Below are 72,089 nucleotides of genomic sequence, written 5' to 3'. Positions count from 1 at the left end.
GCAACATGATAAGTATTGAAAACACATGTGGAGCGAAGAAAGAAAGAGAGCAATAAAGAAAACAATCAAGTCAACGAGCATTGATGGAGGGAAACAATGAGCCTTCACCCGAGTTGCAGTTCAGGTCCCCGAAAGACTCTAAGTGAATTTATTCTTGGACAAAAGAAGTCAGAGTGACGTCGGTGGGAGCTGCATGGAGACAGGTGTGAAATCAGCGGCAAGTGAAGAATAAAGTGTACGAGGAAGAGCGTCTATGTTCCAGGAAGACTGTGACACACGCCACCTGCGTGAGAGAAAAACACAGACAGACCCAATTCAAAGAAATCGAGCAGAAGCCATGGAGGGGCGTTTGAATATTTCAGTCAGGAGATCGTGAAGAGCACTTTGTACACAAGGCTGTAATTTCCCCACTTAGACACTTAAAAACTTCCGTTTTTGTCAGGCAGGAATCAGACAGCTCAGGATGTGAGGATGCTGAACACACGGCCGGGTCCTCTCCGACCCTCTGCTTGTGAGTAAGGGGCAGATAGAGGAGAAAGGACAGGTTAAGGTCGTCTCTGCTGCATATTAAAGCCGCGCTGAAGTGACTTTGACCTTTTGGCTCCTCATTATGTTAACTACGGTGACACAGTGTTACAGAGTCTGGTTATGACTCATGTCAACATTATTTATATACGACTTGTTAAAACTCTTACCCACATTAAGTTTAAGAGGCAAAATTCTGCATTAGAGCCAATAAGTGTGTTTCTAATCAGCGACATGTGGCAAATAGATGCACTTTGAAATTGTAATAAAAAAAAAATAAAAAATGAAAATCTAAATAATCAAACTATAAGGAAAAAAAATCACCTTCCTACCTAAAGCCCTATGAGACAAATTGTGATTTATGAATATGGGCTATACAAGTAAAATTGATTGATTGATTGATAAAAACAAACGCTAGTGGAACTTCTGTTTCTATCTCAGGTGACAGGATGTAATATTTGGAGCGATCTGTGGTGATTGTCTGCTGACTCACAACAACAGGGAGAGAGAGAGAGAGAGAGAGAGAGAGAGAGAGAGACAGAGAGAGAGAGAGAGAGAGAGAGCGAGAGAGAGAGAGAGAGAGAGAGAGAGAGAGATAGCGTGAGTCATCAGCTGAAGAAGGTCGACTCACCTGGACATCCAGTCTGAAGAGGAGGACTGAGGTCAGTGAGTTTAAAACTGTCCTGTCCCTGTATCACAGTGTTTGTCGTCTCTGATGCTGGAAAGCGACAGAAAGCTGCAGATGACGAGCAGCCTTCATTCTGCTGTAATTAATATTGATCAGAAAAGCAGGCAATAATCCATGCTTATCTTCAGAGGATAAAGTGGGTGGGAGGATGTGCGTGCACAACTGTGGGGCCACATTAAATCAACAGTCACCTTCCTGTGGAGCACCAGTGAAACTTTACCAACACTGGAGCTTTATGATTTCACCCCACAGCAATCAGCTTCCTCATCTGCGCCGCTCATTTGTTTCATGGCGTTGTTTGCTTTGTGGATGGGTTGATTTTACGATGCTGTTTACTTCAGTAAAGTGGACGTCCAACAGCTCACAACAAACCCTTGCCTCCGTACTGGAAACCATTATTTTCCATTTTTTTATATAAATCCCCTGGAGGCGCCCAAAGCTGCTTTGCTTCCGCACAGTCCGCGTGTTTATCTGTAAAAGCACATCTCTCTGGTTTTTATCGTCTGTGTTTCTCCCCTGGATCCGCTCACGCCCGACTGGGCCGTGCACTTTAAGATGATGGAGTGGGGAGTTTGCTACAGCGATCTTTTTATTTGTATGATGTGTTTACGGTTATTGTTTCCTGCTGTTATCAGCTGGCAGCAAAGACACGCCGTGCGAGTGACAAGTTAATCTGAGTCCCACTGTTCAGCAACATGTGAGGGACCCTGGTTATCAGTCTTCTTCAATAGAGCTGAAGACATGATTGGAGGAGTGACACCATGATTAGAAAGTAAAGCTCAGTCACCATCACACTGATATTTAATAACCAAAAAGAAGTCAACAGCACGTCCTGTAGTTGTCTTTAAAAAATGTAATTTGTAGTTTTTTCAATATTTTAGCTGTTAAGGAAACACCACTACTCATAAGCCCCAGATGTCCATGACTTATGCCGTGTTCCATTACACGTCGGAGTTCGGAATTTCTGACCGGAGTAGGAAGTTGCAACGGGAACGCCCCTAATATTTCCAAGATGGCCTCTTTTTCTCTTAATGATTTGATAATATGCATTTTTTTTTATTGTAAAAGTGGAACACATACCTCGCCAAGGTCCAACCGGCAACCAGTTCAAGCAGCACCAAATTTCACAAACTCATCTATATCAGTTGCCTAAATATGACAGATTTTGCAATCTTGATCCATGAATTATTGAAAAGTCAAAAAACATCTCACAAGCATCTCAAGCATCGCATAATGTTAAAGAATCTGGATCCGCACCAAAATCTATTGGGTTCTTCCCTGACCAACAAACTTTCTTCCACCAAGTTTCCTGGAAATCTGTCCTGAAGTTTTTGTGTAATCTTACAACAAATAAACCAACAAACAAACGGCATGAAAACCCAACCTTATTGACTAAGGGAATACATTTTGTATGGTGCTATCAATTCTTAATATACCTCCTGAGAGAGTACAACATGTCTGCCTTCATCAACATGGGATCACTAGTCAAGAAAACATTTGAAATCTGAATATCAGCCTCGTTTTCAGCGATAAGAGTTTTGAATTCTTCATGAGCTGTGTGCAGCAGATTCCCAACACAAAGCTCTGTGTGTCCTCCATCAGCGTGACGTGAATTTAATCACATGGTCCCCAGTGACTTAAACCTTTCATTACACCCTCTCAGTCAGAGAAACTCAGAGCACCGAAATGGGCAGCAGCCTTAAGTGCTGTTATAATTAAATTCACCTTCATTCCTTCCTTTTACCATCAGCTGTTAACTCGGCGTCATCCAACCTTCCCTCATGACACATCCACTAATGGTCACACGTGAGCGTGGGTGTGTAGCTTTACTGGAAACACACAACCAATCAGGTTTGTCTATTGAATGATGTAACAAGAGATCCAGTAATGATGTCAGTAAAGGGAGAGTCATAAGCACATGACACCTCCACCTAGAGGAATTAATGCAGGTACACAGGCGTCCTTACACACAAACACACACACACACACACACACACACACACACACACACACACACACACACACACACACACACACACACACACACAGTCTGTTTACAGTTTTAAAAGCTCTGGCTCTATGAGGATGAGGAACAACTTTGATAATATACAGTATTTAATGCTATAAAAACAGACACGTGATTGACAACAGCAACTGACACGAGTGAGCACGTCATCAGCCACAACAAATGGAAGATCATTTTAAAAGTCTTAGGTGTGACCTAGCACCTATGTTGGATTGTCGCTTTTTCTGTCTTGATTTTAAAATAAGAGAGATCTGTCTGAGTCAAAGAGTTTAGAGGGGAGTGCTGTACAATCTTTAGTGTGAGTTTTGTGGTGTGCTCCATACTGGAAACCTAAGCAAGTAAGTCAACAGTTATGTAAACAATACAGCTGGTTTCCTACACATAAACGTGGATAAACAGCAAGTTCTGCTGTTCCTTGATACTACATGTGTGTTTTCCATCATCTCAAACATCAAGTTAAAAAGGGATGGGAGTGTGGTCAGTCTACAGTATTTAAGCTTCCAAATCCCCTTCAGTGTCCTGTAAAAAGCTGTAACAAACTGTGAAGATAACACTCCTGTAGCACATGACAGCGACCACAAATCACCTCCCCAAACAAGAACAAAGGAGAATAGGACAATACTGCCACCAACGGATTAAGGTGTAATGTCATCAGTCAGCCGAAGGTTTTCATGGCCTTTAATCCCCGTCTGATTTGAAATCTCTTCATGTGGAGACACTTTTACTTTTTCCCCCTGACTTCTCCCTCAGAGCCGCTGCTGGCGGTGTTTTGAAGAGTGACGACTTAAATCTCATCAGGACTTCCAGGGGAGATTAAGTTTAACTCTCTGGGGGTGGAAGGCTGATCCCCGAACAGCCTGCGGTGCGGATGCCGACCGACAGTCTGCGTCATTAGGACAAACACAATCAAGTGTGTGACCTGATTTCACCCCAAATATCACATTTACCCTCCTAACACCCTGTGCCTGAAGAAAGGCTCACGTTATTCAACCTTATTTGGCTTTAATAAAGGGAAGAAAACAAAGATGGTCTTTCAGCACAAGTTTCTTTGTTTTTACTTTTGAGGTCTAATAAACTTGATTTATGATATTCTGGCCTGCATCACTGATCATCCAGGATTAAAAAACCCATGTTGTGTGTTGTTTTCGACATGTAAAGCGTCTGTAAGAGGTAGGATTTATGCCACGGTCGTGTGACGTGATCCACACATGACTTACACATCAGCAGCATGCTCACTTTGCATGTCAAAGGAGTTACAGCAGCAGATGAAAACAATGAGCGTTAAACCCACAGACGAGTCCAGCACACAGTGGGTAGGCTTTTATTACTCCCTGCTCCCCCCCTGCCCCTTTTACGCACAACCACTTGCACATGTTTGGATTTGAATCAGAGAGGAGCGGGAGTCGAAATGTGCCATGCTAAGTGAGGACTCACTCTAATCTTCTCAAAGAGGCGAAGCTGCAGCTTTTTCCTCAGACTTCTTCAACTAATGGAAAACACAAAAACTGGTGAAAAAGACATCTAACAGCCCTAAATAGGGTTTTTACCGCTGTCGCTCAGAGGAGAGAGTGACAGCCGTTAGCAACGCGGCGACAAGTGATGTTTTCTAATTGAATTCCTGTCAGAGTTGCTTAAAGTGCTGGCTGTCAGCTTGTCAAGACGCTGTCTGCCGCGCATTTTCCAGAACTTTCATTATGCCTGTGCCTGGGCCCACACACTTGTGCCCACATGGTGAAAGACACCGTCAGGAACACATGTGTGTGAGAATAAATGCTGTCTTTTTCATTCCTCTGCTGTGGTGCTCTTTGTTCATGGTTGCATTTGATGTTTGCTTATTACAGAGTCATCCAACTTCCCAGTGATTAACTCCACGACCACAGATGGAAGCACCCCTGGTCACAAACCCCACACCATCCAGAGGTGTAAGCAAGCTCTCACCCTCACCGCAGAACAAAGCCAGGGCAGTCCGCTCCTGATTGGCCAGATCTGGGCCACAAGTATAAGCCAGAGCAATTCCACATGTCAGGTACCAAAGGTGGCCCATTTGCTTCGTGCTATTTGGGCCATGTTCATTCTTTTTACCACATGGGGCCGGTTTAGGTTCACATCCAGATTAGACTTTGCCTTGAGATCTGCATGTTTGCCAAAAAAGACCCAGATTTGTTTTTGGATATTTGGGCCATATTTTCTATTTTCCAGTTGGGCCACTTCGCGTTCAATTCCATTTTGTGCAGGCAACAAGGCCAGAAGTGTCACATCATTGTCTGAAGTGGACCACATCTGTTTGCTATCTGGGAGAGGAGAAGAGAAACAGGTCTCACAATGTTTGCTGCCATTCTGTCAAAGCTTAGAATGGACAAATGAGGTTTACATCCACAGGTGCTGGACACTCCCTGTACGTGTGTGAAGTGGCAAACTCAGAACGTAAAATCAGAAGGAAACAAAACAAGAAGCCACACACATTTCAGAAATGGACAGAAGCTTTTTACGATCCCTCTCTTTCTTGTGAGCTGTGTTTTATTGAACTGGCCTGCCAGTGTGCTCATTTCTTTCCAAAAACCTTCTTTCCCCTCTGCCTGCCGCACCGGCTCATAAATCATAAGTGTGTATAAAATCAACATGTTGCGAGTCGTTTCAAATGTCGGGAGACAAATGAGCAACTTTTTGAGAGAAGCCCAATATCTCTGAACGTGATCGCATGCTCCCGTTGTCAGCACAGCGAGGGTGGATGGGACAGAGAGTGATGGGAGGCCTGATGCAACTCTGCAGCCTGTAGCCGTAGACCGATGGGCCGGGGAGCTCATTGCATTACAGGAGTCGAGCACTACACAGTGGAACAGTCACTACACACACACAGGTACGTACACACAACTAAAACACCTTCCAAAAACACAAATTACCTGCCAGCATCGGTTCCAGCTCCTGTACATCACATTTATGTGAAAGGTTAAACAGAAACAAATGGTTGACATGACCCAGCGCTGGAGCTTAAGAGGGGACAGACTGTTTCACGAGAGTGGAATAGCTGTGGTGCATTGGGGGATTGTCCAAAATGATTTCAGTATTGTTTTGTGTGTTTGTGACCTACATAACAGGTTCATCATTTTGAGAAACGCATGGTTGTTCCCTTTGTTGCTGACTGTTGTTTCTGCCACAGATGGAGCTACAGAAACACAGGTCTTATGTGGATTAAACAAACAAGATATTGTTCAGTCATGAGGTTGAGAGGAGCTGGGAGAGGAATTACTCTACCTGTAGACAGAGCTGGGAAGCTGTTTGACCCTGTTCCAAATATTTACTACACAAGCTGCAATTTTTCACATCTGATCAGATCCTCTCTGAACATATTTCAGAATAAATGTCACATTTTAGAGCCAAGCAGCAGCTGTGTTGGTCTCAGATGTTCCATTACACCTTCAAGCTGGGCCTTCAGCATGACTGTAGCACTGTAATTAAACAGTACCTGTGGAGTGTTGCTAAATGTTCACATGGAATTTTTATTCTCAACACTGTGAGGTCTTACACTTCCCGTCCTGATTAAATATTTAAAGTTAGTCATTTCCAGTCCTGCATTACTTACATGTTTCCCAGCATGCAGCGTCTTCTCGGGTCAAACTAATTATTAACCCGGGGGCCACATCTGGCCCTGAAAACTACTACAATTAAAACTAATGCTGCTGCTGCTACTTTAACTACTGCTGATAATCATTATTACAACAATATTGCCGCTGCTACTAGTTCTTCTGCTGCTTCTGCTACTTTTTCCAATCTGAGACACTAAATCTGTAAATTACAATAAATTGATTAAAGTAGGATTATCAGCTACAGCAGTTACGATGGTTTAAATCTAGACTTGATGTCAAATCAAATCAGTCTTGGAATTCAACATTTTGCCTCCACACTTGCAGCCAAATGCTTCTATTTCCAGCTCGTTCCTGTCACCCTGTCGTTTTGGACTCAGAGTACAGCTCCTGATACACTGACTCAAAATGTTGTTTTCATGAGTTCATTACACATTAGCATAAAGGTCAGGGTGACAGCGAGTCACTAAAGTTTCCAGTAGGGGGCCTCGTCATCAGACCGGTCCATTAATAGAGGCTGAGAGGATCCAGCACAGCAGGTTGTTAAATGATGATGACGCTAAAGGAATTGGCTCGTGTTCTCAAATACATTAGCCGCATCAAAACCAGCACTGGTAATGTAACATAATAATACATAATGATACATATCCATAACACAATAAATTGGTTGTCAGACCACACTGGTGTTACCGATTACATTAAAGCAACACATGTAACTTTTTTTTGGCTAACAATATCAGCTTTAAAATTAGTTTGATGGTTCACTGACTTGGAGCAGGGAGAATGGGGCGGTTTTCATTCCCAGTCCTCACCCTGAATGTCTGTTCAGGCTCTATAGCCGTTTTCAGACATGATGTGCGGATAAAGTCCGGAGAATTTGGTCCAGACTTAATCCACAGTTTGCCTTTTGCACTTGAACAGCACAGCAGGAGGTTCTCTGCACAGACACATTCTGGACAACAACAAATCCTCCGCAGGATTCAATTGAGGGGTGGTGCAGCAGGCAGAGGCAGGGAGTGACGTATTCATTCTGATGCGGGGATCATGTGATTTTGTTCACAACAGATCGACTCTGGCGTCTGCTCTGCAACACAAACTCTCTTAACATCCTCACCTGTGTCATCTTCTATGTGTGTGTCGCCCCTTTTTCACCGGGGGAGATTTGTCTTTAGAAAGATTTGTGTTGTTATTGCAGAACCAGAAGATGCACAGCTTCATACTGTTGAGTTCTGGGATTTAGTTGTGTACATAAACCTACTTTTATTCAAGGAAATAACGTGGTCACATTAACCAGGAACCTCATATAGCAGCTCTGCACAAGGCCTGTGTGAACACGTTGTACATGCACCCAATGTAGTCTGTCTGAAAATATGAATAATGAAGATAAGATCGAACCACCTTCTAATAAGGTACATTTTACGAAGGCATAGCATCCATCTGAGAGCTATTAATGCAACAAATCACACTTAAATATAATACTTCACTGTAAAACCAGGACTCACTAAGAGCATGTCCAATATGGACCATCGCCTGGTGGGACGCATTTGGCCACATCATTTTTATAATTCAGATAAGGATTCTCATTCATGCATGAGTCAGCCTTAAAGATTCAAACTTCACTCTCCAACCAGCTCGCTGTGTGATATGTGAAGACCCACTGTATCATCCAGCATTGTGTTTTGTGTGATGACGGACAGTAGCCACAAAGAGACAAAATATAAAGAGTTGACCCAGCAGAGCTCCACACATTGTGGGCCGGTGTTTAAGTGGGTTAGGACAGCCTGCAGGGCCTCGACACATTGGGGGGTTTTGGAGCGGGGTTTTTTTTGGGGGGGGGGGCGACTTCAGAGAGAGATTATGATAAGAATAACTTTTCAACGCCCACGGCCTCAGAACCTGTACCCGTGAGGAGGAAGAAGAGTGATGATGCTTGACGGGGATGCAGAGGAAGCATTGATTCAAACGGGACGGACAAATCACTAAACCATCGCTGTGCATCTGCACCGTGAGAAACTCCTTCCACAATTCACAAGAGGTTCATTAATTACCCACAGAACCGAGGGACCGGTCGATGTCAGTGGTCCGGCCGGTCGAGACGTCGGCCACACTTGTCACAGCAGCTGGTTTTTTTCTAGATGAGGTTTTTAAAGTAATTCAGCCTGGTTAATGTGAATGTGCCAACCTTCAGACAGCGTTTCTGCCCAGAGACAAACACACCCACAGAGGAATTCGTGTCTCTGTTTGTTTGAGTGAAGCATCACATTGATTCAGAGCATTGACTGAAAATAAAGATGGCCGACACATCTCCACCTCTTCCCGGTCTTTTAAAGCGAAGCCAAATTATCCATTGGGTGCCAGTATGGTGACGCCATAAGTGTCAGTGTGATGTGAACATTCCCTAAAATGACAGAAACCATTATTGAGTAAAATTAATTTTAGATGTGTTCTTCGACTTTTTCGTTTTATCCATGTACCATCCGCTAACATGAAAAGTGGCGCTCGTGAGGATTTGGATTCACCTTTGGAAGCTGTGATATCATTCACCTTTATTTACAGTCTATAATTTAGTTGCTGCAAAGATTAAACTCAAACAAATCGGCCAAAGCTCAAAAGCAGAAAAAGACATTAAAAAATTCAACATAAGAACATTTTCATTTGAATGAATTTGCACTTTCCATGATTTGCATATTTATGTGAACTAAGTAGGTAAATATAGTTGGTTAATTAACTCAGCTGTAAATATACAGTATCTGATTGACAGCTGAGCAAGGGAATTACATAATCATATTAATATAACGGATATGAACAGTTGGAGGTGACTTATGTTATGAGTTTAATCAGGTTGCTGAGGAGTCATTAGCAGAAGGTCAAAAAAAGGATCTTAAGTTTTGCTCAAAATCACTGACTTAAGTAGAGTTTAAAATGTGAAGACATTGGGATTGGGTCACCCCAGTTCATCCTTAAACCTCCTCAGAGGTGAACACTATAAATAAACAGATGTTTTCAATGAATTCAGGATCACTCCCCCCTCCATGTTTGCAGTAAAGAAAAGTTTCTGTGCCTTGGAGGACTTCCTCCTGTGTTCTTAAGAGGCATCATGGAGGGTTCTTCTTCTTCCTCCTCTCTTTGTGTGATCCTGCTCCCTCTCTCTTTCTCCCTCCTGTCTTCTCTCCTCCTCCCACCATCCCTTGGTGGCCGCAGGGGGGTCTCTCCACGCTCTGATTGGTTTTATTGGCGGCGGTCCAGCTGCGGAGGATGCCGCCGTGGCTTTTCGATGTTGTGCTTGATAAAGATGGATCAGCACATCGCATTAGCCGGAGCGGCTCTCTTTTCCATCTCATTAAAAAGGCAACTCTTCAGGAGAACAGGAGCCTCCCCCAGTGTCAGGGAGGAATTATGTTGGGTTACTCATCTCTGAACTGTGTTTTATGCCAAAAGCACATGAGTCACGGTGCTGCTGCTGCTCTGAATGAATTTCTCTGAATATGTTTTATTTGAAGGACATGTCCACGTGTCGTCTTTTCCAGTTATAAGAGTCAGCAAAGTGCAGCAGAGCAATATCTGTCACGATGAATGAAGGACACTTTACAGCACTGCTGAAACGGGATTAGCTTCCATGTGACCGAGATGACAATAATAATAATTATTATTATTATAATAATAATAATGAGAAATTACATTTATTTTTGCTTATTCTGCCAATGAAGGATGGAGGCAGGAAGAAGCAATGAAGCTGTAAAAGGTTTTAAAAATCATGAGTTTACTGAGTACAAAGCATATAACCCATATAATGTCCAAAGAATGCTAATACTGCAGAATGCAGGAATGTGGTGTATCCTATTAAAAAGTAAGCTGCTTTGTTATTCTTTTATTTTTCTGTCAAACTTGAAATAAACTGTTTTATAAATGTTACCTCTGAACGTTCACACATCTCAAGGCATCACTCAGACATCGATAGCAGATGGGAAAGGGGGAGTTTTGCAAATATGTCTGGATCACAGACTGCAAATAAAAATAAATATATGTCGTCCATCTACAGGCCTCCAAAATATTCTGGGTGGCACCATCTTGCGCTGAACAGTATTGATCGTGGAGTGGAGCCGTGGTTTAAAAGTCAATACACAACCAGTCTCTGCTATCATGACATTTCACCCTGTATTCATCGCATCAAATAAATAAAACCAAACAAAAATGCATATGCACTTGGACCATCATGAAGAAAATGTATTTGATGCAGCTGGATCTTTCATGTCATCATCTTTATTAGCAATCTAAGGTTTAAACATGTTTAGTATGTTTCCTGTACTTATACGTGACCAGATTACCAAACACATTAACAAACAAAAACGCTGTAAATCATCGTTTACCTTGAATTGACAATGTCCTTTTCTAAATGAGGTCAATAATCATAATATGTGATTGTTGTCACTGACAACTTCCAACGTCATCAACAGTCGCAGAACAGACCTACAAACAAGCAGAGAATGGGAAAATGTTACGTAGCTTCAGAAAATATTCCATCCAATTCATTTAATATTGTCACCATAGAGAATTCCACAGGCCTCTCCACATCAGCATCATCTCGCTTGCTAAAGAAAAGGCTTCAGCTTTGTTCCTCAGTCAGTCAGCCTATCAAATCTGCCTCTTTTTAGATGAAAGCCTGTGATTGGTCTGATAGTTGTTCAGCAGTGGGCAGAAGATAAAGTGGAAACCTTAGGTAAGAGTTGGAGGGGGGGGGTGGTCGTCTCCCGGGTGTGGGTGCAGGCTCAGACTTAGATACTGCACCATGAGTGATGGAGATACATCCACCACCCACTGAGAAGCAGGGATGAGAAGAGAGGCGGAGGGAGAGATAAGCACCAACAACAAGCCGAGGAGACGTTTTCTGTTTTGACTGCTTATATCATTCTGTCTCATTTCCAAGCATTTGCCCTTGTGACCCATGTTTTTCGGCTCATTGGGGTTTAACTGCTTCAAAATGGTCAAAACCTCCAGCAGCCTTTATGTAATCAAATTGCCTGAGAGCCGAGGAGCGGAGCCTCCAGTGTTGTTGTCAGTGGGTGCTGCCGAGGCGCACACCGTCAATAAAGAGGCTGAGGGAGCCGGCGTGATGAATAGCATCTACCACCCACCAACGCTCAGCAGGAACGCAGCTATTTGAGTGCTCCAATCAGCAGCTATTTAAAGACGCCGCTGTGGAGGACGTGGGTTCAAGGCCGGGAGACGCTCCTCATGGGAAGTTGTCAGAGTGAGACAATGGAGGCCTGTCGAGGTAAATAAAAGAAGGAGGCGCGAGTCTTAACCACGGATTTAAATAGAAATAAACTCCACTGTTAGGAAATCATTTAGCGTACAGTAGGAGGAGGCCATTGACATGTTGTGATGGAGGAAAAGACGGTGTTTGAAGCTGTGTTCATTCAAGTGAAACACATGGCTGATCATGAGCATTAATTAAGACTAATCTCCTTCTCGGCAAGTTGAAGTGCATGCGACCATGGCAACCCCCTCTCATCAGTGAGTGGAGGTGAGACCCTCCACCCTCTCCTCCCGGCAGTCATTGTGATTTGTGGAGCAATTACCACGCTAGGGAGCACTTCAGCGAGAAGCGTCTGTGTCCTGTCTAACGCGTGACATCCTCACGGGGTCTGCGAGCGCTCAAGGACCTGGAGTCTGGAGTGGGAATTAAAGCGCATGTTATGTGCCTGCTGGCGCTGGAGACCAAAAACTGAGACACAGAGTAAAAGAAACGCTGAGGTTGAAAAATCACACCGGGGTTCTGTGAACGTTTCCCAGGATCGGTGCATCTGAACTAACAGATGAGTAGCTGAGGTTCAGGGGTTCCCAGGATAAATATTTCTAACGCTTCCGGTTCTCTGGACAATTTATTGCTGCACTCTAACATGGGAGGCCTCAGAAATTTGGCCCAGACAGGAAAAAGTTTTAGAAAATGTCCAGAGCTACTGAGTTCTTCTCATATACAGCAGCTCTGGAAATATACTTGCAGTGATCGAAATCAGCTTAAAGGTCAGAAGTAAAAAAAAACTACAGCAAACAAGGAAGAAGCCAGCAAAAGTGAAGCACAAGCAAAAACCAGGCTATTAACAGATAAACTGACCCAGGAGACTGAGGACTCTGTGGAGATAAATTAACTCAAGTGCAGGAAAGGAGCGGGAAAATTAGACAAAGACAGGAAGTAAAGAAAGACACACACACACACAAAGAAAGTGAAACAGGAAATAATGATGTCAAAGTGCAAACAACTGTTATATAAACACAAAAACAAGTCTAAACATCCAAATATACAAAACCAAAGTCCAAAGACAAGAAGATTACAATTAATTCAATGCAAATCCCCCAAAAGAATCAAAGGTCTTTTAAAATGATCCATGATAGTCTCTCCAGAAGTTCATGACAGGGGCGGAATCATGATGGAAATGATGTGATATGAGATAAATAAATTAATTAGTTGAAAATGCCATTGCTGCCAGGGCCCCCACTTTATGGGATTCACTCCCCATCAAACTTAGACAGAGTAATTATCTTGTTCCTTTGGAATCCCTTCACAAACTTTTATTTGTAGGTTTTATTTGTTACAAATTACTGTTTATCTATTACCTCTATCAACAATGTTGTGTTTTCATCTGTGAATGTATAATTGTTTGTCATTGCTTGTCTTTCTAGAAAGCAAAATCACACACAAAATTTGTTTATCGTTAAGACTTGGTGGAAGGATGTGGAATGGGCCACTTTTGGTGCAGATTTAGATCAAAAAGCTGATCCAGGAATTTCTTTTCGCTTTCTTAAACATTGAAAGATAGGGGGCTTTTCAACACCTTTGTTCTATTTACTCTGCTCAAGTTCAGTTATTTTATTCTAAAATAAAGTGTATAATACTACTTATTATAACACATATAATATTAATAATAACCAGAGACCAGAGCTGACTTCTTAAAATATTCACAGGAAATCACACTGGATCCAAACACAGCACACGAACATCTGTTATTATCTGAGGGAAACAGAAAAGTAGCACATATAAGAGTAGAACAGTCTTATTCTAATCACCCAGACAGATTCACTGATTGGACTCAGGTCCTGAGTAGAGAGAGTCTGACTGGACGTTGTTACTGGGAGGTGTGGGGGAGGGCAGTTGGTGTAGCAGTCACATACAATAATATCAGCAGAGCAGGGAACTCAGATGAATGTAGATTTGGATTCAATGATAAATCTTGGATGTTGATGTTATCTTGTCATGTAAACAGATATAACTTTTATAACAACAGTATCAAGACTCAGGTGTCAGATCCTCTGTTCTCCAGAGTAGCAGTGTACCTGGATCACAGTGCAGGTGTTCTGTACTGACCCTCGGAGAAGCTCCAGGGGAACATCTGCTCTCGTCACGACGAGGTGATGACGATGTTCTGTCGCACTGATCAGCAGTGTATCTGTTATCTCTGCTCTGTGGAGGAACATAAAGACCACGATACATTGTCAGCTGCAGCAGAAAGGACTGAGAGGCAGAGAGAGCTCGGGCTGAGGAGACAAACAATCCGGCAGAGAGTCCAGGACACAGAGAAAGATGTGAAGATGCTTCAACAGGAGGAGGAGGCTGTCAATGGCTCTGCTGACAAAGCAGTGGAGGACAGTGAGGAGATCTTCACTGAGCTGATCAGTCTGCTGGAGAAAAGAAGGTCTGATGTGACGCAGCAGATCAGATTCCAGCAGGAAACTGAAGTGAGTCGAGTCAGAGAGCTTCAGGAGAGACTGGAGCAGGAGATCACTAAGCTGAAGAGGAAAGACCATGAACTGAAGCAGCTCTCAGACACAGAGGATCACAACCAGATTCTACACAACTACCCCTCACTGTCACCACTCAGTGAATCTACACACTCATCCAGCTTCAGGATCCGTCATCTGAGGTACTTTGAGGATGTGACAGCAGCTGTGGCACAGGTCAGAGGTCGACTACAGGACATTCTGAGTGAGACAGGCACAAAGATTTTACAGATTGTGTCTCAAGTGAATGTTTTAATGCCACAACCAGAGCCAGAGACCAGAGCTGACTTCTTAAAATATCCACAGGAAATCAAACTGGATCCAAACACAGCACACGAATATCTGTTATTATCTGAGGGAAACCGAAATGTAACATGTATGAATAAAGAACAGTCTTATTCTGATCACCCAGAGAGATTCACTGGTTGGTGTCAGGTCCTGAGTAGAGAGAGTCTGACTGGACGTTGTTACTGGGAGGTGGAGGTGGGGGAGAAAGCAGTTGGTGTAGCAGTCACATACAAGAATATCAGCAGAGCAGGGAACTCACATGAATGTGAATTTGGATCAAATGATAAATCTTGGTCATTATCTTGTTATGAAAACAGTTATATCTTTCATTACAACAGGATCAAGACTCCAGTGTCAGGTCCTCTGTCCTCCAGAGTAGGAGTGTACCTGGATCACAGTGCAGGTGTTCTGTCCTTCTACAGCGTCTCTGACACCATGACTCTCCTCCCCAGAGTCCAGACCACATTCACTCAGCCTCTCTATGCTGGAGTTTGGGTTTCTTGGTGTGGAGCCAGAGTTGAGTTCTGTAAACTCAAATAGACTTGGGTCATTAAAAGCAGTGATTTCGATTCTGTGCTTAAATCTTTAACTTCTTTTGTTTCCATGTTTGTTGCTCAAAGTTCGTCGTGGTGACGTTTCTGCTCCGCACAGAGATCAGCTGTCAATCAAACACTGACCTTCTTTGATCACACATATTTAGTTCTCACTTTGTAGAGACAGAAATCTATAATTACACTGATATGAATGTGTTTGAAAGAACTAATGTTGCTGTTGTTTTCTAAATCAATGTAGAAATCAGGTTATGTGATGTTTTAGAACCTGTGTTGATCCTGATCCTCATAAATGAACTGATTCTTTGTTCTTTTCTTTTCCACATGTGAGATGGAGAACAAACTGATTGTGTGTCCATGAAATCACTGAACAAGAGTCACTTGACTTTACAACAGACTTTACTGATGAAATGATCAATGTTTTTATCACGGCTCATCTCTGTAAAGTGTGAATCCACTCGTCCTCATTGTATTTACATATTAATGAACGGGCATATTTATCTGCTGCTGCATAGGTTTCTGTTCTTTTTGATTTTCATGATCTGAACTAGCAGTTTCATTGGAGAGTGTCCGGATCGAATCCCTCTGAGGGTTTGTTCTGCAGCTCTCATCACATGTGTTTCTTATAGATGTCTATATACATTTAAATCTCTGATACATGGATAAAGCAATACAAATGTAATGTGTGAAGAAGCTGAAAGTCGAAATAAAGAATAAATCCAGTCTGTTCTTTTGTCTTCATTCCAAGAAAGGTTGTTCGCCTTAAGGTTGTTTTTGTTTGTTGTTTTGCTGTTAGCCCACCGGAAGAGAGAACGGGGTGTAAATTGTTTGTTGCTGGTTGTTCTTGGGAGCTGAGAAAAGGGCAGACTCATGTATCATGTTCTGACTGGGTTTTCTCCTGGGCGGGGTCGTAACATGAATTGGGGGCTCGTCCGTTTCTTTTTGTGGGTGCGTTTTCATTTCATTCGATAAGTGGTGGCAGATAATAAATGTGTGCTTCTGGTTGCAAGTTTTTTTTGTTCATATTGATATGATGGAGTCTCAATTGGATGGTTGTCACAGATCCCTCTGTAAAAAAGTTGGATAAATGTAAAAAAAAAAAACGATTCATGGATTGTGGTCGATGTTCGAGCTACAAGTACCTTTAAATGCAAAAAAAGATTTAAAACGAATTTTGGTTAAAAAACTATGGGGGAAGGGTGTGTTTCCTGACAATAATAATATTAAATACAACTTCTAGAAATGCAAAGCAGCACTGAGTGGGCCAGAGCATATGCATTTTGAAGCGTTGCATGCATTTTGCCTGAAAAAAAAAAAAAAATTCCGAGGAAATATTGACACCTAGAGCTGTTCAGGCTTGGACTCTGATCATGAGACAGAAGTTTGGTGGGGATAGGACAAAGTACTGTAGAATTATGACAACATCGTCTCCTTTGGTGAAGGATGAACCTTCGCCGCACCTCAATGTTTACACGGTTTGAGAAATGTCCCAATTCTGAGAGAGAGAGAGACGTCACCTTTGCGAGACATAAAGATTCCTTTGATCTTTGACCACTGACACTGTCACTGCAGGAGTGGAGTTTTTTGTTTACGTTCATTCATAAACAGATAAGTCCAATACACTGCTTTGAACTGCAGCGTTTTGCCTGTTGTGTACTATGAGGCACTGGATTTGCTCCATTTCCCTCAGTGTAACGTGAGTGTACAGGTCACTGGGGGATGTTGTGTTGGTATTAGTATGCATTATGTTCAGCAGCTGCCCTGAGCTGACCCACAGGGGGAGTTATCTGTTGTCAAAAGACGGCATCATGAGTCTTTAACGGCCTTGGGCTAAGCTGCTTTCCCGTCATGTCCGAAAAGAGACATCAGCCCCCCCTCCCCCCTGTCTCTAAGATCTGAGAGTGAACTGTCCAGAGCAGGCCCTGGTAATCTGGTGGATGACTAATTTAAATGTCACAGTGTGGACTGACACTGCCATCTTGTGGTTGAAGTGTGGACCTGAATCACGATGACCACGTCCACCTTGTCTAAATCAACATACAGGAGGTTTAATCCAAGCCTCAGTGGACCGAGAAGAAGACTGGTTCTCAAGCAAAGACATGAGACACAAAGATATGGAGAGAAAAACTATTAAGAGACAGACATGGGGACGAAAAGGCCATAAAGAGACAGATATAGAGACAAACAGACAAAGAGACAGTGATATGGAGACAAAGAGAAACAGAGAGTAAATGGACTGCAGGTTTTTATAACGCACTTTTTTGGTCGACAGTACAAGTCACATTCACACACACAGTCAAACAGATGCAAAAGCAGGAGGCATGATTTACACAGATCAAATTTTCATCAGGTTTCAAGCAGCACCTGCGAGCTTGACACAAGCATAGGTGCATTATGGGTAATATCTTTTTATATACAGTCTATGGTGCAGTTTTTGAGGACTGAGCAGGAGTGAATAGAAGGTAGTTTCAATGAGTTTCCATTTTTCTATCCTTTATAATCTATTGTATGTGTCGGTATGTTGGATGTTTTAGATTCTGTCTTTTATAAATAAAATAATTGAAAAAAAGGTATACACTTTATACACAACAGTTTAAAAGGTACTGCCGCAGAGCATTGTGGGACGGATGTCCCGTTTTCAGCTTATGGGTTTTCTGGAACTAAATGTGGATTTCTCTCTTGACGGGCATTTCATTCTTGGTTGCACATTTTTCCAAACTGTTCCACATTCAACAAGTTTCCCGGAGAGTGAAGTCTGACCCGCGATCAAGAGTGTTCCCAAAAAGACATTAAATAAGTAATGTTTGCCTTTAGCCCTTCCCGGGTTCTATACCAACGTACTTCCGGTTTCGTGTAAACATCCCAGAATCCTTTGCTGATGCACTCGAATCATAATCAGCGGTGAATAACGGTATTAAACATCAATACAGACAGAACTGAATACTTCAAATTGTACTAGATGTTTTCAAGTACAAGTATATTAGCTTTGCCATCTCCCCCCTTGACCCGACACCTTGACTTAGACACTTTTCTGTGAGCTGCCCTATAAATACCAGACAACAAACCAGTTATCACCGGTTGGTCCGATAGTGGTGAGATTTCAATTGATTGCTACAGCGAGTTACAGAACCTCTACGTTTCTTCTCTCCCCTCCCTCACTGCCGGCCTTGACTAGCCTTTTACTCCCTGACACGGGTTTCATGTTTTTTTATCAGGGATTAGTTATTAATACTGCATGTTATGTTGAATGATGGTTTGAAATAGAGATTGCATCAACAACAGTATATACGTGGGTGGAGCAGGACAGGAATGAGTATTAGAAGAAAGGCTTTTTCATATTTGAAATCCCATTTTCAAAAACCTTACGTAGCCGTAGATAGTAGCAGGTGTTAGAGGTCAAACAATTTACATAAATTAAATGAAAGTCCACTAGTTGCTACAGATAGGTAGATACATAGTTGTACTAACTGGCGTGTGTAAATGGCGCTGCACAGAAGTATCACCCTTTGGCTCGTATCTTCTTCTGTCGTCCTGTTTGTCTCGGCAACACAGTGTCATAGTCGGGAGCTTCTTTTGTCACTCCCGATGGAGCTGGCTTGTCTAACCCTAATCCTGTTAGCAGCAGAAGGACTTCGACTTCTCCAGTCAGATTGTTTATGTTGAGATTGCGTGCAACCATGGTCGTGCTGCAGGCTGATGTGGGTGGTCCTGCAGAGCTTTCGTGGAAATTACTTTTCTCATATTCGGACGTGTCATGGACCAGATGACCCCTTCTGGGCTCTTTACTGTCACAGAAAAGCATCTCAATCTTAAAGGGGGAGGTGCTTCTGGCAGGATGCTCATTGACGCATTGGGGGCGGGTTACATCCGGGTGGCTCTTCTGAGCAGCAGCAGTGGTGTTCATATTCCCATCCACATCAACAACACTTCTGTTCACCCCTGACCTGTCTGAACCTGCGGTCTGAGGACTGGCGCAGGGATGTGGTCATGGAGCAGGGCTCCTGCATTGATCACTGCACAACTGCTTCACTTTCAGGAGGTGCTGTATCATTTTTGGAAGATCTTCATCACAGAATAGCAGGACCTAACACTGCAAGACAATGAATCCTTTTATCAGCCTAGTTTATCATGCACGAGAGATAGATAAAGATATATTGCCAATGTACTATAGTGTAAATGTATCCTGTGCACCCATCAACAACGGTACAAGTGGAGACCTTGTGGAGAAAAATAATTCACATGTTGATAATTGTTCAATCACTTACTAGCAGCTTTGAGAGTACCGGTGGGCCATGTGGACCATGGAGGTGAACTGATGATCCAGCACCTGATGGGGTTGCATCCGATGGGCGGCATCAAGTTGAAGCATCTCCTTTATCAAGTCCACAAACATCCTCAAGTCATTTTTCTCCGCAATCAGATCTGCTCCTCTACCGTCAATGGGCCGGATCTTAAACATGAAAAATATTTAAGGTCTGAGGCATCTTCACTCACCTCTCCTGGAGGTCGGTTAGTGTATTGAATCAATGCTTTTGAAATATGCTCATGTTGAGTAGTCAAAGAGAAGACCTACGTGCAGGAGGCCCTCCAGTGAGGTGAGCTTTATCCTCCTTGTCTCTCTTGGCTTAATCCCTGTCTGCTTATGAATCTGTTGAGGGGTCTATGGTAGACAGTGTACGTGTTAGTAATGATAAGTACCTATCATTACTAACACGTACACATGTGAATTGTTTATAGTGTTCTGGTACCTTCAGTTGCCACAAGGTGGTAGAGTCTTTGTATCTCTGGAAATATTGGCTTGTTTTAGACCCAAGGGAGAGAATGTTGTGAGGTGGCTGACCCTGAGTCTCTGATATGAACCTGATCTGAAGATACATCACAGCATAAAGTCACGCTGGGATTCATTTCTATAATATGAACACTTTACATTCTAAATCAAAACATGAAACCAGATTCTTAAGAGCAAACTTTAAAAGCTAAATTGCGCACCAGATCGTATTCACTTCTACCAGGGTAGAGCCAGTTGCCGATGAACATGCTGGCAGCCAAGCAGCCCAGTGACCACATGTCTATGGCCTCTGTGAATGGATACCCCAAAATGATCTCTGGAGATCTGATGGAGGACAAACATCATTAACCATTAAAGGGATTTCAACCATTTGGACAGACATTCTTATTCCTCAGTTAAAACTCCTCTAAAAGAGATTGGTGATTTGTGTGAACACTTGAGGAGGAGCTGTCTATATTCCAAGAGATCAAATATGGTTCCAGTTACTCACCGGAAAAAGAGGCTCTGAATATATGCGCCCGTCTTGGCAGCTGAGATGTTACAGGCCAGGCCAAAGTCAATAATTTTGACTCTTAAGGGCTCCCGTAGATGGTTGACCAGCATCACATTTTCCGGCTTAAGGTCTGCATGTATCATCCCAGCAGCCTTCAAGTAATAGAGAGCGGTGGCTAGCTGAAAATATTTTTAAAGTCGTTAATTTAGACAGTTGTTTCTTTCAGTCGTGCTGTAAGAAAAGCAGTGGGAGATGCTGTACCTGCTGGACAATCGGTCTGATCTCCATCAGAAGGATAGGTTGGGGATTTCTTTCCTTTATGAAATCATACAGACTTTTGTCCAGGTACTCAAACACCAGGCAGACATGGTCTTTGTCCGTGAAATCCTCGTACCATCTGACAAGGTTGCACTTGTCTGGGTCCAGAGATTTCAGGCTCTTCAGAGCAGCCACCTGAATATAGATGAGACAGATTTTACACTTTTAGTTTATATTGACACACATTAATGTAGACAGGCCAATATCTCTGTGTATTTTTCCAAATACAGTTTATCAAAAATTGATGGAAGCTACAAAGATTAAATCACAAAAATGGTACAACTTTAGCATTTTTAAAACAGTATCATCATAACCATACCTCCCTGTTTGTCTGTCTCTCATAAGAGCCTTGCTTCTTTATCATCTTTATGGCCACTATCTTCTTGTCCTCCATTCTCAAGCATTTGGCAACTTGGCCAAAGGCCCCCTTCCCAATGAGGGACTGCACTTGGTAGGTGGAGGATCCACAAGTAAAGCCGCCCAGGACCAGCGGCTCCATCTTGTCAGGTTGTGTAGACAACCTCTGTGTAGCCCTCGTAAGCTGAGATATCTCCTCCTCCATGGGAGCTCAAAGCTGAGAGAAATTTGCTTGGAATTGACTGGGGTTTCTCCTCAAAAAAACGTTTCCAGCGAATGTAAAAGAAAAGCTTTTAGATCACTCAGTTATGTTAAAAATCACTGTCCATCTGCTAAATAAGGAAAGTAAACAATAGGAAGAATTCTACAATAATAGGATTTGTATTTAAGATGTAATAATTATAGGATTGGCTTTGAAGATTTTAGATTTCTAGGGTTCTAGGAGTGGCTATGAAGATTTGAGAAGTGAAGGTTCAGAATAAGCCTTTAACCTGCGTTGTTCAGTTTCTTGGCAGTAATGCACCTTGGCCAATGCCAATGAACCAGTAAACCGAGCTAAGAAGAATTTGAACAGCAAGGCTTTGATGTGAAAGACATGTTTTGAATAAATAATAGGGACCAAAACGGTAACAAGCACTGAACGCGAGTGCCGACATTGAAATTCGACTCGAAACGGCGTCATTTCAAAGTGGTTCAAGCCTTAATGTCTGCTGATATCTACCGGGGTGTATTAAGGGACCGTCAGAAATGCTAACATCCACCAGTTTGACCACTTTTTAGACTTAATACAGAGTAAATGACCTTGTTTTGAGTCGAAAAGCAGGTGATGTTTTTTCAGTTTTTTTACTACATCTGAAGATAAGTCTCTAATGCCTTCAATTGTGTTGGAGTCGGCTGCTACTGTTTTCCCCTGAGACTCCAACTAAAGTTGTTTGTGGACACAAACACTTCACCCACACCTCCATCTGCATAGGGTGAGTAAATAATGAGTGCATTTTCATTTCTGGGTGAACTACCTCTTTAAAGACAAAGAATATGATCTGAGCCCCAACGAGTTCCACCACAACACTTAAATCATTTGCCAAAAGAGACCAAAGCGAGAGGAAGAGTTACGAAGTTTATTAGAAATAACAGGTTGGAATCATACAAAAGCAGCACTGAATGTGTCTGATCATGAAATCTTCAGATATATGCCCCCACGCCTCCCACACCCTCATTTATCCCCTGTCCTTCCCAGATGGTGACAGTTCCACAGAGCCTGAGTTGGTGACTTGTTGTTTATGAACCAATAAAACAAATAATGAACTACATGTGTGTGTATGTGTGGATCTGTTTCACATTAACATTCCCAGTTTGTATTCCACCATCATGTGAGGCTCTCCCATCATTTCACTCTGGCCTGGATCTGAAAGGTGACAGACACACAAACAGAGGGTAAAGGTTAGAATTCACCCTCAGAGACATCACTGTGGTCAGGGACAGTGCAGACATGATGAGGTTCTGACCGCCGAGGATGTCCTCGAAGCCGATGGACTCGTCGGTGCCTCGCAGCGTATCTAGAGCCAGGTTTGAGCTCTGTAAGAACGGCAGGCGCTGGATCTGGAAGGAGGAAAGAAGGAGAGACATGATGACATAGGGCCAGGCTTGATGAATAAACACAAGAGCAGGAAGAGGAGTAAAAAGCAGTACCTGTCTGGCTGCCCTGTACTCCATCTGCAGTTTGAGTGGAGCATGAAGACCCTGGATGTTTCTCAGAGTCGAGAAATTCATCTTGTCCTGGTTCAGCTGGAACTGCACAGGACAGAAACACAGCTTTCAGCAACCATCCACTCGATTAATATCCTTACATTAGGTCCACTGAGAGCTGGGGGTACTGATTGGCAATTTCACGAACTTGTGTTGCATCTGTGAAAAGCCACGTAAATGAATACACATGTTTTCTTGATATAGATGGCTTTTGCTTGAGAACGAGCCGTTCTTTCAGAAATGTTTGTAAAGGCACACGGCATGGCTAGGTGCTTGATTCTATACACTTGTGGCAATGGGACTGAATGAAACACCTGAATTCAATGATTAAGAGGTGTGTCCCAATACTTTCGTCCACATAGTGTACTTCCAATCTGGCTAACACTACAGCACCGAAAATAACTTATTCTTTATCTCTCAAAAAAAGCAGTACTTGTGAGTGGCAGTACAGCACAACTGTGGTTTTGGAGCAGGAAAAAAAACCTGCAGCATTATCTTATACTTGAAAGACTGCTGAATCAGAGGCCTGTATGTTGCTGGTATGGGAAAATCCCTGATTACAGTACTATGAAGACATATTTCAGTGTTCAACGGACTCTTGAACTGGATGCTACTCTTACCATTGTCATTACTATTTAAAGCCCAGAATCTCAAGGGGTGTTTATCGAAGTTCAGGGCAGCTGGGGCAGGTAGAAGGTGAGCATGTCACTGACCTCACTGCACTTATAGACATTAACATTATGGTCCCAGTGTGTGCATCAAAGCCACAATTAGAGTTCATTCATTCCACACAGCTCAGAATGACTCACGTTCTTTTCGGACAGCTCCAGTGGGTGGCTGGGCAGGAGCTCATTCTTTACGCTGGTAAATCTGCTCAGACACAGGAGAACAAAAATCAGGTACCACGTAGGTTTGATGTGCTTCAGAAATATTATGGGATGAAAAACTCAACATATTTGAGGTGTAATACTTCATCATTAACACTGGATGTAAGTGTTACAAAAAAGATGTATCCCTTTAACATAGGAGCTCTGATCCATTTAATCATTGTGTGTGTGTGCACAGGTCTTATATAGAGTTATTATCAAATCAAACATCTAACGTAACCTATATCAAAACATCACATTTTTTGTATTTTTGCTAAATAATCATGTCTTGCTTTATTGTTAAAAGATTGGCACATAATGTACGTGACACAATAACAAAAAATCAAACATAACAAATAAGCTGTTACTGATGAGAAACCCAGTAAATGTGGTTATTGGGGAATTTGACAGAAAATATGCATACACAATTGACAAGGGACACACATATATACATTTGTAAATATAAATTGAACCTGTTATATTTCTATTGAGGCAAATTATACTGGGATCATAGTTATTTTGTATTTTATATTGCCAGACCTATTCTAAATGAACTCAAACATACAGAATCTGTGTGTTAGCTACAGATTACATTTATAAATCAAAAGCATATTAAAAGTATGTGCACACTGAAAGTCAAAGATATATTGACATGTATCTGTGTCAGTTTAACCAGCTGTACAATCAGACACGTGACTGTGCAGTCCACGATGGGACTTGCGATGAATTACACATTATTGTATTTATATATTTGAACTTATTCGTGTCCAGATTAATTCATTAATGTTTCAGGCTCACCCGCTCCGCAGAGAGTCCTGGATTCCATACTGTCCCTGTGGATGGAGGCCTACCACCGGGACACTGTCCTTCAGCTGAGATCGGAGTCCTCGGGTGTTCTGTCAGATACAAACACAGACAGACATGATTGACAGAAATACAAACACACACTCACATTACCACAACACCACACACACGCGCCATGAGTCTGACCGACTCCCAGCGGAGCTAGCTAGCTAGCATTAGCTGCAGTGACTAATCAAATCCAGCGCTAACATCCTCCGCTGACGCAGACAAAGAGCCGGAGCACTGAGATAAAAAAAACAACATCCACAGAAACCCGCAGGAGTTTGAGCTACACGCTCAGGTTGGTTTCAGAAAAGAGGAAAAGTACAATATGTGTAGCATCATTACCATTGTGATTCAGTCTCTTCCACTTTCTGTTCAATCCGCTGTGGCTTCCGGTAGAGTCGCGTCTCAAGTGCGACACTTCCGCTCTCAGCCTTTAGTGCTTTAATGTGTGTGCGTGTGTGTGCGTGTGTAGAACCGTGTTCCTGTGACATAACTGGGATCACGGTCACTAACACAGAGGTGCATGTGTGTGTAGTTTCCCTAAACACAAATTATAATACATCAGATACAGACATGAATGGGTATAATCTTTATATAGATGAAGATTCGCATCGTATAACAAGTGGGGGTATAGCTCAGTGGTAGAGCATTTGACTGCAGATCAAGAGGTCCCCGGTTCAAATCCGGGTGCCCCCTTCTTTTGACATGATTTCTCTAAATATTCATCTTTTAACGAATTGATGTAGATAATCCTACATTCACTTTAAAATATGATTAGACTCGTCAGGATGTGATGGATCCCGATAGATACAATAGGATATCTGGCACAAGTTACATCTTATGATCCTGAGACTTCAATCACCTCAGTCAGCCTCAGTCATTCTAGTTTCAGCTCAAGGATAATTACATTGAACAGGAATCACGTGACAACAGTTTTAAGCCTCATTAAAGAGCCTGAATATTTTTGTCAACAAAAGATTTCAGTCTTAAAAAAAAAAACAATCTGTACTTTAATAATAATACATTTATTTCCATCACACTGCTCAAAGCAATGTAAAAATGCATACAAATATAAACTCAGTTATAGAATAAATTATCTGTTCTGTTCTGCACGATAGGGTTTTGTGAGCTGTAAAGAGTTTTGTTCATAGCAAAATCTCCTATTACTGAGTCACAATTGTAAACAAACATTTTTAGAATAATTTGTACTGTTACTTGTTGTATATACGTGCAAGTGATGAATCAGAGTAATAATTCCATCAACTTTCTAAAATGTCTTTCCCATTTATCATCTCATTTGATGTGTGTTTAGTGTGTGTATGTATGTATGTGTGTGTGTGTGTGTGTGTGTGTGTGTGTGTGTGTGTGTGTGTGTGTGTGTGTGTGTGTGTGTGTGTGTGTGTGTACGTGTGTATGTGTGTATCTATCTGTATAGGTTGTTTAGATACATTTTCATATGATGCAGGTCACTGCAGGTCACCATGGCAACCCCCCGCCCCTCCTGCTTCCTATCGCTTACCGTCATCACTTAACCGTCAGTTTTCAGTCAGTTCTCGTCTAACTCCTCGGCTGGTTGCACCTGGACTCTGATCTCTCACCTGAACTCGTTTCTTTCACCGGAACTCGTTTCTTTGGGTTTGACTTGAAGACAACTACGATTTATTTGAACTCTGGCCTTTCACCTGAACTCGTTTCTTTGGATTTTTGAAGACAACTACGATTTATTTGAACTCTGGTCTTTCACCTGAACTCGTTTCTTTCACCTGCACTTGTGTCTTTCACCTGAACCCGTTTCTTTGGATTTGCTTTGAAGACAACTACGATTTATTTGAATCGATATGATCCCAAAACAAAAGAAAAGCGTGGAATTAACTTCCAAGCCAGCTCCTCTTGTGCTCGGAGAGAAGAGGAAGACAGAGGAAGAGGCTCCAGCGGCCTCTGAAGAAGCTGTGAGGAAGGAGCAGGTCCGGCCTGAGGAGTCCGTCAGCTGTGTCACTGAAAACTTTCAAGCTTTCATGACGGCTCTGAGTCAGGAGGAGCTGGACGGTGAGGAGAGCCTGCAGGAAGCGGTGGAGATCGTGTTCGAGAGGGCCGTGCAGAGACCAGACTCTGCTGCAGTCTTCGCCGAGCTGTGTCAGCGCCTCTCAACAGTAAGTGATGCATCTATGACTGGAAGCTATAATCCTGTTTCTTACTTAGTTGAGAAGTTTATCTTTCTTTGCAGGTTGTAACATTCATTTAACACTTTGATAAACAAGCTATGCAACCCCATCTAATGCACAACGTGGGTCATATCTTTGAGATAAATGCATTTTATCGTTTAATATTCTAGGTGTTCATTATATATCCTGTTTTTGATTACCAGATATATGAATCTTTATTTTTTCTTTATTACTTTACAAACAAATATGAATTTTGCATTGGACATATTATTCTTTATCACTAGTAATGGATTATGAAGAAACTCTTAATAAGAATTTACATTTGTTCATAAGGTAAGAAAGGTAAAAAGAAAATAATGATTTCTGTTAATCAAAAAAACAAGATAACTAATGAATATCTGGAATATTAAATGAAGAAATAAATGAAATTCAGAGATATAGCAAAGAAACATTCATGCCATGCATTAAATAACATAGGAAATAAAAACAGGTCATTTTTGACCCATATTGTGAATTAGAAGGGTATCGATACAGAAGTATTTTTTTTCAAACAGTAAGAAAGGAAAAATTAAAATAAGGATTTGTGATGATCAAAGACAACTTAATTGAGGAATACCTGAAATACTGAATGAATCAAAATTAATTGTCCCTTTGGTTAATCAAATAATACGTTCATTTAGAGTTGAGGATAAAAATCAGCACACACTGATCACTGTTGACTGCATTTGGTGTTTGCTTTATAAAGTGATTCTTTACACATAAATAATCACAATGTTTTCCTAAGTATGTGAGTTGCATTTGTGTTAATATTTCCTTATGGTTTTCTTCACTTCAGGTGGAATTCCAATCCTTGTCCGACTTGTCAGCCAGCGTCTCCTTCAGGTCTCTGCTGGTCAAACACTGCCAGGCGGAGTTCAGGAAGAACTTTGACAGGGAGGACATTTCTCAGAAGGGGGTGTCCTGCCTAGAGCCAGTCACGGACGTGAGGGTGAAGGATCGGCTGAGGGAAGAGAGAAACAACGCCAGACCCTCCTGTCGCTCCCTCAATACCATCAGGTTTATTGGGGAGCTGTTCCTATCAAAGGTTCTGGCTGAGAAAGCAATGCACAGCTGCATCAGGAGGCTGCTGCAGAACGGAGACGGTCCGTCTCTCGAGAGCCTCTGTGAGCTCCTCAAGCTCATCCAGCAGGACCTGGAGGTGGTCACGTCCAGGGAGGTGATGGACTCCTATTACAACCAGCTGGAGTTCATTGCAGAGGAAGGGAAGAGGTCACCAAGGCTCTCCCTTTTGTTGAAGGACACAGTGGACGCAAGGAAGAGATCAGGCTCCACTCCCCACAGGGAGGCTGTTGTGTTCTGTGAGACTTCCGCCTCCTAAAAGAAGCCATGGAACCGACTTGATCGGAGGGGCGAGAAGAGGAGACGCGTTCCATCCAAGCCCGTGGTACTTCTCCATGCTGCCGCCTACAAGGATCAGCCGCAGGTGGACATCACCTTTGGCTTTCCATCCTGCCAGAGGACCGAGGAGACAGAGGAGGAAGCTCCAGCGGCCTCTGAAGAAGCTGTGAGGAAGGAGCAGGTCCGGCCTGAGGAGTCCGTCAGCTGTGTCACTGAAAACTTTCAAGCTTTCATGACGGGGCTGAGTCAAGAAGGAAATAAGGAAATAAATGAGTTAATGTGAAAGTAAGACATCACACAAAGACATTTCATTTGGTTTTTATTCCAGCAAAAAGACGTTTTTAAGTGTTTTTATCGGGAAACTGAAAAGTACTGAAGAAACACCACTGTCCAGATTTTATTAATAATTATGAGTGTCTGATCTTATGAAAATGTGTAAAATATCAAATGAGAGATGAGATATTTTCAAAACTTTTACATCATGTTTCTGATCCTCACCGGCTCAGGTGAACCGTTCCTTCAGTCAGAGGCTTGTAAAGTTTGCACCTCGTCTTCATCCATCCACACTGTAAACTCAACATGTGTCACTTTAACCCTGTACAGACTTTGGAGCACGCCGTTATTGTAAAGTTGTATTGTATGCCACTGTACATGTGAATGTAAATACACTTTTTCTATTCTAATTAAAGGATATGACGTGATATTACACAGAGTTTGATTTTGGTTTGTGATGTCTTATCGCCGTAATATGTGCTTCTGAGAAACTGCTGCATCCAGTAATTATGAAGGAAGAGAAGGAAATATAACAAATCCTGATAACAGACTGATATTCATACATTTTCTGATTGTGCAGCTCCAAGTTGAATCTGATCATGTTGTCCTCTTCATTTGTTTACATGAGAACTAAATAGAGGTTTTATTTAAGATGATATAACACATTTAAACTCTAACTTTACAAATTTCTCAAGTTGAAAGCCAGAAAATAAAGTTATTTTCATGCTTTAACTCTTTATATAAAACTTCTATCCACTTTATAAATGATTTGTTCTGTTGTGCACGATAGGGGTTTGTGAGCTGTGAAGAGTTTTGTGCATAACGAAATCTCCTATTACTGAGTCACAATTGTAAACAAACATTTTGAGAATTTGTACTGTTTCTTGTTGCGTACGAGTGATGAATCAGAGTAATAATTCCATCAACTTTCTAAACTGTCTTTCCCATTTAGCATCTCAGTTGATGGAGACTCAGAATCAAATCAATACTTTCTTTTATTTGTGTAGTCCATATTCACAAATCACAATTTGCCTCATAGGGCTCAACAAATAGTACAAGGAGCGACACCCTCTGCCTTGTTACAGCAGCAAAGGACAGTCAGAAATAGACTGCAGAAAAGTAATAATAAGTGAACATGTAATACTTTCTACTAATGCAATGAAATAATAAAAACAATTTCAAACAAGATGACTCCACATGGTGAGGAACTGTCTGAACCAGAAAGAAACCAGAATTCATAAAGATGGACAGTGTACAAGAGCATCAGTAAACTACTGAGCATGAGCTGGTTCACAGTTTCAGTTAGGAGGTAAAGAAAGAGCCACACTAACAACAGAAGGTGCAGTGGTCATCCTCACACAATCACTATTTACATAATCTATGTCACAGAGGGGCCCTGATGGCATCTTTAGTTTTCAGACTGGCCTTTGGAACAGCCAGCAGTGATCCACCTGAGGATATAAGGCTGCGAACAGGCACATAGGGGGACAACATTTCTGTGATGTAGCTTGAGGCCAGGCTCCAGCGTGCTTTAAATGTGATCAGAGAAATCTTAAAATCAATTCTAGAACCAACAGGGAGCAAATGAAGAGAAGCAGGGCTGCTGTGTTATTGTTGTAGGCAGGAGAGTGGAGGGAGTTACAGAAAACAACAGTAAATACACAATAGAGCCAATTGCACAAACGTACAATAACCTCAAATACATAACAAATACAAAAGAACACATTACCTCATGTCCTCTTTATTTCCTTTGTCAATAATTCAATCTACCAAATCACAGGTGGTGGCACATTAGATTACCTAGCAATAAGCCACAATAAAATATGATGCCTTCAAAATAAAACCTAAGTTGTCAAGGTTGTCAAAGACAACTGTATAGTTCAAGAGACATTCTCAGAAAAACACGATCTACAGATGACAAGATATTTGACCACAAACTTGTTCATGATGGCAGCGTCTCTCTCTGGCCTCGGGAAACCAGAATATAATAGAGCAGGTATGCTTTTATTCTGAAGGTGGACTTCAATTGAAAATGATTCATTCCTCCCTCCAGGAAGCAAACAAAGATTATGCTTGTAAAAGTTTTTGATACAAAGCTTAGAAAATGTAAGATTTATAACAGTGACCAGACCAGCACATAGGCTCATAACAGTTTTAACAGCTACAGGTGCATGTATCAGGTAAACAGAGAATTTCCTCAGCTGCACATGTTCACAGTGCGATGGTTCCTGGAATAAAACGAAACACCTCTTTGTTTGTTTTACAGACTGTTGATCTGAACCTCAGTCCTGTTGCCTGAACAGGTGAACAGAACTGTTCTGCTTGTCGGCCATTGGAGGGAGCTGTTTACCAAGCAGCTCCTTCTGCTTTCCATCACTCACACAGTTCACAGTAACAATGCAGGGGACACAGACACACACACACACACACACACACACACACACACACACACACACACACACACACACACACACACACACACACACACACTTTACACATAACTTTAAACTGTTTGTCATTATGAGGCTGAAAGTGTGAGGCTGCAGCCTAAACATCCAACAACCATTGTCATAAATGTTATATCTGTTTTGATCAATTTTATATTTATGGTTAATATTTCTAATGTATAAGAAAATAATAACTGCTGGGAGGCATGTTAGCACTGTTGCCTCAGAGCAAAAAGATTCCGGATTGGTTGCCACAGTGATTCATATTCTAAAGGAAATAAACTTCAAAGGTAAAACAAAGCTTAGGTCAGTTCAGGCCAAAGTCCAGTTTCTTTTGACCAAACAACTGAATTAGCCCAGTTACATTGGAATCCAGTCCCAGTCAGACAACGAGGAAGACATTCATATTTTATATGCAACTGAGTCTAAAGCAACACATGCTGTCTTCTAATCGTAGTGTTTCATCTCAATTATATGAATTGTTGTTTTCTTTACCCAAGTCTGAGCCGTTCATATTTAAATACTTTATGTTTACATTGGGAGTGGGTCCTCTCTACAGAGGGAGCAGTGTTTTTTGCAGTAGTCCAGACAGGACAAACTAAACACCTTTAAAGTTTTTGTGATAACTGAAGGCTACCACAGGTTCACTTTTGTGTTTGGAAGGCGAGGCTGGGGTGAAGGGTATTCAGCTGCAACATGCACCTTCACCACTAGATGTCACTCAAATTCTACACCCTGAGCCTTTAAGGAGAAAGTTACAAGTTAAAGATTAAACATTCTCTGTAAAAATGTCTCAGTTCCTTTGTGTTTCTTGCTGGATATATATATATATATATATAAATATATATATGGTTTGCAGAGAACAGAGGCCCATGTCCTGTTTGATTAAAAACCAGGAAACTTACAGATATGAATATAGACAGAATGTCCATTATGCAAATGCCAACCATGTATTTTCCTCACCAGAGCCTGAGGGTATGTAGCATAACTCAATTCATGTTTATTCAAAGCAGAGGTCTCCCTCGTATTTCAGACATGTTTGTTTTCTCGGGCTGGTGGTGGTGGGGGTTAGGGGTTTTTTGGTTGCTCCATCTTTTTGAGTCCTAACAAGGAGACGTTTTTACATCAGACTGGTTCCCATCATCGGAACATGCAGGGGGAAATCTTTTAGCAACTCATTCTCCTACAAAATATGGCCCCCTGGTGTAACACTGAAATGTGTGATGCTCAGAGAGGAGAGAAAAGTCACAGCCACGTACTCAACATTTCTAGACGAGGGCTCTAGATTAGTTTTTTGTTAAAATGGAGTTGGTTTAGGATTTTGTCTGGGATGTGTGATAATGAGAAAAACAGCTCAGCTCTGATCTGTCGATTTAGTATTTCAATGAGCTTAGAGTTCGGCCGCCAAGTCAACAGAAGGCCTGATCGCAAACATCTAGTACAGACAGAGTGGAGAGAGGTTGGTAAGGGAAACTAACTTTTGTGTGTGATCAGTAAGAACTGTTGACTCAATATCATTATATTAAATTGATATTAATTGTGTTAATATAGCGTATTAATTTGAGCAAAGTGAATTTCTTTGTGTGTCACCAACTGAAGTGATATTTTAACCCATCCATCCATCCATCCATCCATCCATCCATCCATCCATCCATCCATCCATCCATCCATCCATCCATCCATCCATCCATCCATCCATCCATCCATCCATCCATCCATCCATCCATCCATCCATCCATCCATCCATCCATCCCTTCACCCAGTCATCCACCCCTCTGTCCATCCAATCACCCAACCACCCATCCACAAATCGTCACTGCAGATTTTAATATGTGTCTTGCTAGGACACAAATGTCATATCCATACCATTACCACTAGTATTTGCATTTTCATATCAGCCGTTCACTTCAACCTGATGTGCCAGAGTCAGAGTCTATGTGTCTGTGAATGATTCTTCTCCTACCTCCTCATTAGCTTCATTCTGTCGCTGTGTAGTTTCCTTCTTTGCTCACATAATGATTATTCTTGGAACCAGTAGAGTCAGGTTGATTTCCTCCCTAACATAGAACCATCAACCCTCATCAGTATGGAAATGAAAAAAGCACACCATCACTTTATGGAGTTCACACAATCAAAGAAAGGTCTGAATTTTTTCAAACTTTCAAAGAAGAAAATTGTTTACAAGCTTAAAAACAAACATCAATGGGAGTTTTTCTAATTAAATTAAAAAAAAATGAATTTCATTTTTGATCAAGCTTAACTCATTTGAACGTCACCATCCATCCTTCCATATCTTCCACTTATACAGGCACGAGTCGTGGAGGTTGTCGATCAAGTGGGCTATTCTAGACCTCCTGACACATTCCCATGCCATATGGGAAAGTTAGTCCCTTGAGTGAGTATTGCGTTTCTCCCGGGTCTCCTCCAGGTTGGACCCTTTCATCTGTCCCCTTTCGACATGAAAGAGCAGCAGTTCTACTCTGTGCTCTCTTCTCTGCAAGGGAGAAAACTAATTCCAGCCGTTGCTCTCTGCAATCTTGTTTTTTCTGTCACCTCGAAGAGCTTGAGACCAAAGGTGAGGGTTGGAATATTCTCTCTGCAGATATTACAACACTTACTCCACAACAGTTCATCCATCCATCTATCCATCATACTTTTGTCCTCATCCATCTTTGGCTGGGTCATTTTTTTCAACATCACAAGGCAATATTGCAGAAGTGGAGAGGAAAAGACGTTTTTACTCACCTCCTGACTGGGCTCAGCAGCAGTAAAAATACAAATGGTTCATCCTGATCACCTGCCAAGAATTTATTGAAAGTACGTGCCTGTGGCTGAGGGGTAGAGCGGTCGTCCTTCAACCTGAAGGTCGGCAGGTCGATCCCCAGTCTTCCCCATCTGCATGCCGAAGTGTCCTTGGGCAAGATGCTGAACCCTGAATTGCCCCTCATAGACTGTATGCATGTGTGTGTGAATGTAAAAATGTACTGTAAATAGCTTTGAGTGGTCATCAAGACTAGAAAAGCGCTAAATAAATACAAAATCATTTACCATTCTACAAACAGCTTCCAAATATGTGGTGTGGGCTTGAAGTGGATATGGTATCTGTCATCCCACAGTGATAGAGTTGCTTGAGAGGTCGGCGGAAAGACCAAGCAAAGGGAAAATGATGAGGTGAAAGTATGACAACCATCCGCTTGAGCCTTCATTGAGAACATGATCATAACACTGAGGTCAGTGGTGGAGTCCTGCTCTCAGCTGCGAAAAGACTGAACAGACCATGAACAGGTGAATTACTCTGGATGAAAAGTTCAGGGAGGAGGAGGCTGAGAGGGAGAGAAGAGACGGAAGTGTTTTTGAGACGGCTTCAGTTCAAAGAGAGGGGATGTCTGGATGGAAGAACATGGCGAGATGAAGGCTCAGGCTGCCTCTGAGGACAAATTGAAAATGGCCAAATCAATGTGTGACAAGGTGGACGGTGAGTCGGCTGCAGGAGAAGGTCACAGAGAAGGACGATGTGATCATGAAAGGTGAAAGGAAGATACAAAGCTTCTGGAGTTAGAGCAATTATAAAGTAGCATTGTAGAGGAGGAGGCCACAGGTTGGACGGAATGACAAAAAAAGGAGAAAAAAAGAAAGGATCGTGTGGTATATCAAGATTATCTGCGATGACTTTAATCGGTGCTGCAGGTTTAGCATCTTTCTGAGGGCAACCAGTGTTTTCTCACCGTCTCTCTCCTTTTACTCCATCAATGATCGAACCAAGCACCTTTTCCTTTTTCCTTCTTCATTCTCTCTACCTGCTGTGTCTCATCCTCCTCCATCTGTCTGTCTGGCTGTTATCTGCCTTCTTTGCCTTCATCCAGCTCTCCCTCCATCTGTCTGCCTGGTAACCCAGTCATTCTTCTCTCTTCCCTGTGTTTCCATGTGCAGACGCTTCACAGACGCTTCTGCGTAAAACATCAACTGAATAAAAGATCCAACATTGTTCTTCTCATGAGCTGAATAGTAATGTCGGACTCATTTGTTTTGAGCACTTCTTTTTTCCACTCATTAATTAAGGCTGGACTTTTGGGGCATTCAAACAGTGTCAGTGGAATGTGAGGAACAAGGAAAACAGAGCTCCCTCACATGATTCCAGCTGGTTCATTAGCTCTAATCGTGTTGTTACCACATAGATACTGAGAACAGGAGCTTTTGTTGTTGTGGAGGTTTGTAACCTAGTAAAACCAGAGCCAAATAAACAGTGAACCGCTCCTTTACGATGAGTTGGGCTGTATCAGTGGTAATGTCTGGTTTTAAAAGCAACTGTAGTCTGATGACATGTTTGTGGTTCTTCACCCGCGAAGAGAAATAGTCCCTGTAAGAGTTCAATAATACCAACTCTGAATTACAATAACAACTGAATTGCACTTTACGTGTAATACTTACTGCCTAACACATACTGCCTCTTATATTTTAATAGTACATAAACTGTGAAGATAAGGGTACATTCAAACTGAATACAGAGTAAATTCTTACCCTCGTGTTTGTGCGAGTGGGATCTCTGCAGGGTTTTTCTATTCACGACACCGCATTGCCAACTAAAATAACGCTGAGTGTATAAAACACTGTTACTTAACCACATTTAAATACAATACAATACAAAATTGCACACATTCGTAGATATCAGTCTCCTAAAGATGCCTGATTTGACCACAATGTGACAGTGTTGTCGGTGAGTTCGAATATTTGTCTGTGATTAAAAATATTGGGTTAAAATTCTTCTTGTGCTTAATTGAATTGTCCAGGGTCGGAGGTCACTGTTCAGCACAGGCCTCGCTCGGTTCCTGCTGAGTTGTAGTGATGCTTCCACCGTTGTCTCCCTCAAATGGAAAATAAGTTTGTATAAAGATGTAATAACTACAAAACTATTTGAACAAGCTTGTGATGATGATGGCAAGTGTTCTTGGTTTTAAATTGTCCACAACGTCACTGTGCATATGCTCACACACAGTAACACAAAGACATGAAGCCAGTCTGAGGCAGCTGCCTGTTTGTCTCCTTATTAGAAATCATTTGGCAGAAGCCTGACAGTACTCAAGGCTTTATTAGACCAAGCTTCCTGTTTTCCACCACAATGTAATTGTATGTAAACAAATATCCTCTGCTCAACAAAGCACCCTCTAAGGGTCTTCATTACCACATCCTTAATAATTAAGCCGTTTTCAGACATGACCTACGGGTGAAATCAGTAGTTGTTTTTTCACACATGCACAACCCAGCGGGAGGTTCTCTGCACAGACGCGTCCACAGCGGCATCATGTCCTCTGCATTATTCAGGTGACAGGTGGAGCAGCTGGGTGCAGCAGACAGAGGAAGTCACGTATTAAAACGAAATCAAGCGATTTTCTTTACATCAGCTCGACACCATCGTCAGCTCTTATCACCACGAACTCTCTTGACATCTGACTCCAGCGGGGGGATCCCCTGCTGTGTTCAACACATCAACTCAAATGATGTTATACCAGGAGGCCAGGCAGATGAAATCTGCAGAAAATACCTAGGGTTTCACTCCGACATTTGCATTCACACATGCACCTCTTCCCGAGAAAATACAGAGGAAAAGTTTTTTGGGCTATTCACTGATGGTTGCTGTAGTATCTTATATACTGATTTACTATAAATAGAAACTGCTATTATACAGGTATTCGTTTGGTGCATAGACTGTATATAAAGACACCATTTCCTTCTGTTGGCAGAATATCCTGGATAAGGTTGCCAGGGTCTGATTCACCAGAGTCCGACCTGCAGTTTCTGGGTCACCACTGATACACATGTCCAATTGTAGGTCTGTCTCAGCTGTCAATCATAATGTTCACCCTGTTTTTACAGCATTACATAAATAATTAAAACCAAACTTTTGAGCAGGTTGATAAGAACGACCTAAAATGACAGAAACCATGGCTTCACTTTGTGGGCGACGTCATGTCCTCGATATTCATTATATTCAGAGGTGTTCCTAATACTCTGACCTGTGTATGTTAATATTAGAAACAGCCATATAAACCTTGGTATTATGCCGTCCAGGACAGTGACAGTTCTGCTGACGATCACTCATCTGCTCAGTCACACGGGACGCAGCGGATGATGGACCCCAACATAACCTCTGCGACACTGCTCATAAATGACTTAGCACCAGTTAAAAAGCTTCCTCTTCCTTCATATAGAGGACGTGGTTCGGTCTGTGAACTGTGCTCGGACTAAACTGAAGCATTAACGTGTCAGCAACACCTGGAGCTTCACTTACATGTGTTCCTGTTTCCTTTAATATTAGCCTCCCGCCGCTCGCACTCGTCTTCCCTTCCTCTCTCCACTGGACTGGGCAGCTCGTCGGGAAGTCGTGGACAGGCTCAAAATCCATTACCAGACTTCACAAAGACTGCTGCACTGCACGTGTCTGCCATGAGTCACTGTCTATTAGAAACTTCCGCTGTATCTGTGTCGGCAGGGAGACGACAAAGAGAGGAGCTCCTAATAGATACGAACAAGGTGGGAAGTGCTACTTAAAGATTGTACAAGTGGTAATTCACTAGCATGGTGCACAAGAACCTATTTACTCTTTACTCAGGTCTATTGTTTGGCTGATTGCCTTTGATGAAAAAATCATTCTTGTTGAGTGATGAACACCCTGATGAGTCAATAAGCTTTGTCAATTAGCGCAGTGGGCGACTGATAGAATCAGTCTGTTCCGAGCTTTACAAAGAATACTCCCACAGGATGTTAATTCTGAAAGTTAAAATAGCACAAGACAACAGACTTTATCACGCTTTATCAAATCTCATGGACAAATCTGAATGAGAGCGTTCACCTAAAACAATGGAGGACACCATGAGTCAGCCTGCTAAATATAATGAGAAAATATATCTGGACACAATCTGGCTTTGTGTGTGTGTGTGTGTGGGGGGGGGGGGGGGAGTCATTTTCTCAAGAGGAAAGGTCAGTGGACAAAAGCTGCAGAAAGGGAAACACCTGTTCGCTCTCAACTCACACACAGACACACACACACACAGACATTTCATCAAAAACATAAAAAATGTCAACCTTATCACAGCGCCTGAGGAAAACTTTCTGAATATTGTGTCAATCCATCCAAACGGTGCTGAGGTATTTCAGACTGGACCAAAGTTGTCAACCAAAAAACTGTCAAACTCACAAGCTTTGTCAGTTTTCACCCCTTTTAATATTTTTTTTTATTAATGAGTGTCAAACCACGAATAACAGAATGGGACGAATTGGACAAAACATCATGTTAAGGTTTAGTACAGGTTGGACCCCAAAGCAGACACGGAGAGTGGATAGTATGGAGGTAACGGTGTTTATTGGCAGACAGGAGCGGCAGGCAGCTGGCAGGTAGCAGGCAGGTTGCAGGCAGGTAGCAAGTAGGTAGCGTGCAGGTTTCCAGCAGGTAGCAGGCAGCAAGCACGTAGTAGACAGAGTACACGGCGAGTCGCAGATCCAGGTGGTGAAGCACAACAGAGTTCTGGGTTGAAGAGAACACAAAGGTTAGCGGAAATCAGGGAGGCAAGAACATGGCGAGACTAAGCTATCTACTAAATACCATCGAAGACGGAATAATCTGGTGCCAAAGTGTTGAGGAGACCAGGTATATATGGAGGCGATGATTGGGTTAGATTGAGTGCAGGTGTGCCTCGTCTGCATCAGCCGGAGCCAGCCACGCCTCCTACCACAACACCCTACCCAGGCGCATACAGAAAGGGGGGAGGAGACACAACCAAACAACAATACAACACAATCCTGACAGTACCCCCCCCTCAAGGGACGCCACCTGGCGGCCGACCCGGCCTGTCCGGGTAAAGAGCGTAAAAATCGTCCAAAATGGATCTGTCCAAGATGAGGGCACGGGAAACCCACTGTCTCTCCTCCGGCCCGTAACCCTCCCAGTCCACAAGATATTGGAAGCCACAGCCTCGCCGTCGTACGTCCAACACTCTGTTAACCGTGTAAGCAGGGTGGCCATCAATGTTCAGGGTGGGTGGGGGAGGCTCGGCAGGAGGGCTTAGGGGGCTGGTGGACACTGGCTTGAGGAGGGACACGTGGAACGTAGGATGAATCTTGAGTGACAAGGGAAGCTTCAGTCTTACCGCACATGGGTTGATGATCCGATCTACCTCAAATGGATCAATAAACCTCGGGGTCAGCTTCCTGGATTCAGTCTGGAGAGGCAGGTCCCGGGATGACAACCAGACCTTCTGTCCAGGCTGGTAGTCGGGAGCTGGGGTACGGTGGTGGTCGGCCACCCGCTGATTGCGGGCAACCGTGCAGACGAGAGCTGCCCGGGCCTCTCGCCAGATCCGACGAATCCGTCGAAGGTGTTCCTGCACGGATGGCACAGCCACGTCAGTCTCCTGGGAAGGGAAGAGCGGAGGTTGGAAACCATTAGTAACCATGAAGGGCGACATACCAGTGGCGGAGCAGACCAGGGAGTTGTGGGCGTATTCGATCCAGGGGAGGTGTGTGGCCCAGGACGCCGGGTGATGAGCAGACACGCAACGAAGAGCCGCTCCCAGATCCTGGTTAGCCCGTTCTGTCTGGCCGTTGGTCTGAGGATGATATCCCGAAGAGAGACTGGCCGACGCCCCCAACGCTAGGCAGAACGCCTTCCATGTCCTGGCGGAGAACTGCGGACCCCTGTCTGAGACGATGTCCACCGGGATCCCATGCAGCCGGAAAACGTGCACGACCAGCAGGTTTGCTGTCTCCAGGGCGGATGGAAGTTTGGATAGCGGGATGAAGTGTGCCGCTTTAGAGAAGCGGTCAACGATGGTAAGGACAACAGTATTGCTTTCAGAGGGAGGAAGACCCGTGATGAAGTCCACCGCAATGTGCGACCAGGGGCGGTGAGGGATGGGTAAGGGGCGCAGCAGTCCCGCAGGGGCCTGATGAGAAGCCTTGCCTCGGGCGCAGACAGAACAGGCAGCAACGAATTCTCTGGTATCCGCCGCCATGGAGGGCCACCAGAAACGTTGTTGCAGCAGAGCCAGGGTCCGACGGGCACCAGGATGACAGGCAATCCGGGATGAGTGTCCCCACTGCAGAACTGGAGACCTGACAGCCTCGGGAACAAACAGCCTGTCAGCAGGACAACCTTGTGGGACGGGCTGGTCCCTCAGGGCCCCCTGGACCACACCCTCGATCTCAGAATGGTGCTTCCCGAAGACTCCTCCCCAGGGGCCGCAAACTGACGAGAAAGCGCATCCGGTTTAACGTTCTTCGACCCCGGTCGGAACGTGAGTGTGAACTGAAACCGCCCCAGGAACAACGCCCACCGAGCCTGGCGTGAATTGAGCCTGCGGGCAGAACGGAGGTAAGAAAGGTTCTTGTGATCAGACCAAACGATGAACGGGTGAGTGGAACCCTCAAGCCAGTGCCTCCTTTCCTGCAGAGCCAGCACGACTGCCAGCAGCTCCCGGTTACCCACGTCGTAATTTCTCTCCGCAGGAGAGAGCTGCCGGGAGAAAAAAGCACAGGGGTGCTGCTTACAGTCCGATGTGATGCGTTGCGAGAGGATGGCTCCAACCCCGGAGTCGGAGGCATCCACCTCCACAATAAACTGTAAGGAAGGGTCAGGATGGGTTAACACAGGTGCCGAAGAGAACAAACATTTTAGTCTAGAAAAAGAACCTTCGGCTGCCGGAGACCACACAAACGGCACTTTCACAGACGTGAGTTGGGTTAGGGGTGTGGCAACTCTGCTATAGTTCCGGATAAATCTGCGGTAAAAATTGGCAAACCCAAGAAACCTCTGCAGTTGCTTCCTTGATGTAGGAGTGGGCCACTCGGCCACTGCCTTAACCTTGGCAGGGTCGGTCTTGATTTGACCCTTCTCCACAATAAACCCCAAGAAACAAACAGAACCCACATGGAACTCACATTTCTCCGCTTTCACATACAGTCTATTCTCCAGGAGTCTCTTTAACACTAAACTCACATGCTGAACATGCTCCTGGAGGTTGCGGGAAAAAATCAAAATGTCATCTAGATAAACAAACACAAAACAGTTCAACATGTCCCTTAACACATCATTGATTAGATTTTGGAAGACAGCAGGGGCATTGGTGAGACCAAAGGGCATGACAAGATATTCAAAATGTCCCAGTGGCGTGTTGAAACCCGTCTTCCACTCGTCCCCCTCCCTTATTCTCACTAAATGGTAAGCGTTCCTTAAGTCCAATTTAGTAAAAATAGTTGCTTCATGCAAGGGGCCGAAAGCGGAGTCAATGAGAGGGAGGGGGTATTTGTTTTTAACTGTAATGTCATTCAGTCCCCTGAAGTCGATGCAGGGCCGAAGCGACTTGTCCTTCTTTTCAACAAAAAAGAAGCCCGCCCCCAATGGCGAAGAAGAGGGACGAATGAGTCCAGTGGCCAACGAGTCAGTGATGTACACCTCCATGGCGACTCGTTCCGGCTTGGAAAGGTTATATAGTTTGCTGGAGGGATATGAAACGTTAGGAAGAAGATCAATCCCACAGTCGTATGGTCTGTGAGGAGGGAGAGATAAAGCCCGGTCCTTACTGAATACCTCCTGGAGGTGATGATAAGCAGGAGGGATGGAACTAAGGTCCACTGGTTTGGGAGGAGAAGGTGACTTAGATAATGTGGATGGAATGGCAGAATGTAAACAATGCGAGTGGCAAAATAGACTCCAATTCTGGATAGAAACGGTGACCCAGTCGATCTGCGGGTTATGAAGTTTTAACCATGGCAACCCCAAAACTACTGGGGAGGCCGGAGATGGAATCAAAAAAAAGGAAATAGTTTCATGATGATTACCGGATAACAAAAGACTAATGGGCACAGTGCGATGGGTGACCTGAGCTAGGAGTCTGCCATCTAAAGCAAAAACCTCCTTCGGGTGAGGAAGGAGCTGACAAGGAATGCGTACCTGGGTAGCCAAACTGGAATCAATAAAGTTATCATCCGCCCCTGAATCCACTAGGATAGACAGAGGGCGGGAGATCAGGTCCCACGAAATTGTACCTTTGATCATCAAGCGAGGAGGAGACGAGCAGACAGAGGACTGGCTCACCAACGCTCCTCCAGTGGTTGATGAGCCCCCTCTTTTGGCCGGAGCGGGCAGTGCACCCGCAGATGTCCATCCTGCCCGCAGTAGTGGCACAGACCCTGCAGCTGGCGCCGTTGACGCTCCCGCGGAGTAAGTCTCGTACTTCCCAGCTGCATCGGCTCCTCGAAGCAGGAAGGAGAAGCTGCGGTCCGAGGAGGAATGACGTCGGAGCCGGATGATGGTCGTGGAGATGGCGGAAACCCCCGCTGAAGAGGACCCGGTGTCCGCATCACGGAAGGGATGTGACTCCCCCTCCCGGACCTCTCCTTCCGCCGCTCGCGCAGCCGACAATCCAATCGAATGGATAACGAGATTAACTCATCTGAGGAGGCGGTTTCATCCCTAGCTGCTAACTCGTCCCTCAGCTCGTCCCTCAAACTCCGGAGAAACACCCCCTGAAGCGCTCTCTCGTCCCACCCGCTCTCGATAGCCAGGATGCGGAAATCAATTGAGTGTTAAGGTTAAGGTTTAGTACAGGTTGGACCCCAAAGCAGACACGGAGAGTGGATAGTATGGAGGTAACGGTGTTTATTGGCAGACAGGAGCGGCAGGCAGCTGGCAGGTAGCAGGCAGGTTGCAGGCAGGTAGCAAGTAGGTAGCGTGCAGGTTTCCAGCAGGTAGCAGGTAGCAGGCAGCAAGCACGTAGTAGACAGAGTACACGGCGAGTGGCAGATCCAGGTGGTGAAGCACAACAGAGTTCTGGGTTGAAGAGAACACAAAGGTTAGCGGAAATCAGGGAGGCAAGAACATGGCGAGACTAAGCTATCTACTAAATACCATCGAAGACGGAATAATCTGGCGCCAAAGTGTTGAGGAGACCAGGTATATATGGAGGCGATGATTGGGTTAGATTGAGTGCAGGTGTGCCTCGTCTGCATCAGCCGGAGCCAGCCACGCCTCCTACCACAACACCCTACCCAGGCGCATAGAGAAAGGGGGGAGGAGACACAACCAAACAACAATACAACACAATCCTGACACATCACACTTACAAATTAGTGAGCCAAGCGTCTTTGTCCGTCTGTTCATTAATGACACACTCCTACTGTTTTTGTCATTGAAGGCAGTTCTCATTATATTAATGTTTGTGTGAAACATCACAATTGACAGCTGGCTCTGGCTCCAGATGTGCAGCATTTTCCTATGCAATCTATAATATGTACATGGCTCAAGATGTACCCTACCTGTAGAGCACCCAGTGACAGTACCTTCCCTGCAGGCCATTCGTACACTTAATTTGAGAATCTGTAGTTAAACTAACTACAATCTGTTTGTGTCTACAACAGTGGGACGAAGTCTGAGTACATGGAGAAAACTCATGCAGACACAGGGAGAACATACAAACTCCACACAGAAGGATTCAAACCACAAACCTTCTTGCTGTGAGGCGACACATCACCGCTGTATCACCACAAAGAAACAACTGGGTAGTTAAAAGTGATACTTGACCTTAATTCCGCTGAACAGTGTACTTTAGTCGTACCAGGCATTGAATTCCTGTGGGGAATAAAAAAGGAAGGACAACGCTTCAAACTACTAATTAGCTCCTGATCTTTGTGTGTTTTCATCTGTTTGCCTTTTGCAAATCAAACTGTTCTTTCCTTCATATCAGCCAGCGTGTTGGAATTAGCTGCCAATGAAAGAGAGAATCAGCAAAGGGTAGGGCTTGGTCCTCAATGGCAAAATTTCAATTTCCAATCAGAAGTACAAGACGGTGATATGTGAAGAGAGCTTGTTATTATCACTGTAAAGCTCTGCCCATTGAAACCGAAAGCAATAAGCTCCAGACCTTTCATCAGGGAGTAAGGGCTGAAGTGTGATGAGGGCGGCTAAGCCAATTGACATGTTGGAATAAGTTTCTGTGAAGCCTCACACTGAATTTGACCCTGTGATGTTAATCTTAAAAAACATTTGTGGGTAACCTCAGGCAGCCTCTCACAGTATCGTGCTGGTGTCATTAGACACCATTGGCCGTCTCATCATCATTCTCTGAGAGAATTCAGTCCACATATTAAAATAAGATTAAAAATCAGGACTATTATCAAAATGTTGTTGGTGTCTGAGCAACAGTGGTGAGTGAAATAATACGCAAATATTGCAGCAATGCCAGCTGTTACTGAAGTGATATGTTCAGTACCAACATATTTAACAACAACATTTCTTCATTGCTTCAACAAAACTTATTCCAGCTGACTATACATTTCCATCTAAACTAATTTGTTGCTGCAGTTTACTTGATAAGAAAATAATTTCCAGTAGCCAGGGGCGAGCTCAATTTAATTGTTCGCATCTCAGCTCTGGAACTCAAATTACCTTTTCTCCTTCCGGCCCTCACTCTGCCTCCCATCTTTGTTAATAAATACAGAAAACATCTAGCTAATCTTTTCTGCCAACCTTTAAAAAACATGTTACCTCCTGAATATCTGCAATTTAGAAAATATGACAGTCAATTCATGACAGGAGCTTATCTTCACTGTGGAGCCGTCTGAGTCCGCCAAAGACAGACTAGTAGCCCTGCTAGTGTTCTGTACAGAAGGACTGTTCTGCAATAACAGAATGAGAATATCGGATAGGACTTTAATTGAAAAGTCCACCTCAACCTCCTCGTGGACTTGACACTACACTGTCATAAATACACCAGCCACTAGGGGACACTGTCATTTGTTTTGGGTGCATCAGCTGAGAAGACCGAAAAAGCATCTTTGCATTACTGATGCATTGGACAATTAGTGCTTGTGTTGTATTTTGTACATGGTCTGAATAGTATTCAGTTTCAATCATGAGTTACCTTACTGCTACAAGACAGATCACAGGGCTCTTCAATCAGACTAACGTGGACATTGCAGGATGTTGACTGGATCGATTTTTACAGGTCTCCAGTTATTGCTGTCTTCAAATTAATGTTATTCTAACACCAGAGGAAATGCATTAGCGTGAGCTGTCTGAGTCTAGTGAAAGGATCGATATCCATTTCCATGTCTAACATATCAAGTCGCTCTAGTCTTCTTCAGGGAAGTCAAAAACAGCCTGTCATCTTTGCTTGTGTAGACTTCAGTCATCTGCTGCAATGATGCTGTTTGGAGCATTAACACTGTACGTGAAAAGAAAATCATTCTTTGGAAGGAAATCGTACTTCAGAAGAAAGTTGTTATGAAGAAAAAAATATATTATATTTCAAGAAGAAAGTTGAAAGTTATAATAAAGTCATGTATAGCCAGATTAAAGACCTATTTTAACACAAACAAAAACAGGTTTAGATTCTGAAGTTCCCCCGGTAAAATGACACACAGCCTAAAATGATGACCTTATTCTCGTAAAGCTATGTATTTTTTCAATTAGAATTATGAGGGTTTTTTCAAATATTTTTTTCCAAATATTACAACTTCTTTCACGTAATATTACGAATAATGCTTATATGCTCTGCATACTGTTATAACTGAGATAGCTGACTTTGAAAAACAACAACAAAAAACAGATAATATGACTAACTCAGATCACATCAGATCATTTTCCTGATGGTTTCCATATTTCTTTATGCCAAACGAGTTTTGCAGTTACTTTTATTAAACCTGGCACATAAAGGTGCTGTACTCGGCACAGTGTTTTAATCTGGATGTGGATGCACCATCTGGATGATGAATGGAAGGGCTGGCCAAGGATGAACAAACTTATCTTTTCCCACTGATTCCTCTGAGTTTGATACAAATCAGATTTACGGTGTCACGTTCTGTCTCCAGGAGCTGCATCATGTGTGTGTGTGTGTGTGTGTCAGTGTGTGTTGTTGAGTTGTGAAGCGAGGTTAAGAAATGAGCATCTATATCTTTTGAAGCTCTGATGTGTTAATTAACTTTGATTCTTTATTCTGTGTGTGAGGTGCATATATAACCATTTAAACAGCCTATACAACCAGACCAGCTTCTCTGTGTGTGTGTTGGATCATTAAACTCCTGAATGACTTATTGTTTGTTAGAGGATGAGGAAATCGACGTATCCACAGAGAAAAATCGATAATTAAATCTAAAGCCATTAACGCAGAAGCACAGAAACAGGGAACCGCCAGGAGCCTGTTATACAAAATCTCTCACTGGCTTTCAGAGCTGGCTTGGAGCAGCTGAGGTGTACGGTTCATTGTTCTGAGTCAACACACTGGATCTGCAACAGCAGCTCTTTCAAATCAAATCCAGCATTTTTATTTGGTTTTGCTGAAGTCTCCGAAAATCTTGTGTGAGAAGAGTGCGGTCTGGACGGCAGGGAGATGACCACAATCGCTCAGAGCAAGCAAGAGGAGAGGAAGGTACTGACATTCCGAGTCCATGGTAAATAACCACAGCTGGAAACGTGGGATGAAAGATGGCACCTGTTCCTATCCACAGACAAACAGATGATATTACGCTCAGCTACAACACAGGTAGAGAGTTAATCACAGGCACATGGAAATAATTATTATTGAATTAACTAAATATGCAACCATTAGAGTTTGACAATCTGTTGATGCAAGTAGTAAATTCCTTTAGATTGTCTAATTTCAGTGCAGCCTGTATGGATGCTGCCCCTGGATTGAGACACAGTTACACTGTCTATGAATGTGTCTTGCTATTGTACAGTGCAGGCAGGTATACATATTTTTTATTGTGTATTTCCATCCTATACATTCCACCATATGAGAAAAGTCACACATTGGTGATCAGTGATATACTGATGGTGGGAAGTTGTATTAATAATGTATGACTGCCATGGTCTGAAATTCATGCATTTTTATTCCGACTGTTCAGCGATATCTATCAAGCCTGTCAACCTCAACATTGATGCGTTTGGATTTTTTTCTTTGTGAGCATGATGAACAGTCGCTCAACATGCATCCGTTTCCCTGAAACTGCTGATACAGCTTTTTCTCATACAAGGCTGATGATGCGTGCTGTGGTTGAATCTGCATCTTCAGTTTATCGCTTTCCTTCCTTTCCCCATGTGCTCAGCAGTTTAATAGGAATGCAAATATAACTGACACTTGAAATACAGTCTGGTCAGAAGAGTAATAAAAAAACATAGAATCGACCGAGGGAAAATCAAACCCTCAGGTGAGACCGGAAGAGAAGATAAAGCATTCGACAGGTCTGACAGGAAATTGAAAGACCTGCCTACAACAAGGCTGGGAAGGGTAACAGATGGAGAAGCCCTGATCCACAGTAGAGACTAAACATAAGACTCCCATTATCTTTTACTGGTCTCATGCAAATGCAGAGCTAAAAGACAAAAAGGCCCTTGTCAACTTCATGTTTTTGAGCCCCTGTTGTAATCTATTTTGACTGACAGCTGCCTTTTCCACTGCCTTCACTTTTAAGAAAGGCATTGAAAATGAGGTGGGGACTCAAATGCAGCACATGCTTGTGGATCAGAGACAAAAGAAGAAGTCTGAAAACTCACGAACTTGATTCAAAAATTTCAGACAATCTGTAAATGGAAAGGAAGCTTCTCAAATGTTAATTTTCAGATCTATCACTACGTTTACATGATGGCAGAAACCCGATTTCGGCCGAAATCGGGTTTCTCTCTATGGGTTAACTGCTCTATCTCAGGGTACATGGCACTAAGAAATCCGACTCTTGTCCGAAAGCATTTCATACCCCGCTACGATAGGTGGCGCTGTTTTCATTACAGCTAGTGGTGATCCTGCCATTTCCGCTTGACCTCGTCACCACTAGCAACACAAAAACAACAACAGCCTTCAACTCAGCATGCAAGAAAGATGACGAACGGAGAGCAAGGTGAAGCTACGTCCCTCTACATGATGTTGTGCATGTTCTAGGAGTACTGCGAATGTGAACGGCGCATTTGATTAGAATGGTAATGGCGAGTGCCGGCCGGCACCGGGCAGCGACATTTTATCTACGTGTCGACTTCCGGGTCACGGCCAGGGAGGGAGGAGGGGGGGCAGGATCTCAAGCATGCGCAAAGACGTCTTCTCCAGTTGTTGTCTAGCTTCCAAAGTTACATGCGCGCGTTGTCCGATAAACAGCCAGATCCGATCTACTTATCTGGGGGTGGTTATCCGACTTCAGTCGGACACAAGAAATCTAGATTTGTGGAGTTACATGACATGGATCTTCGATTGAAACCCGACAACGCCAGAAATCGGGTTTCAATCGGACACATGTAACCGCAGTGTGTGATACTGAAGTTTATGTTTGTGTTATCTGTGTCAAATATTGTCTTTCATTCATGTTCCTCTTGAACTTACTTTCCAGATGTAGGAGATTGTGTTTTCTCCCCTGTCCATTTGACAGTTTATCGGTTGGTTGGTTGTTAGCTAGCAGGATTTCCAGGACAGATTTCCAGGACACTTGGTGGAAGGACGAGGCATGGACCAAGAGAGAACGTTAAAACTCGGTTTGGATCCTGGAAAATTACAAGATTGTTTATTGACATTTTCACATATTTCCCAGGGAATAATTCATTGATACTGATGACAGAAAAAAACGTCATATTAACATATAACCGCTCTCTATGACTGAGTGAAAGTTGGTGCAGCTTAATTGAATTTAAGAGGACTGTTGAGTGCTTTTCTAGCTTCTGATGCTTTTACACTGCTGCCCAGTAAAGGCCACGAAGCCTTTACCCACTGAGAAATGTATTTTCTTTCTGATCGATCTTTGACCTAGAAGACTGAAATATTTATGCACTCATAGAGTCCTCTTTTCTTCAGTGCATAACAAACCTCCAACACCAACCTCTGCATGTCTCTGTGTCTCTCTCACATCAGTTTGAATGATGCACCGCAGCCATGTAAAGAGTATTTTCCTCCTCCTTACTCTAACTCCACCTTCTCTCTCATTACTGCCCTCTCCTCATATTCATCTCGATATTTACCTGTCCACCCACTCTCTCCATTTGCCTCAGTTCTCCTTCTCTTTCAGTCCTTCTATCTCTCTGACGCTTCATCCCTCTTTTGTCTTGCACTCCCACATCTACTCCATCCCTCATGTTTGTAGCGTCTCTCTCCTACATCCCTCTCCCCTGACGCCTCTTGTTTTTGACTGGATCCAGCTAAAAAAATCTCTGTAATCCAATTACTCCTCTTTATGATGCTCGTGTCCTCTGGGGGACAGCACCGAGATCTGTTAGTGAAAAATAACGTAAATGGAGTCGGGCAGCAGTGGATACCATGTAAGACAACCTGAAATGAACTGTGGCGGCCGGTGAGATAAGTTGCTGATTATCAGTTTATATGTTGCTCTTGATGTTTTCCTGAAGTGGAGGCTGCTGCATCATGTGAGAAGCTGACGGGAAAATTCCATCAGGGTGTAGACTGCCACACATCCGTCATCATTTGGTGGAGCCTGGGTGGATATTACAGTCCCACAGGTTATCGCTCTCCAGAGGCCGATCACACAATGAGCACTGCATCCTGTGAATCACACTCTGAGGTCCAGACGGCTACTGGACCAACTGGTGCAAAGTTTGCTTCAAACATTCATGTTTCCATCAGAAATTACACTGAGACACTGTTATTCTCAAAAAACATTTTCCACAACCCTAAAATGGGACTATACATTATTCTGATGATGAGATTGATTATTGATATTAAAAGGGTGTGGGATGTAGGGGGATTGATTGGCAGTAACTGAATACAGCACGCATAATTATAATGGGATTACTTTATCTGACATAACAATCATATAGTGTTCATTAACTCTGAATGAGGCTTTCATATCTACATTGGGAATCATTTCTCATAAGCTGTGTCCCAGTGCCATCAAAGCAGCCCCAGCCCTAACCCTAACCCTCCAACAAATCGGTCCATCAAATGCGTCCATTCATCCAATCTGAACTTACTTTAGGCCAACCTATCCCAGGATTCATTGCGCTTTGGTGACTTAACTGTTTTTCAAAGAGAAAGCGACCACATGTCCGGTTTATTGATTATTCATTAAAAATACATATATTAAAACTTTTTATTACAGACGGTTTTCTCTGCACACAGTTCACAGTAAAATAGACATATTACACAAATACCTGTTTCAAAGTAATTGCATTGCGTGTTTCTGTTGACTGAATGAATCCATTCATTTATCTTAACAAGGTTTTAATCGTTATCGCAGGATTGGAAGATGCACCGCTTCTTACTGTAGAGTTCCTGCATTTAGTTGAGTATGGCTCTACTTTTAGTCAAGGAATTACATTAGTCATACCAGAAACCTCACAAACCACTTGAATTAAAGATCGTTGTTCTGAAAAAGCCTCTGAAACAGCAGAATCTGGTCCCACAGGAGGTCTGATAGTCCCACTAATGAACTTAGTTGAAGTTGGTGAGCAGCTCCTTAAGGCGAGCAGCACAGCTTTCAGAGAGAGTTCATTAAAATCATTTTTGCAACTGTACCACGCACATCCACACACTCTGAGAAAGCTAAAGGCATGGCTTTACATGCATGGAGATTCACCATGGTGCTGAGACACTTAATGATCAGCGTGTGAATAATAGATCTGTTCATGTGTTTTAACTACACAGAGGAGATTTGATATTTTTCCTCATTGATACTCTGCCTCCTCGACAGAGTCTAAGGACCTGAAGCAGTGGAACTGCAGTGCATTTGTGAAGCTTCACTGAGGCAATAACAATTGCCCTTCACCCTCTGCAGTCCCTCAGGCAAAGCCCAGGCTGATTGTGGAGAGTCCGCTTCACAATAACGTTATCTCACCAAGGTGATTCCAACTCGATTTTTTTATAAAACCAGAACTAACCATATTTTGAGTGGGGTGAGGCCGCTAAGGGAAACCACAAATACAAAAGTTAATATCTCATAATCAGTTGCATGGATTTGGTAATAATTGATTTATATAGTAGTGGTTTATACTCAAATTCCAAATTTGTGCACATTTTACAGTCAAAAATAAAAGATTAATTATATCCCGTGTACCTGAATGTTTTAAACTGTTGACAAACTTTGGTTCAATGCAACCTGTGGTCAGTAGAAGTCCATTTTGCATGACAATAAACCTGGCTCCATCAGAGTCATGTTTATTAAGAATTTATCAACATCATTGTGATATTGTTTAGAGTTGAAAAGGACATTCAGTAAGTCCCGTTCTCTGAGGAAATCAATGTCCCACATGTGACCTCCCTGGTGTGTACATCCCACTTTCCACCAACGTGGCAGTTCATGCATGTGCTGTGCAAATGCTCCCAAGCTGCTCGGCTCTGGTTTTTCCTGCTTGTGGCTTAAATCTATGCTGTCGTTGCAGTTGTGTTGAGCTTGAAGTCTGAGTTGTAATAAACATACAGTTGAATAAACGCAGCCCTGACGCCATCAGCAGATGCTGCAGATTATCATCTTCCTAAATGCTGCGGGTGTGTGTGGCACATCTGTTTTATATACTGCAGGTGGACCTAATAAAGTGGTGACGTGTGACCCCAGACTCTTTCAAAGACGTCAGAGCTCAGAGCCTGATCTCCGCTGACCCTTGAGTTTGGACACAGCTGCTCTCACCTCTTACCGCTATGGAATTAGTTTTTTTATGTCAAATATTTGTTGATTGCATTTATTTTAAAGCTGTCAAACCCAAGAGCAGAAGAAAGCAGTTAGAGAATCAGGCCTACAGGTCCTTCCGCTGTTTCTAGTTTATTTTTTGTTAAGATGAGCAGCTGCTAGCTGGCCTTTACACAGTAATGGCGACGCAAAGAAACTCATCAGAAACGGGGGCTATTGACATTAAGCCCAAGGTACTTTAATAAGGCAAATACATGAAATAAATCAGTCAGTCAATACAATACCTGCCTTAATTACCCTTCACTGACATCCTGCCCATCAAATAACATTGTTGTGTCAGTGGGATATTACAAACATTTTGCTAAATTATTCATTTAATTAGGAGGACTTTTTTAAAAGTTAAAATTATTCATCTGAAAAATTCACGCAGGGTCAAATTAGCTGAAGTGTAATGAAGGGAGTGAGCGGGGGCTGCTCAGCGGAGCATTGGTAACTGTTGGAATGTCTTAACACATAAACGTGATAAATTAATTCATGAATGAATCACAGCTCCAACACTGACCCCTCTGCGCCTCATCATGGCATCCACTCATGTGAGTCACCCCCATCACAACTGTGTGTGTCTGTGTGCGTGTCTGCGTTCACTCATGCACACTGCAGGGTCATCTGAGCCCAGCAGGTGCTCGAGCAAAGGTAAACTTTAACTCATTATTTCACCACACACACAACTCCTTAACAGCAGGAGGGGGAGGGGGGTTAGCGGTCACTGCCGGACAAAACTAAGACTCATTACTGTACCTTCCCATCAGCCTACATGTGAGCGGACATGAATAAAAGGCAGTTACACACAGGTCAGTGGGCCGAGGCCTCGTCCATTTGTTGCATCACATGGGAACTCAACCGGAGGAGACGCTGTGATGAAGATGCTGTTGAAGCAGATCAGGACAGTGGTTTGTAAAAGAGCTCTGTGTTTGTGTGACGCTTCAGTGCAGATTAAATGTCAGACATGAAGAAATGCTGAGCCAGGAGCAGTGTATCTCTATTATTCTATGAGTATATACTGTCTATATTCTGTATGTATATACTGTGTAAGAATATGATACTACACCCTACAGTTAATGTTTTTTCATCCACACTCTACTAATAATCAGCGTCAAAAACAAATGTATGTATGTATCAGGTAACAAATATTGTTTTTAAACATCCAATGAATAGGAATAATAGGAAAATAATTATAGAATTCTATAATTCTAAGAATTTAAACTGTGTAAGTTAATGGTACTTAGAAACATTATTGAAATTGGTCCAGTAGATTGCCTCGACCGGCAGCTGCGACTCAAGGACTCAGAATAACAAAATGTCACAGTTGCCCATATAATATATTGTAGGCTCAATTTGTTATTCTGTGTCTTCTGTGTCAGTCACGCGTATTGCAGAGGTACCTGAATTGCACAAACCTCCAACAGTTAGAAGTAAACTAGACTGAAATGTTCTACTTCCACGGTCCTCTACATTAGCTTTTTCTGCACATTTCAAAGGGAAATTCACTAAAGTTTGGCCGACAAAGACGATGCCAGTTGAGGCCAAAAAATATATAATAATAGCAATATTCATGATGATGAATGACAAAACTGATACCAGATGAAATGAGCTTTTAAAAAATCGTTGTGGTTTTTGCTGCAGTTTGGAGGCCTTCGCCCACTCGAGGTCAGGCTTAATGTGAATCATCAGTGGTGTGTAAATTCATCTCTAACCAATTAGTCGTTTCTTGCCTTTTATTTGCGTTGTCATAGATATGCGAAGGCCTTGACACTGGTGATGTGTCTCCTCTATTGAATATAAGAGAATGCCATTCCACAGACTGACCTGTTCACCACGCTGAGTGGGCTCAAAAACACTCACACCTTGTGTAGGCTGAGGCTGTGGGTATATGAAGCTTCAACAGCACACACAGATTTGGACACTTTTGACGCACTCTGCCCATCAAAGCGACTGTGTTATGATCGAATACAGTAATATGAGTCCCTGATAAAATTAGGGAATTTGCATTCATAACTCAAAGGCTTGTCTGTTTCCTCCAGGCATCCATTATTCATCCAGAAATAAACACGGCTCAGATTTACACCACGGAGATGGATGTCTTTCATAACAGGAAATACAACAGTGATAAATATTACAGCCAACAATCTGTACGTCTAAAACTCCATCTGTAATCTGTCTCCGGCATTAAAGCTGCAGTGTGTTAATAATCAATAATCAGGGACTGTTAAGGAGCAGTGGAGCATCGCATCACATTAAAAAATAAAAACCTTTATTTCAGCTTATATACTCACAAAGTGACTAACTGGGTGACTGTTCCTTCAGATGCAGTGAGCAGTAAATTGCCGTCATTTGTTTTGTTTGTCCCTGAAGAGCCTGGAGCTACCGACTGGTCCATGGGGAGAATTAAATTAGAAAAAAAAGAAAAGTTTTCACTTCACAGTTGAGAAAAATGCAGCTGTTTTTATTTAAATGAGTTTTTCACTCCGTCTTAGCCTGAACCTCAGATGTTACTTTTCATATATATGAAAATGCAGGGTTTTCCACATGCAGTTTAAATTGCAATGCACAATATAAAAATGTGTTTATTGATGATAACATGAAATGCATACTCTGCTCTAGGGTAGTGATCTACGACCTTATGTGTGGGGACTTAATGAAAATCCAGGAAAACCGCTGAGTGGAAGGTTCAGGAGGTACTGCAAAAACGTAGGAGTTTGAATTTTAATATGTTAATTAAAATAGGATCCAACTTTATTTTGAAATTTAATTCAATGGCAATGCGCTGTAAGATATGATCTTGTTGCGTCTGGTGATTTTATGCCTGTCAATGAATATTATATAACTCACTATCAATGTTTGATGTAGATTGTTATGACAACCTGGTGGATTGCTGAAGTATGGGGAATATGTGCTGCCTCCTCCATGTTAGTACACCTCAAATACATTTTCCTCAAAAATGGTTTCTGTCATTTTTAGTTAGTTCTTATCACATTGGTGTTTGTTCAAGTATTCAATGGTTTTAAATATTTGATATATTCATGTTGTATTACAGTCTGATCTATTATGTTGCACTGTATAATATCACACTGTTACATCATGTGGTGTCAACTGTTATCCTGCACCCACAAGATAAAGTGTGTGTGTGTGTGTGTGTGTGTGTGTGTGTGTATGTGTGTGTGTGTGTGTGTGTTTTGTGTGTGTGTGTGTGTGTGTGTGTGTGTGTGTGTGTGTGTGTATTTGTTTGTGTATGAGAGCGAGACCTGAAAAAAGCTTTGTCCAATTTTCTTCAGCTAAACTATTCTTTATGAAACAGTTCATACACCTTGAAGCATGAAGTCTGTTCACCGTCAAAATTAATAAATGGTCAGTGTGATTCACTCACGTCTCTGAAGGGAAATGTTTCTTTCTGCTTTACCCTTTAATTAATAACTGGGGTGTGTGGATAAAGTTTTCCCCCACCGACCTGACATGACAGCTGAATGCATGTTTTTCAATTGTGTTTTAATGAATCAGAAAAACTTTAATACATACTGATTCTTCTTAATAAGTAATGAGGTGTGCTGTTATAATTGTGAGTATGGGTTGTTGACAGCAGAGTCACTGTTCCACAGTCTGACCATGAGAACAAAAGAATTGTGACAATCTGACACACATCAGTGATCAGATGTAAAAACAGAATATGTTGTGGACAAAGAAGCAGAATGATGCTGTAACACAATTAGACACAGGTGACCTTCACACTGAGCACAGGCTCCAAGAGACTTGATCCACAGACTCACACTGCACATCTCTTCACTTGATGGTCACCACATGTGCTTTATGGAAACCACACTTACAACTCCTCTTTCATGCTATAGTTTGTGATGTACAGTATACAAATTGTTCATCTGATTACGGTGCAGTTTTGATATTTTTATTTTGGAAACATCATTTTAGAAACAACACTGAGACGTCCAAAACAAAGAAGCACGAAGGCGCCATCGTCGTATGATGAGGTGGAGAAGATAAAGCATCAGATCAGTCATGCTCAAGTTATCTTTCATTGTTTTCAAGACAACTTATACACAACCTTTGATGCATCTGTGCTCCATAAGAAAACTAGCAGGCGACACAGAGGAGGCTGACATTAAATGGCTTATAAATGTAATAGGCTAATGGGGAAGAACAAGGAAAACATCATCAGGCTGCCAGTGCTCACAAATCAACTTCACTGGCTTTAAACCTCGTCCCAATAATTCATCTCAGATCATTTGGACGCACAGTTTTTCAGTCAGAGAGACTTCAGGAGAGAGCATTTTTAGATGATTTATGTGTTGACTGTCTCCTCATACAAATCGTCCTGTCATGACTCGTTAATATGGTAAAGTAACACGTGGATATGGTCTACACCATCTTCAAAACATGAACACAACACATAGATTAGTGATGGACTAATGAGTCAGTGTTTGTCACATCATTTTAATATTGTGGGATCATTACATGACAAGCTGATTGTCTTCCTTTTTTTCATTGATGATAAGGAGGACACCAAAGTCACTGTCTCACACACAAGACCTCAAAAAGGAAACAGAAAACCAAAAGAAAGAGAGACAAGACCCCTTCAAAGGAACCAGAAAACGAAACAAAGAAACACAAAACCCCCAAGACAATTTAATCACCAAAAAAGACATACAATTCCCAGAAAGACACACAAACCAACGAAAAGCAATACAGTATTACCACAAAGAGAGATTTTATCACTACAAAGAGACACGAAAACCAAATGAAGAGACACAAAACCATCTCAGACACACAAACAACCAAACAAAGTTACAAAACCAGAACAAAGAGACACAAAACCACCAGAAAGAGCCACAATGTAACTACAAAAAGAAGAAACCACCACTTAGATGCCAAAAACTCACACAGAAACAAAGCCACATTAAGAGCCAACAACCAGAAAGACTATTAACCACTAGAGACACGAAGCATCTCCAAAGAGTTGGTAAATGTCCTTAAATTTAAATGTTAAGTATTCAGAAGCTAAACAAGGTTTGTGTTTTGTCTCTCTCAGTTTTTGGATCTTGCTCCGACAGTTCACGTTACAGGAGGAATATGAGTGTTTTCCATGTCTCTGTTTCAGGCAATGTTTTCTCATGAACCGTCCGTGAGTGTCAAAATCATCTCAATAAATGAACGTGGACAAGATAATTTTATGCAAATTACGTCTCACACATCCATCTGCTAAATGTCGGTACAAATTAAAACCTTTGGTACTGGTCGATCATACGGAGACATTTTCACTGACTCACACTGAAGAGCTGAAACGATAAATGACGGCAAATTGCTGATGAATAAACATGAACCACGGAGGAAGCCGCAGCACTGTAATGGTATGCGCCCCGAGAATCCACATGGCCGCAAACTGACCCCGAGCTTAATTGCATCCACAATGACTGCAAACGTTTGTAGATACTCCTTCATTGATTTGCCACACGACCGAGGGTCAGAAGGTTGTGTCATCAGAACGAGTCTGAGCGCACAGAAACAGATCGGCCAAGGTGAAAGTGTCCTGCTCACATCCCACCGTGGTGGAGTGTAGTCGCTCAGTCTCCGGAACAAAGGACAAGCTATAATAGTACATGACGATGCAAGGGTCACGAGGACCGAGGCTCTTTCCCTTTGTCTCATCGGGGTTACGCCACGGTCAGTACAGTCAACAGCTCCGGCAGACAGATTAATGTGGTAACACTCTTCAAGCTCAAATATTGTCCCCACAGTCCAACAGGCTCGCTGGCACAGCTTGGGGTCTTACACACAGTGACATAACTGTCCTCAATTAAAGCTCAGATACAATAATAACCTCGGATGTGTGGCTCGTCACTGTTTTCCCACCACATTTTTTGTTGTGTTGTTTTTGTTTTTGTGAGGATAATTTTCCACTCTGGCAGATCAAAATAGAGAGCTGATTGACAGGAGGTCGGAGCAGTCAGAGGAGGAATTACCCAACTGTAGCTGAAAGCACTGTTGTGTCTTTAATTGTTTTCTCTTCAGTAACACTGAGCGACCATGACATAAAATAGACCTATATTTTCATCTTGAGCCACTTCACTGCTACAAGAGAGGTTTGTATATTCCTTTCTTTTATTCCCTGGGTCGAAACAAAACCACAGTAAAGACATGTAAAAAATATTGCAAATCACCTGAAAGAGACAATAAAAATAACACAAACTGCATAAAGAGACATTTATGCAACATAAAGACGAAATCAACAAAAAGGGGCTCAAAACCACAGAAGACATGCAAATACTTAATATACACCTGTGACGACCCTCCACTCCACTAGGGGTCGTCTCTCTTTCCGGTGTCCTGGTGGAGTGATGGGTCATCAGGCTGATGAGCCACAGCTGTGTCCGGGCTGGATATATCAGGACGGCTCTTCCGGTCGAAAAATCCCTTCCCGGCTGCAGACGGCGGTACTTCACTCGGTTGTGACTTTGGCTGGTTAAACCTTAATGTTATAATAAATACTTGGTTTTGTTCATCCCTCGTCCGTCTCCCTCTTTGTTGACAAAGCTCCGAGTCAGGCTGCGTCACACACCAAAAACAAAACCATCACACAAGTGACACAAAAACACAGAAAGACAGAAAATGGACAAAAAGAGACACAAAGTCACCTTAAAGACACAGCACAAACAATTTAGACAATAACAGACAAACAAAGAGACACAAAGTCACCACAAAGACACAAAAAGAGGTCAAATTTCTGATGTTTGATATTGAACATTATAAAAGTTTGAAAGATTTGGGCCTTCCGGCATCGTCTCATCATTATATTTAGATGAACCCCGTCGGCAAATAAGTCAGCACCCTGAAACCAACGAGGACTGTTGAGCTGAGCTGATTAGTCGACTTATTGATCAGTCGATTGACAGAAAAATATCTGGCAACAACTGATGACCTCTCAATCCATTCAAACCAATTTTCTGGTTGCAGCAATTCATGGCTGAATATTTATTGTTTCCTGTGAGGGTAAATTCTACATCTGTTAGTTTTCCCTGCTGCTCTGACAGAACCACACATCCTCAGATGGGTTTCAGAGGATGTGGTGTGTGATTCAGTTGAGTCCACTGCACAATGTATTGTTTATAGACACACTGCTGAGTTATCTCTTCTGCCGATGTATACTGCAGATCTGAAACTCTTCATACAGATGTGTTTCTACGTTCAGCTCTCAGGTTCCAGTCGGAACGACACATCTGAGGTCTGCTGTTTTCATTACATTAAGTTGGAAATCTCTTCTTACCAGCATCAGCATCCAGCTAAACCTGTGTTTCCTCCATCAACAGTTCAATTATTTCTGTGAATCCAGACTCCAGACTTACGCAGCTGACAGCTTGTATCTAACATCTAAATCAATAAACAGCTCAGAACTCAGCAGGTCAGAGTGGAACCATCCTCACGTGGCCACACACACACACACACACACACACACACACACACACACACACACACACACACACACACACACACACACACACACACACACACACACACACACACACACACACACACACACACACAGACAAACACACACACTGAGGTGAGGGCCAAAGACCCCCGATGTGTTGGTCAGAGCAGGAACATCTGCAGATCTTCAGCCACAGTAAGCTGAACAAACAGTGCAACGGTTCTCTGCTCCACAGGCTCTATATTCTCAGATCTGGTCTGTGTATGTATCCATACATTTCCTGTGAATAACAGGGCAGTGGTGGTTACAGGTGTAACTGTTGGATGTGCAGTGTGAGGCCCAGTCCAGTGTGAGTCATGAGTAACAAATGCGACTGTGAAAACTTTATCATCAACAGGCAGAGACAGAGCGATAAGAAATGCTGTAGAACTTGAATTAACGTATTAAAGAGGAAATAACGTGGAAATAAAAAGCTGCAGTTCAAACAAAACTACAACCACAAACACAGTACACTACACATGCAGCTCCAGGGACATATTTAGTCCATCCCTGCACATGTAGGTGTCACCGGAAACAGGTGTAGCACATGTTCCAACGTTCCTGAGTAATGAGTGTGAGACACAGTCATCTCTGTGTCCTGTAAGCTGGGACTCATTATCCACTTCTGGAACTGGTCAACTGTTCCTGAAACACTGCTGAAGTTCAGTCTTTACCTTGAACCAAACCACGTGAAGGTCCTGGACTAATGAAGGAAATCAAAGAAATGGATAAGGTTAAGCTATGCCCATCAATCACACTTTCACAAACAACAATATGTACTCTTAATAACTGACTGACAGCAAATATGCAGGTATATTCAAAAGACATGTGTGGTTGATTCAATGGTTTCACATTTTAGGGAACAGATTAAAGACTTTTGTATGACATGCGTGGTTTGTAGACGGGCGGGTGTCTGATGTCGGAGTGTTGTTGTATTCACTTACTTTTTTGAGTAAAGTGCTTAACAAAAAAACGAATCTTTCTATTTGAATTGAGAAAATTAAAGAAAACTGTTCTCTAAATCAATATGGTATCACTACAAACAAATGAACGTCCTTGTAGTTCAAACATATCATCGGTACTGAATACTACAAGCAATCCTGTGAGCCACACTTTTTTTTCTTCTTCTACTGTTTAATGCAGTCTCAACCTTTTGCAAATGGTCCAAAAGTCCAAAACTATCCCAGAACCATGGTCCATTTTGATCTGGACTGATCAAGACCACCTCTTTTGGTCGGACTCAAATTTGATCTGTCTGTGCGCACTATGATCCTTTAACACCTGTTAATAATGTTTCGGACTGAAAAGTAAGAGGGTTCGGACCAAGCAAAGGTGTGAACGCCCCCTGAGTGTAACAGACTGGATACACACTTTTTCTCCTGAGGAACTTATCATTTAATTCTAGGTTTTTAGGATGAAATCACATTTCCTGTGTTCTCTGTACCAGCTGGTAACCAGTCGAACTCTGAAGGCTCCTTTTGTTGCAGATCATGTTATGAGCCTGAGGAAGTCACAGTGTGAAACGTGTTGCTCGCAGATTTGTAGTAATATACAACGATGATGTCCTTTAATAATTGTCTGCTGAATGTACCTTTGTGCAATTTCCTGGCAGATGAATGTGCACTCAGCCGTGCACGTGACCGTCAGCTGCTGATTAACTCTGGAGATTTACTGCTGTGGCTGCTTTACCTGGTCTCAGCTACAGAAACATGTACAAAGTGTCTGTCCTAGATTTCTGCAGCTGCTGAGCCCTTTAAAGGTCAACTCTTCCTTTTAGCCTAGAGACAAGGAAAGTGCACCATTAGTATATTTACCCCTAATTATACTGTATACAGCCAGTCAAGCATGTGCAAGCAAGCAGCTGCAGAGAGAGGAGAATGTCTGGGCGCTGCTTGGCTTTGGAGTTGAAAGATAACATTTTTGCTTTTGTTTTTACCTTAATTCAAACCAGGGTATGAAATGCCTTATCATCTCCTTTCAGTCCCCCTCAGTTATTTCCTTCTGAGTAGAAGGAAAATCCTGGGAACGAATCAAACCCATGGGACACCGGCTCCTTTCAATGCATCGCTGATATCGTAAGGTGGAAATCAACCAATATGCAACGGCAACATCCTGAGAAATATGTGAAAATGTCTTTTGTTTTTCCAGCCAGAGGTCTGCAGGCCAGGCCACAGTACAATAAGCAATCAGAGACAAAGAAGTCACGAGGAGCCCTGGGGACAGATTCAGATGTGTGATAAAACAAACGGAGAGGTCTGATTCGTACTATGAAATTGACATTGTTATCTTGTTTTTCTTGAATTTGACAACAAGAGAAAATCAACCCAGCGGGGAGAGATTTCTGGAAAGTAAGACATATTGAGCTCCAGTTATATCGACCTGGGCTCACATAGAAGCACAACAGTTGCCATGCTGACTGGTTATTATTTCTCGCACACAGTAGCTGTAATCGCCCAACACAGTTAAGTCCACAGCTTGTGGACCTGTGTGTGTGTTTTCCATTAACACAGACACACTCAGCGACTTTTGATTGTCAAGGCTTGGATGTTTCAGCCATGACAGAGCAGCCAGGTCATGAAAAACCAGCAGCCCAAGGCCATTTACCTTCTTTTTTCTAGGTGATTATTTAAAAAGTGAAGACCATATGTAAAAATATGTTTTTTCTTAAGCATGGAAATGGAAACTTAAGTAAAGACAATCAAATTCAACCCAAACTAAATACAGTGCAGACCAAGGGGAAAGAGAGAGACTGGCTGAATGTTACCAGTTTATATAGAGCAACCAGACTGGGTTAGGTGAATCTTAATCCTGATGTACAAATCAGGCTACTGCAGGAAGAGGTCGTCTCAATGAGGGTCGTCATAGACAAGGGAAAAAAACTGAATCTGAATCATCCTCATACAAAGTATAGCTCCGGATAAAGCTAAAAAAATGCAAAAACTACAGAGAACCAGTCGGGAATTCAACTTTTTGCTAATCTTTTGAGTCTCCTGCATTTTCTTTGGATCTATGCAAAGACATCTATTGTCTCGCCTATTCATTAAAACTTTTTTTTATCTGACATTAAGAATCGCAAAAGTATCAGAGTAGTGCAGACACTGTGGCTGGATTAACCTCCTGTACAAAAAGCAGACTCAAGCCCCTTTTCCTCTTGTTAAAACTCTCTCGTCATCTGACTCTGCAGTGGACACTGGTTTTATCAGCTCTGGCTCTGATCTACAGTGACAGAGAGGTGAGAGCGCCTCAGTTTTCAGGGTGTTTGTGATGTTGAACATGACGCACTGGGGAAAAAAGAGATAGGCAAACTCCTCCACTGGCAATGGAAATGGAGTCAATCAACTTTTTACAGCAGGTTTACCCGCATGTAAAAAACATGGATAACTGCTAATTTTGGTGTAAAGGTACATTTTAGTGTTTTACTCTGTGTTCTAAGACATCACTTACATCACAGCTGATAGTCTTGGTGTGTGTTGGGGTTGTCCAGCATCTCCCCCTGTTGCTAAGGCATCAGGAACACATGACAGTGACAGCCACGTCAACCAGACAGCTACATCCTTCACAAAACATGACCAGAGTCGCCTCTGCTGCTCTGAACCTTCACCCTTTTCTATCAAGCACCTTTTCACTACACACACAAACTGTTCATTAACCCTCTGCATTCTTCTTCATAGAACAGTGGCTCCTTCATTTGGCAGACAAAAGCAGCTCATCATTTTATCAGCTGAAGCCTGCTGGCTAGAAAACTAACTACACTAACATCAGCTTTGTGAGTGGGTTGAAATATTAATTGACTTTTTAATGTTTCCAGTTGACACCCTGATACTTTTGTAAGTCTGATGCAAATGAGGTCTAGTCTATTCTACCTCCAGGAAGAAGCAACTTCCTCCTTTTCTGATCTCGATTTAAAGAAGCTTATTAACCTAAAACAGTTTCAGAAACTAATCTGCAGTTGGTGACCATAGACCAGGGGTCTTCAACGTTTTTCAGGCCAAGGACCCCCAAACAGGTGGAGAGATGGAGCAGGGACCCCCTACTATATATATTGTATAAAATTGTGTTTTATATTAAACTGGGCTTAGTGCCATGTATAAACATAACTACCCTGATATTGTGCATTCAATACTAAGCTTTTCAAATATTACACAGGTTCATATATTCATGTTTTTAATTTAAACAGGTGCAAGGTACAGGGTGGCCATGCCACTGCCATTTATAAACATAAACGGAAAGAATTCAGACCCCTTTAAATTTTTCACTCTGTTTCATTGTAGCCATTTGCTAAAATCAAAAAAGTTCATTTTATTTCCCATCAATGTACACTCCATCTTGACAGAAAAAAAACAGAAATGTAGACATTTTTGCAAATTTATTAAAAAAGAAAACTGAAATATCACATGGTCATAAGTATTCAGACCCTTTGCAAGTATTGAGTAGAGGCACCCTTTTGAGCTAGTACAGCCATGAGTCTTGGGGATCCTCTGCCATTCTTCCTTGCAGATCCTCTCCAGTTCCAGGTTGAATGGTGAACGTTGGTGGACAGCCATTTTCAGGTCTCTCCAGAGATGCTCAATTGGGTTTAGGTGAGGGCTCTGGCTGGGCCAGTCATGAGTGGTCACAGAGTTGCTCCGAAGCCACTCCTTTGTTATTTTAGCTGTCTGCTTAGGGTCATTGACTTGTTGGGAGGTGAACCTTCAGCCCAGTCTGAGGTCCAGAGCACTCTGGAAGAGGTTTTCTTCCAGGATATCTCTGTACTTGGCCGCATTCATCTTTCCTTCAATTGCAACCAGTCGCAACTAAAGCCCCGACTGGTGGAGGGCTGCAGTGATAGTTGACTTTGTGGAACTTTCTCCCATCTCCCTACTGCATCTCTGGAGCTCAGCCACAGTGATCTTTGGGTTCTTCTTTACCTCTCTCACCAAGGCTCTTCTCCCACGATTGCTCAGTTTGGCTGGACGGCCAGGTCTAGGAAGAGTTCTGGTCGTCCCAAACTTCTTCCATTTAAGGATTAAGGATTACTCTTAGGAACCTTGAGTGCTGCAGAAATTATTTTGTAACCTTGGCCAGATCTGTGCCTTGCCACAATTCTGTCTCTGAGCCCCTTGGGCAGTTCCTTCGACCTCATGATTCTCATTTGCTCTGTGAGCTGTAAGGTTTTATATAGACAGGTGTGTGCCTTTCCTAATCAAGTCCAATCAGTTTAATTAAACACAGCTGGACTCTCATAAAGGAGTAGAACCATCTCAAGGAGGATCAGAAGAAATGGACAGCATGTGAGTTAAATATGAGTGTCACAGCAAAGGGTCTGAATGCTTATGACCATGTGATATTTCAGTTTTTCTTTTTTAATAAATTTGCAAAAATTTCTACATTTCTGTTTTTTTTCTGTCAAGATGGGGTGTTGAGTGTACATTAATGGGAAATAAAATGAACTTTTTTGATTTTTGCAAATTGCTGCGATGAAACAAAGAGTGAAATATTTTAAGGGGTCTGAATACTTTTCGTACCCACTGTACATCTTGCATACAACACTGAGCTATTAAAGTAATTCACAGATTCATGTTTTTATTTTAAACATACAGTACATGTAGAAGAGGCAGTGAATCCTCAAGCTATCTGTGGATGGCACACATACTCCCACATTAGTGTAATGTCGGACCATGATGGGTAGCACACAATCAAATCAGCCTCACAATATGTTGGATGCATGTTAATGTGTATTGAAAGACATGCTTGAACATCCATCATATTTTTGACTTTTCACTTTGGTCCATGTCCCATTTGCTAACGTGGAGGAGGTGCATGATTAACAGGTGTGACTGACTCGTACTTGGTCGATCCAGTCAATGGGCGGGACCTCTGTATTGCAGCACCGCCCCCCGATCACTATTGAGCAATCTCTGGCTCCAAATGTACAAGATAGCGACGTTAGCATCCTGGATATCTTGGCTTCGTTTCTGGGAAGAGGGAGGAATCTGAGTGTTGTCCATCTTTATATGCAGCCTCTGGACTTGACTAGACTGGACTGGAGTGCTGACACCTTCTCTTGTACAGACACTTCCCTCTATGCTGACATGAACTTCAAACATCCCAACACTGGTAAAAGCTAGATATCCATAAACGTTACTGATTGCAACTTCGGCTGGATTTTTTACAACTTTTTAATATATTTAGCAGCTGTCTTACCACAATGGATCTAAAGCACAGCTTCCACGGTTCAACATACTTGCGGTGTCTCGTCATCAGTTCCTGTCACTGGATTAACTGTTTGTCGAACCTCTTCAGTCAAGTGCTTTAACAGTAATTTCCACAATCTTATTTATCTTCCATAATAAAGTGTCTGCGCTTTTTAGCCATTTATAAACCATTAAACACTCACATAATGAAACATACCCATTATATCCTTTCCTGTGCGACAGTGCTATTACACGATCTTCTACATTTGAAACGAAAATTTACACATTACATATTTTACACATGGAAAATCTGTATCATCTAACCCTAAACCTAACCCTTTACAGTCATTTACTGTAAAGTGCTGGGAACATAATGCTGGTGCCAGTAATTTACTGTAAACTTAGTCACATATTTGATAGGGGATGAGTCACGGATCACTACACGTCACTGAGCAATAACAACACATACAGACACACGCACGCACACACAGATGAAGAGACCCCTGCGATAGACTGGTGACCCGTCCAGGCTGTAAATCCCTCTCGCCCATTGCATGCTGGGATTGGATCCAGCTTCCCGTGACCCTGAGCAGGATAAGCGGATACAGAAAATGGATGGTTAGATGAAGAGAACATAAACACACACACACACACACAAACACAAACACAGCCCCATCAAAAATAAAGAAGCCCTGAGGCATCTGTGGACTGAAAATGGAGTCAGGTTAAGTGGTGCTTGTCCTTAAATAAACACGGGGATTATACAGGATTTTGGGCGTCACTATGTGTGTGTGAGTGTGTGTGTGTGTGTGTGTGTGTGTGTGTGTGTGTGTGTGTGTGTGTGTGTGTGTGTGTGTGTGTGTGTGTGTGTGTGTGTGTGTGTGTGTGTGTGTGTGAATTACTAATTATGAATCTTTTTTGTGTCATCCAACTCACAAACAGAAATTGGTTCTGTTCTGTTAATGTCCTGTGTCCACTACCATTAAGATCTAACTCTATGCATTTGATGTCTGCCTTTCACATTTCAGCAGCCTGGCGCTTGTTGTCGAGTCCCATGGGCGTCTTCAGCACTCCGGCTCCTCGTCTTTGGCAACATTTCTAAGGACGTTTTTTTTAAAGCTCTGGGAACCATGCACACGTACAAACATGGTGTAATGGTTGAGAGGAAAGCACATACACAGAGACAGTGCTGGGAGTGGGTCCTATTAATTTATTTATCTTTTCTCCTTGTATGATGCCTGGCTTGATACTGAATATATTTCAGTACGATGAGAAACCATTGGGATTTTAAGTCAATAATGTGTCCCGCCGTTAAAACGAAAGAAACCCCTGTGGTATTTCCATGGTGTTTCTTTTTTTTTAAATAGAGGTTATTATTAAAGGCTGAAAACTTGTCCTCGCTCTGAATGTGTCACCCACCCTCTATTGTGCACTGAGGACGTAGAGTTTGTTGAATTTTACAGTATAATGTGAGTGTATGGAAAAGAAAATGAACTGTGTGTGAATAAAAAAAGAACAGATAGCCAGTGCAGCGACGCTGAAACTGGGGGTGATATGATCACATTTTCTGGAATGGGTTAAAAGCCGTGCTGCAGCATTCTGGAATAACTGTAATATTTGGATTGTTTTGTTATTCAGGCCAGTGTACAGTGCATTACAGTGGATGAGGCAAGATGATTTAAAAGACTGGATAAATATCTCTATATCTGAGACTGAAATAAAAGACCAACAACTGTACATACCAAGATCTGAAGCATCTGTAAGCATTGGAACCACCATCACAGTTTCAGACTCTGAGGTGCAGTTGTTGCGGATATTGATGGCAAACTACTTCTTCAGGCCTCAGCAAGGACCTCCACCTTCTTATCAGGAGCCAACTCAGCTCCCCTGGCAGGAGGCTGAGGAGGCTGTTAAACAACTCATTCCCTCACAACTTTGAGCAGAACTTCTCAGTGTGATCTCCCACGTTTAAGTGACTTTCATTGTGGCGTGTTTCTCTTTGAGGTTTCCATTAGTGACTAAGCACAAAACCAATCTCCGACTGGTGATCCCCTCCGTGGTTTATATACGTGTGGAGCTCGCCTGCACACACAGGTCTCATTAATCACAAACACACACCACTGAGCTCTCATTCAAACCTTATTCCGGCGAAGTTAATAGACAAAGCATGTGGCGAGCAGAGGAAAAACTAAAATGCTGCAGAGAGAGGATGAAGAAAAACTCTTGGTGTGTGGTGGAAAATGTGAGAAGTCGCGTAACTCTTCCTGTTCATGACGCAAAGTCAGGGATGGTACACCGTGGTAGATGAGGCATGTTGCCGTGATGCAGACTCAGCTAAATTAGGTAAATAAGCTTTTCAGACATGCCCTAAACCCCAGACTTTCTCCTGAAGTTATCCAGAGGGGCTGTATGTGAGCCAATGTCCAAGTCTTTTCCTGACAGCCCCCTTGGTAAAATATCTGGAGAATTTCCGGGTGAGGCCATGTGAAAATACAGCAGGAAACTCTCAATAGAATTCACAGCAAGCGAGTGGGTGTGTTGATAAAGTAGAGGACGCCAAGAAGATACCAGCTTGGAAAAACAATGAAATTCGAAAGATTTTGGTGTTAAGCACTGACGCTGGTGTCAATGTGCACTAAACCGAAAAAACGTGATTTCGAATGCAGATGAATTTGTATGTTATGTCCGGCCTCTGCATGCTTTATACCCATGTTTTAAAGTGTAGGCTCATTTCTTCGTGCTGTGCTGTGATTGGTGTATTCCTTGTGTGGTTTTGAGGCTTCAGCCTACTGGACCTTGAGAAATCAGTATTCAGATATGCTACGTATTGGTCAGTCCCCTGTGGCAAACTAAAGAATTATCCTACCAGATGAACATTCTGGCCACACTGGTCAAGAACCCGTTACATCAGCAAACAAGACAGGGTTAACTCACAGGATCAGTGCCCTGGTGGTTTGACTGAGGGTGGCCTGGAATCCATTCTGCCCCTTGCACATTATGTAATTGATGGATGATAATGATACAGAATCACAAGCTCTCCAGATATCTCCCTTTTCTCTGGATTACAGTGACTCGAAGGACAATGCTTTAAATCATTGGATTAAAGAGCAACCCTCTGCACTCATCTTGAGAGTAATGGACGGACGTTTTGAAAAGATGATCATCATGGATGGACCTTCAGAGGAATCCTTTATTATAATACATTTCCAGCTGCAGACGCTCTGTGTTGATATGTCTGTGTGGACCAGATGTGGTCAAAGTTACTGTCGGCTAACGGAGGAGCTTTGCACAGTAACACTCACTGTTATATGTCATGTTTTAGTCATTTTCTGTCAGACCATATAAATCAAAATGATTTGGCTTCACTGTTGGGAGCCATCATGCTGTCCATCTTTATTGACAACATGTCAATGGTTGGAAAGGTACAACAAGGAAATATCAAGGAAGAGACCAAATGAAAATGTTACACATACATGGACTCAGGGCCGGGTCTAGACAGGCATGTATGAGGGGGCAGCCACAAATCTTGAGGGGGCATTGTGCTTTATTATATTATTATTATTATAAATTGGGATTTAGTTTGAGGGGGCACAACATTTATTTGAGGGGGCCAGGCCCCCTCTTGCCCCTACCTAGACCCGGCCCTGCATGGACTGTACCTCTTGCTACGACTCGGCAGTTTCTGCAGCATTAAGCACAGTGTTGTTATCCAGCGGTGATCTGTTTCATTATTCAAAAAATGTAATGAATAGCCTTTAAGATAGGTTAAAGTTCATTTCACATTTTAAAGGATAATGAGAATTTTTTGTGTATGCATGATGTATAGAATTTCTTATTAAAAATGTGTCCAGGCTCATTTTTCCAAGTCAGCCTGCAGCTCCATGAGAAATCCACTGCTCGGCAGGAGCAGACCCCTGAGGATCTATCCATGGGGGTCCATTGTCCTCTTGCAGTTTGGTCAGCGACAGGCAGGATGCAGGCCAGTGGTCAAAGCAAACAGCGTTATCAGTGTGTATACACAACAGATCGCCACAGGACCTTTAGCCCAAATACAAGATGAAGAAAACATCCTCCACAGGAACTGTCATACAGAGTGGTTAGCTATAGAGCTAGTTTGTTAGCTTGGCCATTAGCTTGGCAAGGACTCCTGGGATAGATCAGCCCAAGAGGGATCCGCACGGTGAATCGTTTGATGCTCTGGGATGGAAGGATGCATTTGTGAGTCGCATTTGAAGGACTTTTCCCAAATTGGACATCCCACTCACGGCATTATGATGCAAACAATCCTCAATTACAACCTATGAAGGATTTGGTGAAACTGTTCAAGAAGATGCATTATTAGTTGTTTCAGCAAGTCTGCTAGCTATGTTAATTTAGCAGCTCATTTGTCATTAGAGCCCTTCCACATGTTGGTGATGCTCACTGACGGGAGAGGAATAAAGAGAAGTCGTTCTGCCTTTCTGTCTTTGAGTTTCTAAAGAAGGGAAAAGATAAGAGCCATGGGCAAACGGGGAAGCACACATGAGGGAATGGATTTTCTCAAACTTCCTGTTGCTGCGAACATATTATCTTCATCATGTTTCTCTGAAAACTTTTTGTTGAGTGAGCAAATCCTAAATCCAGATTCATCCATCCTGAGGTGAAATCAGCGGCTTACTTGAAAGCTCTTTATCATAATTTATGTTAAATGCTGAAATGCCTTTTATGAGGGGGATGATAAAATATACACAAACTAGAATGGCACTCATTTTGCAAAGGCCAAACAATTTGTATCGATATCAAAAATATGCGCACTCATAAATATCATTCCACTAATATGCCTGATCGTTTAGATTTAGATCTGAGCGATATTCCCTGATGTATAAAAATGTTGATAAATGGCTTATGTAGTGAAGATAAAGACAAAGTTCTAGCGTAATCCTACTAGAAAAATACATCAACAAACACACCTAGTTGGCAGAGGTACTTAATTAAATCAACTGTTCTGGCAGTTTGTATTCAGAGAGTGAGACTGTATCTGTGGGTATGAGACACATTCACTGCATCTTATGTCTTCAGGGACGACAAAATCAAACTTGTCCTCACTCCAGCATTGTGAACCCAGAGTGTTTACCCTTCAGTCCCAGCTTGTTGAGTTTTAAAATGATAAACGACCATAAAACCGAGGGTGAAACATAAACACGACTGTGTCACCATCACAAGGTCAGTGACAGCGTTGAGAATCTGCGTCATGCCCTCGGACGTCGTGTCTCAGTCGGATGGAGAAACTCGGTCCACATGCTGGCAAACAGAGGCTTTGTTTATCCCACCACAGCTGCTTTTTTCCACTCTCACTTCCTGTTCCCAAAGACGAGATAAAGAGAATTTCATGCTGATCATGTCTGCAGTGACCGAGGTCGCCTTACATGTGACATTCAGCCAATACAGTCAAGGAAAGTCAAATTATGGTAAAGATACCATAGCTATAGCAGTCCAGCCTTTGGTAGAATGATGTGTGTGCATTTATGTATGTGTGTGAGGCCGTGTGGTGAGCCTGCTGCTGCATGTTCGCGCGTTGTCAATGCACACCTCTAAATTTAAATCTTACAGTAGGAAAACAAGGATTCAGATGGGAGGAGCCTCTGGAGGTTTGATGGATCCTTCTGTTGGCATAAGAAAGAAGAAACATGGAGACATGAAGACGACTGAAGATCACTTCTGACAAAACACTGGCTGAGACTGTCGAGGAGCAGCAGGGTGATGTAGCGACAAAGTCTGTGTTCACACAATTACAAGCATCACTCAGGTACTGAATGTGACTCATTTTGGAACAAACGGATGCTGTGAAATTATGACTGATGCTGAGAGAGAGAGCTGAGATACACAGGGACAGTATGAGCAGGCTTTGCTTTACTGTCAAAGATCCAAGATTCAATCTGCACCTGATTCAACCTTTTTCTGTCTTTATAGACGTTATATTTTATACAGCGAACAATTTTCATTAAATCTTCTGGCTGATGTCCAACAGCCTAGTTGTCGCTCCTTAGCAGCATCACATTAAAAATATGAGTCTTCAAACCACTGTCACTGACATCAGAAATTCACAATATGTAAATCCCTTACTTATTTGTAAATTACTTAAATACAAAATATTTATTGTACCATAGACTTCATATAAAGATGAACGATGCTTCTCCACTTCCTCAGTCACACGAAACGAACAAAGTGAAGTCTCAGTAAAGAAATTAAATTATTTATACAAATGACAGCATATGAAACAATAAACTGATGGCAAACAGCGGCAGATGGAAATCACTGTGGTTATTGTACCATAACTCAGGAAAGATTTCAAACCGCAGCATGTTGCGGAGCAAGAGCCCAGTGAATGAATTTCATCTGTCATCTCTCAGAATACTAAAGTGCTCCACAGTAAAAGAAAAAAGAAAGACAAAGCACTAGAGTGAATAAAATCGAATTAGAGTTATTTTAAATGCGTGTGAGCAGTTCTGCCCTGGTCACTGCGTTTGTCTGCTGTCAGTAATGATTGATCACATCCTGACTGCTCTCTTAAGCCTCCCTCATCATTTAGACCTATTGTGCTCATGTTGAGGTTCATCTTTTTACAGTTATGACTTGAAAAGGTTGACACACTTTAATGTTCAGAAATGA

General features: G+C 42.6%; 1 protein-coding gene and 1 non-coding gene across 2 annotated transcripts; one reads left to right on the top strand and one right to left on the bottom strand.

Moving 5' to 3' along the window:
- Positions 1–22,496: 22,496 nt before the first annotated feature.
- Positions 22,497–25,256, bottom strand: pomp (proteasome maturation protein). The gene is made up of 6 exons (XM_061093791.1): positions 25,196–25,256; positions 24,803–24,900; positions 23,948–24,008; positions 23,082–23,183; positions 22,898–22,991; positions 22,497–22,797 (listed from the first exon to the last, which is right to left on the bottom strand). The coding sequence occupies exons 1-6, from the start codon at positions 25,196–25,198 to the stop codon at positions 22,727–22,729; spliced, it is 429 nt and encodes a 142-aa protein (XP_060949774.1). The 5' UTR covers positions 25,199–25,256; the 3' UTR covers positions 22,497–22,726.
- Positions 25,257–25,477: 221 nt separating this feature from the next.
- Positions 25,478–25,549, top strand: trnac-gca (transfer RNA cysteine (anticodon GCA)). Its single transcript has one exon. It is a non-coding gene; the product is annotated as a tRNA-Cys (tRNA).
- Positions 25,550–72,089: the final 46,540 nt, after the last annotated feature.

This window comes from Limanda limanda, chromosome 20, assembly GCF_963576545.1.
Source record: "Limanda limanda chromosome 20, fLimLim1.1, whole genome shotgun sequence".
NCBI lineage: Eukaryota > Metazoa > Chordata > Actinopteri > Pleuronectiformes > Pleuronectidae > Limanda > Limanda limanda.
The sequence above is the reverse complement of the archived record's forward strand: the minus strand, read 5'-3'. Positions and strand labels throughout refer to the sequence as shown.

Coding starts and splice junctions, on each gene's coding strand:
- pomp (XM_061093791.1), bottom strand. Junction 24,009..24,802: donor CAGGACTCTCTGCGGAGCGG/GTGAGCCTGAAA, acceptor GTGTCTGAGCAG/ATTTACCAGCGTAAAGAATG. Junction 22,798..22,897: donor CTTCGAGGACATCCTCGGCG/GTCAGAACCTCA, acceptor GTCACCTTTCAG/ATCCAGGCCAGAGTGAAATG.